This window comes from Mangifera indica, chromosome 17, assembly GCF_011075055.1.
Source record: "Mangifera indica cultivar Alphonso chromosome 17, CATAS_Mindica_2.1, whole genome shotgun sequence".
In the NCBI taxonomy this organism is placed as follows: Eukaryota; Viridiplantae; Streptophyta; class Magnoliopsida; order Sapindales; family Anacardiaceae; genus Mangifera; species Mangifera indica.
The window spans coordinates 4,881,295-4,953,383 of NC_058153.1; the positions used below are offsets into that span (position 1 = coordinate 4,881,295).

Below are 72,089 nucleotides of genomic sequence, written 5' to 3' on the forward strand. Positions count from 1 at the left end.
ACTGAGAGAGACATCACCAAAAAAGAGAAAGCGTTGAGAGAGAGAGAGGCTATTGAAGATGTTGCCAAGAATTAAAAATTAAACCCTAGGGTAAAAATGTTATTTTTTAAAACTTAGTATAGAGAAAAATTGTTTGATTTTAGAGTTTAGAGAGGAAAAAAAGATGAAATTTTAGTTTATTTTTCATATTATAGGTAAAATGATGGTTTTACCTTTAAATTAACAGATTTAATTATCTATAGGTGGATAAATAGATTTTTCAAAATTAAAGGGTGGAAAATTAGATTAACATCATACTTTGGGTGCAAATAATCTTTGACCTTTTATTTTTAACATAGATACTCTTGGCACGCACGTTCATTCAAATGAACTATGAGTACATATTTATTTTGAACATTTTAAATATTTTTTTAGTTAATGTTATGGAGAGAAAGAAAATTGTAAAAGTATGGGTGCGTATAATTTGATTTAAATTATAAAATTAAATTGAATTATTTAAAAAATATGATTTGATTTGATTTAATTTATTTTGGATGAATAAATTTTTGAAAAATAGTTTTTTTGGCTAGTTATATAATTTAAAAGATTTTCAAATTGAATCAAATTGTAAATTATATTTTTGTAAAATATATTTATATAACTATATTTGATAGAATTTTTTATTAGATAATTAGGTATACAATTTGTTTTTTTATATTTATTTTATTATTTTATCATATATATTATTTATATATTTTATATTTATATCATAATTTTAAAAATTATAATTTAATTAAATAATATATATTTATAAGTGAATAATTTTAATAAATTTAAATATTAATCTAAATCATTAAATTGTAGTTTTTTAGTTGATTTAATTTGATTTAAAATTTAAAGTAATTTATTTTTTATTTTAGTTTAAAAATACTTAAACTATGTCAAATCAGAGTGTACACATCCTTCAAGAAGCCCTTTCAGGTGAGAAGTTAAAAAAAGGATAAATTAATTACAATATTTTTAAAATTAAATCAATGATCGAATCGATTATTTTACTAATTCATAGTTCAACCAATAATCGATTGGTTTAATTTATTTTTCAATTATAATAAATTTTTTAAGTAAAATCATATTAACTAATAAATTTTACTTAAAAATTTATAAAAAAATCAATTATGATACACATGCTTATGGTAAATAGAATATATTATTTCTAAAAAATGATAATTATTTACTTAATTTTAATAAAATAATTAGATTAAAAAAGTCATCATCTCATAATACAAAGGAAAACATAATTCTTCACATTATTGTTTATAAAAAACATTTCAATTAATATAAAATATATTTTTTTATTTAATTTTTGAACTTATATTTTTATTATTAAGCTTTAAAAATTTATCAAATATAATATAAAATAATTAAATTATTAGAAACTAATTAAATTATTTAAAAATATTCTAAATTTTACTTAAACTTAATTTTATCAATTTTAATTAATCCACCAATTTTAATTAAATTTAATTAAATCAACAAATATATTATTTTTTAACGTTAATTAACCCAGACTTAAAGTCGGTTTTTCGTTCAACTTATTGAGCTAATTAATTAATTCAGTTCGTTTTAAAAATAATAATTAATTAAATAAGTGGAAGAAATGAAGTGAAAAAGTGGGATCCACAAACAGGGGCGTCAGAGATAAGAGAGAAAAGTTACAATGACTTTATTTTCACCTCGGGAAGGTCATTTCTAATCCCTCTGGCATTACTTTACTGGCGCCCCCCGAATTCGCCCAAATTTAGACGCTCTTTGTCCTTTTCATTCTCGCCGTTAACGTCGGTCCCTGACCCTGTCATTTCTCGTTTTTAATTTTACCTCTACTGTTTTTTAATTATTAATTGTTCCTTAACAAATTCCTAATGTTTCCATGCCACCAACACTCTAATTAGTCTTTGCAACTTTTAAAAATCTAATTACGATTCTCTCACTCCAGTTTTAAAATATTTTATCATCGAAATTTTAAAAATTATTTATTTTAGAGATTATTAAATATAAATAATTATTATATTTAATTAAAAATAAAAAATATTAATATATTATTTTATTTAAAAACCCTTACATATAATTATTCTAAAATATTTTTTATATATTTATTATATTAATTAAAATTTTGATTATTTTTACTATAAAAAATTAATAATAAAGATATAGTTTTAATAAAATCAAGATTATTTTAATAATAGTTTTAATTCTTAAGATAAAAGTGATAATCAAATTACTTTTAATATTATCTGTCACATCACCATTAATAATAAAATATTATCAAAATATTTTATTATTTACCTGTTAATTTATTTAAATTTCATAATTAACAAAATAATTTTATTTGTTAATATTACAACAACACTGTAGATTTAAGTGAAGGTAGGAATCTACCTGTTGTGAAAGCAACTCAAATATATTTTTTTTATGAAATGGGAAGACAGACCTGTTCATCATCATGTGAGGAAAGTTAGCCCTTCTTATTCCTTTGGAATCCATGGAACTGCAGTAGCAACGAATTGGTGACAACGAATATGGAGCTGAGGGCCATTAGCCCACCTGTCTCAAACCAAACATCAAGTTTTTAATGAGTTAGTTCAATATTAAGAAGGCGACAATGTTCACGTAGGACCCATGAAAAAGATAGTCGTAGATGGTTTCCCTTTCTATTCATGGATAGAGGAAATGCAAAATGTGAGTGTGTGATGTAATGAATGATTTTTACTCGCCTGAAAGTGAGGGTGTCATGGCAAAATCATATTGCGGAAGTAGCACTCCGGCTGCAATGGGGATCGTGACGACGTTGTATGCTATTGCCCATGATAAATTCTGATAAACTTTCGCCATTGTTGCTTGTGCAAGATCCACAGCATCTATGAGCTGCGAGGAAAGTGAACTTAATGAAAACAGTTACATAGAACTTTATGCTAGGGAAAAATAATGAAAAATAAAATATCACAGGACATCCTAATGGACGTGACAATTAATTTTTAGTTATGAGAAAATATGATATAACAATTATAGTAAAAAATCATGCAACTGCATGGTGCTAGATGGTTCAACCATGGTCCGATGAATAGGGACCTCAAACTTTAGCTCAATAAATGTTCGAGAATACCCTGGAGTAAGAAAACACGACATGTAATAATAGGATATATATATATATATATATATATATATATATATAGTTAGGTTTTCATATTATTACCATGTAGAAAACTAAGCAAATCTTGGACAAAGTGATTGAAGTTATAGCACCTATGGGCACCAGTTGCCTAAACAATTACTTATATTAAAATGTATTACATTAAAGAAAACTTACTTGTGAAAGTTTGTTTCCAAGAAGAATAATTGATGATGCAGTTGATGCAGCATTTTCTTGTGCTTCAATCTGAAGAGCAATCCCGACATCGGCAAGAGCCAAAGAAGGTGCATCATTTATGCCATCACCTACCTTTAATAGAAAAACATGTCAGCTGAACATTTCAACCAAAGCTCAGAATTGTACATTTCCTACCCATGTGTTGCTTCAACAGGTGGCCATCCTATATCTTAGACTTCCTTAACTCAAGATGAAAGAATGTTTGGACCCCTAAAAATGTAAGAATATCTGCCTACAGTAGTTATTTAAGTTGTCTCCAAGACCAGTCAAAGCAGGCAATTAGTCAAGGTCATCCAATCACCATAACAACCACGGAATAGTTTCATAACTAATGTCTTCCTTAAAACATTTGATTTTCAACCGAAGACCAAAGAAAATATAGATCATCCTTTTTTATAGTTAAAAAACTACATGTTGGTAACAGCAAAATTACAGAAAATAGCAATAAAAAAGGTCATCCAAGAGTTTACCCTTGAAAAATAAGATGTACGCATCTACAAAAAACAGCAAAGGGATATAAGAACAAAAATAATTTAACTAAAGCCCCCAATTTTTGCTGAATAAAATATAAATTATTGAGTTTTCAATGCATCTAGAATCTGATAGAAAATAAAATTAACTATCACGCTAGGATGGCTAAGGCAATTCAGTTTTCTTTATATTGATACAAAATTCTAGAGGAATATGATATTTTTCTCCATGTTGATACTAAATTTTAGTGTTTCAAGCAAAGATGGATACCATAGCAACTCGATGTCCTGCAGTTTGAAGAGTTGATACAAAGTCCGATTTCTGCTGTGGCGTCAAGGATGAGTTGATATATTCATTTTCTATTCCAACTGCCTTTGCTACTGCTGCAACTGCCTCTTCCCTGTCTCCGGATAAGAGAATCGTTTTTATACCCTTTTGCTGGAACCTTCGAATTGAAGAATCAGGACACACATGTGAAGGCAGGAAAGCACATAATATCAATATTAGGATTCATAAATTGGACAAAACTAGAAGTTGCTTTTCCCCAATGAACTACAGTTTAAATTCATTTCTGTTAATATAAAACATTTGATTCTACAAGCCGCAGCTCATAAAATACAATTCAAATTCATTTTAGTTAATATCAAACATTTCATTCCACCAGTCATACCTCATACAAAATAAGAAAAAAGTAAAATATAAAAGGAACCAATAAAATGACCGTAAAACATGTGATGTAAAGAAGAAAAAAACTGTCCACACATGAAAGGCAAATTGGAAGATTTTGGCTTAGGGTGATTCCAATCAATAACACAAGAACACATAATTTACGATAAACAATCCGTGAATCAAAACACATATTCAAACTCAATTATGGCTCAAGGATCAGAAAACATTGCAAATTGTTGGAGCCCAACAAACTCAGTAAACAACTAATTGGAACAAACCCAAACAATGTAAGAGTCAACAGGGAAAGTCAGTGTAATAAAGTGTAACAAACAACTAATTGGAACAACCCCAACCAATGTATGAGTCAACAAGGAAAGTAAGTGTAATAAACTGTATATGACAATCACAAAACATATCTTGCCTAAATACAATAACATCCCAGTTTAGGACTACTCATCTCTAGTATTCGAGAGACTAGACTCTCCACTTCCACTGGCTTTCAAGAGGCCAACTCCATCTCTCAATTAGCCAAAGGCTACTCAAACAAAAACCAATGTCTTCCCACTTCTCTCCTTCCCCAATGTCTTTTTTATGCTTGCTTATTTCATAGCTACCCATGCATGTTTTCGCCATGTTCCATGTTTCCTTCTCTCTTTCCTAAATCTCACTCTTATTCTTTCCATGTTTTCATGCTTTCTTAATTGCCCTTGTATGCCCACTGTACTCTCCATTCCTTTCTCTTGCAGGCAAACTAAATCCTTGGCTCTTACACAAAACTTTAATGCTGATTATAGTCAAAATATGCCATCACAAAATCATAAGTTCTCTTTGTTTTGAGACTGTTAGATAACTGAAAAGGAGATATGTTGATAGATACATGAAGAATATCTATGTGGTTGTCTTGAAGACCTCGAAAATCTCATTTTAAGGTTAAAGGATTTCTTGCACATTATTGTGGAGTTCTAATGACAATATGTAGAAGAGTTTGTCAACATCACAACGTATAAGGAGAAGCAAATTACCTGCTTACAGTAGATTCAGCATCATGGCGCAAACTGTCAGATATTGCAATAGCACCAATAATACCTTCTCCTTCACGTCCAACATACACAACTGTATTTGAATAGTTAGATGGTGATGCCCCATTTGATGACTGGTTGCCAATAGCATGTTCCAGTTTCATTAGAGTAGAAAAATGTGTTCTTTTCTGAAAACGTTCATTCACCCATTCTAAAGTACCAACTGCAACCAAGCGTCCATCAACTTCTGCTAAGGTTCCAAAACCTGGTTCTACTAGTTGTCCTCTTGTGACTGGGATTTCCAAATTTAATGCTTCTGCTTTGCTTATAATAGCCTTTGCAATTGGATGTGTCACTGTTTTCTCTACTGCAGCAGCAATTTTAAGAATTTCTGATTCTTCATAATCAAAAGCAGCCACTTTAGAAACAGCAGGTTTCCCTTCTGTGAGTGTTCCTGTCTGAGAGCGGCAATGGAGGATGAGATCAGAATTAACACTTTCAATGGCATCATTGAGAAATTTTATACTACCTTGTCTAAAGCAACATAATTTATGCTGGCCAAGCGTTCTAATACATCTCCTCCCCTTATAAGAAGTCCTTGTTTTGCTCCTTATTATATACAGTGCCACAGAAGAAAATTTGAGCTTCCAAAAAGCATTAAAGAAATGCAATATAAAGCATTAAGGTTTTACAGGTTCTGTGAATATAACAACAAAGTCCAATGTCTTTTAATTTATCCATCATAATCACCTTATACCCTGACTCTAGACAGTGATCAAACCATCAAATAGTAGTTTTGAGCTTGTAATGGATAAAAATATATATATAGAAAAACCTGAAACTTCAGATGATGTGTTGAGCATCTAACCATCTAAGGGTAAGAGATTCCTATAAATCACAATTTTTGAAAGAAATTTTACTGGACTTCGAATATAGCACCAAAAGTACGCATAATTTTACAGATTTCCATTTTTTATCTTGTTATTTTGTGGCTAGAACTATTTTAGCATTAGCCAGAGTAAAGCTTGAGTCTAGTGAAGGGAAGATATATTCAAATCACTTAATAATCTCAAAATAAAAGGAATACTAATATGAATGGATGTTGATTACAGGACCTAACATTTTTGAGAATGCTGTGATTGGAACATCATGGTATGAGCAGTGCCATTCTATTCAAGAAATGTGTGACATCTTGACACTATCAACCTTGGTATTATTAACAAGTTGGACAACATACCAAGAGAAGTGCCAACTAGGATTGCAGTGGGTGTGGCAAGGCCCAGTGCACATGGGCATGAAACAACCTGGGAAAAGCACATTAATGTTATGGACTGCATAGATAAACAAAAGACAAAAGGGAATTTAACAAATGCCATGTCTGGTCAGTGTTACACACCAAGACATCCACAGCAAGTTTCAAGCTCAAAAGCAAAGGATTCCCATCTGGCCCAGCAATATCATTGAGCAAAACATCTGGAAAAATGTGAGATCCAATGTAGTACCTAAACATGGAAGAAAAAAAAGCCTAAGAAGCATGTGCCAAGAAAACTAAAACCAATAATTTCATGAGAAATTAAAAAAAAAATTATTCATCAACAGGATAAGAAAAAGCTTAGGCTGATGGCTACAGACCTAGCATTAATACTCTAGTTCTAAGGCCTCCTGATGTGTAATGGCCATTAGGAGAGACAAATGGACAAAGCTCAATACCAGAACCAGGACATATAACTAGAAAGACAGTCAAAGCTCAAAAACCAAGACAAATAATTCAGATTCAAGTATGTGCAGGTGAGGATCCCACCTGAAACCTTTAGCTTTGAGACCATGAAACTATGGAGTTGCATTGCTTTGAATTATATATCATGTTATTTAATACTGTGAATATGTATAGGCTAAAACAAACAACAAGAATAAAAATCTTAACCATACAAAGGTATGCTAATTATAAAGGTAGAGTGTTCTATTACCATGTTAAGTAACAGTTTGACCCTAAATTTGAAGATAATAGATAAGGGATCAACAGAAAAGCTTAAATCTAACAGAAGTAAAGCTAAAAAATTTATGAGTGGTCATTAGTAAGACATGACAACTGGCTTGAACAAAGAAATGGAAGTTAAAGAACTGAATTCAAATTTATGTGTGAGCATGGCGGCCCAAATTTGACAAAGAAGATAGGGCCCTCCAAGGACAGAAAGTTGAAAAGGTAGACGTAATTTTGTCCTAACTATGGAAAGCACTCAAAAAGAAGGTAAAGAAAAAAGATAAACAAAAACTGAATTAAAGAAAAAAGCATGTAAATTGTTCTTTGCAATGTTATTGTTCATTAGGATAAATCACTTTCATTTTGATCATAACTATCCACTGCATCATATCCAGAGTCCAAGTCTTCGGTTTCACAAACAAATATACATTAGTTCTCATTTCCATTTGTTTTTCTAAGAACATCTACAAGATTAAGGATATCTTAAGAAATTAATCAAAGTGTTGGTTTCCCTTCTACTCTCCCCCTTAAGTACCTTCAACTTGCACAGCTCTGAAATGGTAATTCAAGTAAAGAAGAAAGTCCTACCAGAATGCAAATGTTGCTGCAGATAGAGTCATTACACTGTACACAAATGGCCCAGCTATAGCATCTGCAAGTCTTTGTATTGGTGCTTCTTGGCCTTGGGCTTCCTCTACCTGCAAGTTACAGTGCAAAACTTATACATAGTAGAAATAATCCACAAACTAAATTCAGAAATTTTGTTTCTGTTGTTCCTCCGACACAGCTCAATTGAAATGATCAGATTTAAAACGTCAGACAACTCTTACAAGACATTAGAGATCTTCTCACAAGGCTCAAGTTCTCAAGTTGTCTATGGTTCTATTTAAACTAAATTTTGAGGACACAAAAATGATAAAGAAGATGCATATGCTCACTCCACTTATCCTTTCACCCCACCAAGGAAAGAAATTAATAATGCAGTAAATTAATAGTCTCATGATAAATGATCCTTAGGTAACCATTACTAGTTGCTCCTTAAGAATAGGCTGATAACACATGATACTTAGTAAACCTTAATTCAAGGATAATCATGTGTAATTAATAGTTTCCTTTTACCTCAAGGGTTCATCAATTATATAGAATGGTCGAGTATAAAGTTGATCCAAATTGGGATCATAATGTTGTTTTTGGTTACCCGTTCCCTTTGATGATGATTGGGAGAGATGATAGATTACAGAATGTGTTGTAGTCCGTTTTCCTCATCTCCACCTTGAGGACAAGATGATTTCCAAAGGGGTGGGTAATTATAAGATCATAGGGTAACAAGAATAATGGTATGATTCAAATAACAGGCTCAAGGCTATGTGGTGAGGTGGAGCAATCTAAGGGACCACAAAACATGTGAGGAGAATTAGGCACAAAAGAGGGGAGACAAACAATACAAAAGGGAATGAAAACAGAAGAGAAAAGGGGAATTTTGTTTTGGGTATTAGGCAGTCGTTGGCTGAAAAGGGAGGTCTCTGGCTCCTCGAACTGTCGGAATTTATTTATATGTTGACTGTTTTGGGTATAGAGAGTAGTCAGATTGCAATATGAGTGTCTAAACTGTTGGTCCTGCTAAGTGATATGAATAAAATCAGATCACTATTCTTCAGTTTGCCCTATGTTTTGTGTGTGATTCATTGTGGTTGGATTGTGTTAGTGTTGTGTTTGGTTGAGAATTGCAGGAGGTCTTTATCAATTTCCTATAATTCTTAGTTCTAAATATCTGATATCCTAGCACCTCCATCAACAATATATGGTTCTCATTCAACTCACCCCAAGGTTGGGTGCTTTGCTTTTCATAAAATAAGTATGTAGCACATTTGTAATATTTTAGAAAACTGTCATACCGGAAAAGAATGTCTCCAATTTGTTATCTATATAAAAGATTTAAGATTCTAGAAGAAAGAATCTCTGTAAAAACTGCAAAACTAAAATTAGCATAATTGAATCCCCTACTCTTATCAAATCAAGAAGGACAAAGTTGAAATATACAGATAAGCTTATTGAAATGTTCTAGATACAATATGAACTTGACCTGTTGCTCAATTTTGATTGTGTTAAAGTAAAACAATCAATGTACCTGAATACATGTCCAATGTATAATTATATCGAAAAGGTTAAAAAAACATTTTACTAACCATGCGAACAATTTTGGCTATCATTGAGTTAGAACCAGTTGAAGAGGCTTCAATCCTTAAAGGGCCATCCTGAAATAAATAAAAAGGTGAATAAACAGTTAAATGAGGCCAGTGCCAAACATCAAAGGGCCCACAGAAAATTCAATTTCATGAAAATATAATGAATGAACAATTATTTAGATTTATCATTAATTTGTCACATTTATCCAACATATAAGAAAAATTGAGTTCCCCAACCTTTTTCCAATAGAGAATTCTTTGGATAATTTGTGGTCAAAATTTTTTAGGAAATTTTTCAAATCTCATTCCTACTAGTTTTGGTTAGTTACGGGTTTGGTTGCCATTATCACATCTGCAAAGCTAGCAACAAACTCTGTTTTGAGGAAATCAGGTTTTCTATTTCTTGCACTCAATTTCTATGCCCTGGCTATATTTCTTTTTTCACTTCTTTATGTTCAAGTAATATGATTGGTGGCCAAAAGCCACAAATTAATGAAAAACTTCATCTAAAAAATCTTCCAGGGAGGGCTCCCGATATACATACCATCTTTTGGTTCTCTCCCCCAATTAGGTGAGTCAAAGCCAATATAGATGGAGTAGCTGAAGGAAAACTCTAAACCTTCTGATTGTGGCACAGAGTTCAGAGGTTTCAATGGAATGTTTTGAGGTTGTTTTGAAGATTTTATAGGATGCTGAACTTTATGCCACTTTATCAACACTAAAAATTGCTCATCCTAAGGGGGTGGTCATAGTGCAAATTTTCAACCTCCTCAGGATCTTTGGATGAAATGGCTTAATTGCATCTCCGTTATCCGAAGAATGCACTTCACTGTTCACATATTTACAGGGAAGGTAACAATATTGCAGATTGGCTAGCTAATACAGGTCTTGATTCTAATTCTTGTGCTTGGAGGGATTCTTCTCCCTAGGAAATTCATAAGAGCATATGTTAAGAAACTTGGGGACTGACTAAGATTTGATCTGACTAGTTTGAATTTTTTTGTGGGATATTTTTAGCTCAAGGTTGTCCTACTTTTTTTATACTTTCTCTGTACTTTTTTTTTTTTTAATTGTGTATGCATTTGCATTTCTTTTATGTATTAAGATTCCTTAAAGAGGAGTAAAGCTCAATCCATTTACCCATCTTGTCAATTTTTTTTTAATTTAATAAAAATTTCTACTCATACTGTCACATTTACGTTTAGAAAAAACAAGGAAGTTCCTCAACCCAAAACAAACAAAAAAGTAGTAGAAAATGACACAATGGTAAAGTTACAACTATCTCAAGTAATTTGGTCATAAAGACTGAAGTCTACTAATCATACCCAGTTTATTGTTCCAGATGAGACGGTGATGCCTTCTTCCTTAAAAACAGGAAGTGATTCTCCAGTGAGCATGGATTCATCAACAACACTTCTTCCTGCAAGAACTCTACCCTGTAGAAGAGAAGATAATTTTAGCTAATATTGCATGTATGAACTACAAGCTTTACATGGAGTTTAATACTATAGTCATCTTAATTCTTGCAACATCCACAAGGCCTTTTTACTTTTAGGAAGAACACCATGGAGTTTTTACATGACCCTGCTCAATCTGTGTCACAGTCCATGTAAAGGGCAACTGGGGTGGCAGTTGAACATCAAAACAAACAAAGCAATTAGAAAATTGTATGAGAAGAATTTATGGGGTTTGTAAGATTGATATTTTAGATTTTTGCAGTAAAACACTAAAATTTTACAGTAAAAACACTAAAAGTATATGAAGTACAGAAATCTTCTATTTTCTAAAATTGCAAAAGATGTCCCCTTTAAATTGAATGTAAATTCATGGCATACTTATGAACAATATAATAGTTTCAGAAATATAACAGCACAAATGTACACCACATAAGGAGTACAGCCTTTTTTTATGTCAATAGTTCACAACATCTAATTTTAAAAAATGGGGAACTCAAAAAACAATCTTAAACGCTTACATCTACAGGAATAGTTTCTCCAGGCAAAACCAAGACTGAGTCACCAACTCGAATATCATCAGTTGGGACCTCAACACAAATTGCATCAGAACAAAGTACACTGTGAGCAGAAGAGCTACTTTCTGATGACGCAATGACAAGTCTTGACTGAGTGGATATGAGTGACTGCAACAACAACCAGCCCATGGTGGAATTGAATTGTAAACTCATATGATATAAATTTATAGTGCAAACACATTACAAGGAGATACAGCAATAATAACTGAAGTTGCATCAGAATATCTGGATCTTCCTGTTTCATCAACTTTTAAAATAAGTATAGAGTTGCCACAAATTAGGTAATACAGTGCTACATTCCAACTAGAAATTCATAAAACTGATTAAGCAAAGGCTTCAAAGAGTAGGAAAAACGAGCAGAGGAAATCTAGCAGATACAGAGAGGAACTCACAATGTGAGTTCTACATAATCTGAGAAAAGGGAAACAATAAAAGTATACCCAAATAGATATTTAAGTGTAATATTCTATATTCAGAGGGATTAAGATCAGTATTAGCAGAAACAAGAGTAGCAGTCTTCAGGAAAGCAGCATGAACTACATTCAATTGATTTGCCATATCACAGAGACACATGTTCTCTGTTCAAGCAGTTGTTAACGCTTTACGTAAAATGGAGGGTATGAGAATATTATGATGTGCATAAAAGCATAAATTAACAATATACCAGCAGGAACCTAGTACCAATATAAATTTTCTGGTGAACGCACACCAATAGAAGCTACAACTAAGCCTGATTTCAAAAGATAGGACTTAAGTATCAGGTCTATATCCTAAGAATAAGGTAACAGATTTATTCTTTCACACTGTAAATATAAAGCTCATTTTAACTTACTAAAAGTTCATTCATGTCACGAGATGCTCTTATCCTTGCCCTTTCTTCCAAAGAACGTCCTAGCAGAACAAATCCAAGAAGCATGACCTGCATGCTAAAAAACAAGAGCCTAATGTGAGAAATTTACTACATACAAAAAATAATAAGGTTTTACCTTTGCCTCAATAAACATTAATAGCCATCAAGAAGATGGTAGACTGTTACATGAAAAGTTACAAGAAAATTTGCTAAGAGGCTTGGATAAAGAAATTAACAAGCTTGTTGCAGAATAATGCAAAATGCAGATAAGAACAAAGAGAAATAAGCAAAGAATGAAAGTATATGAATTCACCGGTTCATCAAAGAATGATGCATCCCATTCAAGCCCAGGATTTAGAAGTGAGAGCTACAACAGCAAAGAATTTAAGAGTGGTAATAAGTAAAATACATTATACCTCATTATATTAAAAGAAATTATAACCATCCAGAAATCAAAGAGCATATCTCACCGTACTAATGAGAAAAGCAGATATGCATCCAAATCCCACAAGAGAATTCATATTAGGTGATCCTTTCTTGAATGCTCTAAGACCATCAAATAGCAAATCTGCAGAAAATTCTTCAATTTAAATTAAAAGGACCTAATGAATTGAGTTTGAATACTGCCATAAAGAGTCAAATTTTATCCCTTACAACACCATTAAAACCCAGTTAAAAATTACCCAAAAAAAAAAAACCCAGTTAAAGTACAAATCATAAAAATCTTTACAATGGTTTTCTACCCGGCATATTCAATAGACAACCTAGATTGTGTGAATATATCTGCACATAAACTAGATAGATTAATCAACCTAGATATGTTTTAGAATTCAAACAAGAAGTAGGGTTATTATTGGCAACCTCAAATATGCAACACTTTCCAAGTTTTATAATCAAACCAAAACATTCTATATGTAATGTTTTACAAGTCTTACCTCTTCCCGGTCCCAACAATGCCCCTAATGCAACTCCACCCTTCACATAAGAATTATGAAGAAGCTCCAAAAACGACCCTTAGGCAATCAAAAACAAAACCAAGTTGAACTTCAGACCAACCACTTAATTAACAGAATATGTACAAACTTCATTCCACTTGATAACAAAAGATTACCATGACCAACATGAATGCCGAAAGAATGCAAAATATGCGATGCATGAGAACCGCAACACAATGCCACCAAAGTCCAAGCAAACGCCACGCGATTCCTGCTTTTCACAAGCAACTCCTCCTTCTTCTTCTCCATTTCCTTCCATTTCTTCACGTTCTCCGCTACGCCAAGCCCCGACACTCTCCTCCTAGCCTCGAATCCACACTCCGTCAATCTCTTCCCCAAGCTCTCAGCAACTTCATTCAATACCTCTTCGTCCTCCATGACGGCAAGTGGTTTCAGTTTGACCGCGGCCGTCTCAGTCAACAAGTTGACCGCCACCGAGTCCACGCGGTCGTCAGATGAGATGACCGATCTGACTCGAGCGACGCAGCCGCCGCACATCATGCCGCTGACATCAAGGAGGACCGTGGAGTCCAGTCGTCGTTCTGGAGCTTCCAACGGTGCATTTTGCGTTTGAATTCTGGCGTCGAGAGTGTTAGTTACAGTTGAAGTCAAATTACGACGTCGTTTTGAAATCCGAGAGTTGAAGTAAAGACGATTGAAGTTGAATTTGTTAGCGTAAGTGTATGTAAAGCAGAGGCTTGGATGAGAAGGAGATAAAAGAGAAATTCTGAGTAAATCAGCAGCCATTGTAGATAGCGGAACCAGAGAGGGAGGCTGATGGTGTGGTCAGGTCAGGTGGATTAAGAAGAGGTAGACGTTGAAGATCTCAGCGTGGTGGAAATGAGGTTTGACACGTCGGATTACTGTGTTATCGGTTTTATGTCCCGTTGCGGTAATGGCGGGTCCACGATTTTCTGGTCAAAAACCGCGGCTAAGAGTCTAGCTGCACCTAATTGGTTAGCGCCACCGCCACAGGCTGGCTCAAGTTGTGCTTTAGAAATAATTTATTAATTTTTATCATTAACGCACGTTAATATTGCTACCTTTTTCTATTTTATTTTCTTATACTGTAGATTGAAATTGGGTTATATTTAAATTTATTAAAGCGTAAACTCAATTTGATTTATAATAATTGAGCATGAGTTAGGCTAATCGAAGTCGGTTGATTTCAAATTTAAACTCAAATTTTAATTAACTTGTTATTAAAATAATTTTATTTTAATATATATTGATCAAAATAATATCATTTTATATTAAAATTTTTAATTTATAAGATTGATAAATAACTCAAACGAGTTCGAACTCATTTGTAATTAGCTCTTTTTAGACTCAATTAAACCAAATTTAATTTGAATTCAACCCTACTAGCTTATAAATAAAGTAAGAGGACAACTTTTTCCCATACATATTTCCCACTTTTAAGATCGTATAATGGCCAAAAGACTTATTAGCCCATTTTCAAATGCATATTTAAAATGTTTTAAAAAACTCAAATATCTATATACAAGTTATTAAATTTAATTAAAATTATTAATTATAAATAATAAAATCGTTATTTTATTATTAAACCCTAAAATCCTAAAAATATATATCATTTTCCTCTTTTAATTTAGAAAACTTATAATTTTTTATTCATCCAAAAGTTTAAAATTCACTTTCCCCTTAATTTTTTTTTCTTTCTTTGATGATCAAAATCTATTCTTGTTGTCAGTCGATCTTCTTTCTATATTTTTCTCCTGTTGTTGGTCTTCTCACTATAATAGTTTCGTCAAATAAAGATGATGAATCATCTTTATCTTTTTATCGGACAAAAACGGTTTATTTTTATCTGACGAAACTATTATAATGAGAAAGCCGACGATGGAAGAAAAAGATAATGGAAGGATTGGTCGATAACAAAAACTGATTTTGATCATAAGAGAAAAGAAAAAACTCATAAGAAAAAGTAAATTTTTTAAAACTTAATTTTAAAGAAAATTATTAATTTTCTAAACTAAGAAAAAAAATGATAAAAATTTTTAGTTAAATAATAATTTTATTTTAAAAATTTTAAAAAAAATTAGATAATAAAAGAATATTTAAATTTTAAAAACCCTATAAATAAAAGTTTGTATTTGCATCAACCTTAAGTGAGGATAAGTCTTATTCCCTCTTATAAATTCTATTTTCTCATTTGGCCATTCAAATGTTCGATCCCGTCTCTTAAAAATGGCAAGACAAAAATATTTGCGTCGAAATTAGACTTTCTGGTAATTTCAAACAACAAAGTCACCAGTTCAGGATGGGAGGACGAAATCAATTGAAATACGTTTGATTTCGAATAAAGAAGATCAGCACGGCAATCAAAAGAGAATGCAAAAACAAGTGATAGTATTCTCTTTTGCTCCTTTCAACTATGAAATTTTGACAGACCTTAGGAATAATAAAAGAGCAATGTTATGTGTATTTATTTTTTATATATAATTTATGTACATAAAATATATGTCATCATATGATAAAAAAATATTTAATCACATGATAATACTTCATCTGTGTACATAAATTATGTACTAAAAATAAGTATATATAATTTTATTGATAATAAAATTGATGAAATATTAAGACCTTTAGGACAAAATTTTGGATTTGAATTTTTGCCATATTTATAAAACTTTGATTTATTTGATATAGTGGTTATAAATATGCTTATTATATTTTGAGTTTATTAATATAAAAAATATAAATAAAATTTTTGATTATAAAAATAATTTATCTGTTTAACAAATTTGAATAAAGTTTTAATTATAAAAAAAATAATAATTTAGTTTATATTACTGTAAGGTTTTAATTTATTTTGTGTATTCAGCTCATGAAAAAGTTAAATATTATGTCGGATGTGTTTTTTGAGATTATTTCCTTTAAGTTCAAAGTCAATTATATACAAATTTATTATTTTTCAGTAATTATTTACTGTTTATGTTTATTTAAAGGATGATCCATTTTGCGATGTCCCAATATAAAAATTTAATTTGGCACGGTTCATGTTGGCCCGATATAAAAGGCCAAGGGATTATTTTCCACCCAAAGTATGCAAATTTTCATGTTTTCCTTTATTAATTTTAAAAATCTTATTTATCTATCTATAACTGTTAAAATTAAGTGAGTTCGTTAGTTATATCATTTTTTCATCTAAACCTTAAAAACTAATAATTTTTCTTTAATCTAAGTTTTCAAAAACAACGTTTTCTCTCTTAAGGTTTCCAATTTTTAGATTCAATTTTCTAGCATGGTTTCTTCCTCTCTGGTGACCTTCAGAAGATGTCTCTTCCTCTCCAATACGGCCTCTTTCTAATGATTCTACTGGGAATTATCGTCAACGAAAAGTCTTCATCGATGACAATTCCCAAGAGAACCACCAGAAAGAGGTCTTATTGGAGAGAAAGAGACGTCGTCTAGAGATCACCAGAGAGAAAGAAACAATGCTAAAAAATTGAATTTGAAAATTGGAAACCTTAGAAAGGAAAATACTGTTTTGAACACTTGGATTGAGAGAAATTATTAGTTTTTAAGGTTTAAGAGAGAAAAATAAAATAAAATTTATGTTTATTTTTTATAATACAAATAAAATGATAATTTTACTATTAAAACCGTTAATTTTAATTATCTATGATTAGATAAATATAATTTTTAAAATTAACAGAGAAAAACTAAAAAAGACAGTATACCTTGGGTGGGAAATAGTCCTTTGGCCATATAAAAAAAAGCAAGTTGTGTTGGGTCTACAAACTTGGCAGGTCATGTGTTAAACTGTAAGATAAAATTTGTGAGGTCAACTTAATCCGATCCTCTAAACAAAATAAAAAATAAAAAATAATAAAAAATCATAATTTAGTAAATTGGCTCGTAAAAGTATATATGTCAGTCTGTTAAGAGCCCATAAAGGGCACAATCTTGGGAGTCTTGGGTTGTGTCCAGGGTCTAAACTATTGTTGAGCTTGCCTGATGCAAAGGCTTATCAAGTGGCAAGTTTCGGCTCAACCCAACATGTAGGGTTTGATAGACTGCAACGAGATCAAGCCGACCTGGCCTAACTTAGCCTTATGCCCGCCTTTAGATTCATCTAACACAGTGTATCTATTCAGCAATTGAGTTCTTTATTATTTTTGTCTTCTATTCTTCTGTTATAGCTCCGTCAAACTCAACATATTTATGGTTAGAATCTAGTGATTTGATGAACATATTTGCATCATTTGAGATATGGAGTTGGACCCATCGTGTCTGGTACAAATAATAATATTAAGAGGGAGGCACTCTGGCATTTCTTTGCGTAAAAGGCAACTTGTTTTTGATTAACTATAATGGATGTGTATCATTTTGATAGCTAATTAAATTCTCTCAAAAGAATACTTTTGTTTGATATTGATAAAAGGTTGGATCTCTCAAAATAACATGACCCAATAAGTACGCCTGTTTAACTATATTGGATGTTTATTCTTTCAAGTTTTTTTCTTTTTTCTCCCGTGACCATTCATTGTCTTTAGCCATCGGCCGTGTTCTCTCCCACCTTCTTTCTCCCTCCCGATCACTCTTCTTTCAATCTCTGATTGTCTTCATCAGACACATATTCATCTTAGACAAAGAGGACCAAAGATTGGAGTGAGAGAGAAGATAAGAGAGAATACGACTGACAGTTAAAGACAACAAATGATCATCGAAGAGAAGAAGAAAAAACTCTATAAGGAATATTGTTGCTTTTAAAATGTTGAGTAAGAGAAAAATTGTGACATTTTTAAATATGATAAAACTTTAATTTCTTAAATTTTTTTAATAGATGAAATATATATATATATATATATATATATATATATATATATATATATATATCATATCATTTATATAAATAGATCGAATTTATTTGATTTTGAATCTATTTGTAATATTTTTAATGATAAAATTGAAATAAAAATAAAATTATAAATATAGAGAATTATTATTTATGAATTAAGACAGTTTTAAAAAAAAATTGATAAAAAAAATAAAATTGAGAATATAATAAAAGAATTAAAATTTAGAGATTTGTAAATAAAATTAGAAAATAGAAAAAATTTAGATTATTTATATAAAAAAATTAAAAAAAAAAAACCTTCTACTTGTGGTGAAAAATTACTATAAGATAATTGATTTCCCTTTGTTGCATAAGTCAACTGCTATTTACTTATTTTTTTTATTTTTTAAAATTCTCAACAATGATAGGCTACCTGAAAAGCTCATGGGCCTAGCCTCTATTTGACTTACCCTAATTGACATGTATACTCATAACCCAAAATTTCTCTCACAATTTGATATCACCTAATCGAAAGCAAAGTCTCATTAATAATATGTATCCAGTTTATGAGTTAAACCTCTTTCTTTGAATTCAGTTCATATTCGAAATAAACAAATTCGAATTTAGTTAAATTGAACTGAATTAATTTTCAAATCTAAACCAGTTCGATTCGAATCTAACATTAATAGAAGTAATAAGTATTTTTAGTTGAATCAATAGTGATCAAATCATCTTTATATATTTGGATAATTTAAATTCAGTCCATAGTGATCAAATCATCTTCATATACTTTCACAATTTCAACTAAACGCATTTGTATAATCTATTAAATGTTGGTTATAGTTTTAACCCTTATTAAATTAGATTAATTAAATTATTTTTCCTAGTTTAGCTAGGATATTCAAAACGCCTCGTTTTATGAGTGCCACGTAGAAATTATCTGTCCAGTCTTCCCCTATCGCAATTCTCAACTACGTTATCTTCTTCAGTTTTCCTTCCACTCTAGTGTCGAGCTTTTCACATTAAAAAAAAATGGCTCCGAATGAGTCGTCCACAGAGAACCGAAAATGTAGAGAAAATCAGAAGTCAATGCCAAACTCTATAATTCTCTCTTCAGCTTTTTTGCAAACTCCATTCGCCCACCCATTTTTCAGACCATCCTTGCCCAAACCAAGTATCATTACTCACCCTCACACTTTAATCATATCTACTGCCGATAAGTTTTTCGCATTTATTCAATCATTAGCCTTTCAGAATCCACTCATCCGAAAATTTCACTCTTTATCTTCCGAACTTCACAGTTTCTGCCATCAGGTGGGCAAGAGCTACTTAGTTCTGTGTTGCGAAGTTGGGATTTGTGACTGACCTTTATGGCTTTTTTTTTTAATTTTTGGTTGAAATTTGCCTCAGGTTCGTTCCAGGAACTGCATAAGGGTAAACCCTTTGTCAAATCACAATTTCGCTGCTGTATTACCGGGTGATTCCGTGGCGGGGGTTGTGGTGGCCAATGGGATCCTGAATTTCCTCAACCTATACAACACCCTGTTGGTTGTTCGCCTTGTTTTGACCTGGTTCCCCAACTCTCCTCCTGCCATCGTTAGTCCTCTCAGGTAAATTTTCTTCCACTCTCAACTTCAACTCTTATTTTGGACTATGCTCTGCTTTGTGATAGCTTAAATCTGGCTTAGTATTTTGAATCTTTTTTTCATAATGTGGTAACATTAGAATCTCAAGTTTATATCTGATATCACTTGAGATGCAAAACTTGTAATGTACATGGAGTTAAGTCTTATTGCTGATGTGGTATCACAAGTTAACGAATGTATGCCGAGTCTAAATTGTATTTAGTTACTACTAATCACAGCCAAATTAAAGTTAGATGAAAGAGACTAAATTCAGATGTGTTAGTAGATGGTGATATAGATGATGTAGTACTGTGGTGGTGTTCTAGATTTTTTCATATAGGCTTGACATTGATATTTATTTATCCACACAGATAACTTTAGGAATTCCATAGTATTTTGTGATATGGTTGTAGTGATTCCCAGTTTCATTTCAATTTGGTGGATTTATAACATTTGGAGATTATGTTTTTGCTTCAGCACCTTGTGTGACCCGTACTTGAACATATTCCGCGGAATCATTCCACCACTTGGAGGGACATTGGATCTCTCTCCCATTCTAGCATTCCTGGTTCTAAACGCATTTACTAGCACTGCTGCTGCACTTCCTTGTGAGCTTCCTGCAGCAGGATCCACCCCGCTAAGTCCTTCATTTGCTCCAAGGTTTACTCATCTCACTATAACACAGCAGAAATGGTTGAGAAGGCTATGTGGTAGCCAGGAAAAGAGTTCCAGCAATGTCAATTAGGTCGTTACACTATTTGCCTAAGATGTGTACCTTGTGTGTATTCTCATAATTTTTTACAACTGGTAGTATTCTCTGACTCCACTGGCTGTAAAATTGTGGAAGTTCTTTGTTATATGGTAATTGTTATGTGTTCTTTTAAATGGCACGGTTCTTGGTGTTTTGTATCGTCTTACTTTGTTATTTGGAAACATACAAATGAAGGTTTTGAGTCATAAAATTGTGCAGTTTTAATATGCCTGTTGTTACCTTAAACTAGTGTAGGATGGTTTATTTTGTTTTCACTCAATCTCAAATTTAGAATGTTTTTCAAAAATGGATATAGGAATTTAAAATTAGGCTGCTTTATTAGTATTAATACCATTTTAGATTAGATTAGAAACTCATGAACTAAAGTTGTAGAAGTGAATTACATGTGGCGTTGAATGGCATTTATGGTGTTTTTGTCTTTGGGAAAGTAGGGAACTTTAGGTATATGTTCTGCAATGTAATTACAATTATGTGAGCATGACGATAACACAAGAATCTTGAGAATTCACCAGGTGCAGAAAGCATCGGATTCCAAACAATTATGGAGCCAGCATCAAATTAATATTTTAGTTAATGGAGAATTTTACATTATTGTCATCCATCCAATACAAAAGTGGAGGCCACAGCTTCATGAAGAAGCAGCCAACCTTAATTTTCTGCAGAACATAATCTGGAATGATTCCCAGAAATGATGGGCTAAAAAGAGAGTGCCCTGTTTCCAACTCTCCTTCATAGTAGTAGGATTGTGACATTCTCTGAACAGCAAAGATCATAACAACTTCCTAGTGGTTGATCTTAGCTCTTTAACTATTCACCCTGGGCATGTCACCAGAAGTTTTCAAGAAATTGTGAAAATCATTGTAAACCTCTTTAAAATGATTTCTGGGTTTTAGCAGAAGGATGGATAGGTAAAATCAAAATCAACTGCTATAGATTCTGGGGTGGCAAATTGTAATTAAATTTGGTTCCCACTTTGCGGTTTCTAGCAGAACATAGCTGAACCTACAATATTAAACAGCAATAAAGGGTGGTTTCTTCTCTTCTTGTCCTGAGAGTTGTTTCCTGAATGGAGTCAACAGCTGCATGCATGTGCGGGAGTAGCAGGTATTCTTCATGTGAAAGGTTGGTGGCTATTAGCTTGACCCTTCTAGCTGTGCTTTCACCTCTCTATATCAACCACAGACCGGCAAGTGACTTGGAACTCGAAGACCAACCCTTGAATCTTGATGCCTGGTTGCCTCTTTTGCTCCTACTGCTCATCTTGGCCATAGCCTTGTCCCTTTGCTTGGACGAGAGCTTTTCCAGGTTTGATCCTTACTGGATACACAGAGTCGGGGGCTCTTCTGGTGGCATCTTTGTTATTCTTTTGGTTCTTGCTGTGATTTTGAGGTGTAAAACTTCTATGATGAACTAAGCAGCATGGCTGCAGTTTGTATTATGAATTTTTTCATTGCTTGTCGAAAGCTTAGATATAAGTATTTTGGTTATGAAATTGATGTAAGTTTCTTCTTAAATTTTTGCTCTTCATCTTTTTTTCTTCCCTTTCGTTCACTTTGATTTGTCAGCCACTTATTGTTAGACTATGGTTTTTGTTTTTCCCGCAGAATAGTGTGCTGTGTGTGCTTTTAGCACAGCTGTTCACTGGCTTGTTTTGGGACACCCATTTCTTAATAGTAGTACTTCCTGACCTAACAACGGGTACAAACACAAATACAGATATAAATATATTATTATATAATTAAATAATTTTAAATTAGATATAAAATAATATCTAATTATGATAATATTTTTAACTGATTAAATGTCAATTAGGTTAGTTAGGGGTATGCATAATTCACTTCAAACTGTAAAATCAGATTGAATTGCTTAAAAATTACACTTTTGGTTTGGTTTGATTTATAAAATGATTTGGTTTAAGTTGATAAATTTTTGAAAAATAGTTTTTAGTTTGGGTGATTTTTAAACCAAAACCTTAAACCGCATTTTATTTAAAATACATATATATAATTATATTTGACAAAATTTTTTAATAAATAATTACGTATGTAATTTTTTTATATTTATTTTGTTATTTTCTTTATATGTATATTATATATATTTTATATTTATTTTACATATTGATATTATATTTTAGAAAACTATAATTCAATTAATTTTTTAAATAATATATATTTACAAATGAATGAATATAATAAATTTAAATCATAATCCAAATCGAATTAAATTGTATTTTTTTAATTTGATTTTAAAAAATTTTCAAACCGCACTTAATCGGACTATACACACCCCGGGGTAGTGTTTATTCGTTGTATTACTCTTTTCAATAACAAGAAAGAACACCAGGACAGAAATGAATTGTGTAATCTTTCTAACTTATTTGAGACACTGATCAGATTTCAACCGCTAAAATGTTTGCACGGCTGGGAAGAGAGAGTGTTCAACTAAAACGGTGTTCCAGGAATCAAAGGTTGGCTTGGCTTCTGATAATTTGTTAAATTTAAGAAGGAAACAAAACTGAATGAAACTGTCAATGGCACACTTCCAGTCATAAGTTCCTTCTCCGAAGGATGCTATAGAAAAGAAAAGAGAAGACATTTCATCTCCAAAGCATGTGGCTTTCATAAGGCAGCCCACACGGTTAACCATTTCACTCGCTTTGTGTTTCTAACTTCAGTACGCCGGCCTGCATTGTCACCGCAATCCTCTCAGGAAATCCATTTAACTATCTATACATTATGTTTATTTATTTTTTATACATAAATATATACATATTTATATGTGTTATTATATAATTAAATATTATTTTATATTTAATTTAAAGTTATTTAATTATATAATAATATATATACAAGATAAATACATATAATATCGTATTTATTTTTTTTATTATTATCAATTATACACATTACTTATTTATATGCCAAGGCATAAGGGATTAATAATTTATATTCAATTATATTTATTTTTTTAATTAAGGAAAAAGCGTATTAAATTAATATCTTAATTTTCACACAAGATGACGTGGTGATCTTTAACAAGAAGACAAACAAACGGATAAGAGCGGAGCCGAGCTGAGCGGTGTAGACTGTCTTTCCCGTCGCTTAAGATAGTCTAAAAAATTTTCATGTTCTGTCGGAATGGCAACATTACGCACTCCACTGCACAGTAGCACCACTCCTTTTGGTTTCACTTTCTCATTCCATCTCCCTCTTGCCGCAAAGTCAAACGGGCCACTAATGAGGTGCGCATTGTCACGCCCCGAATGGCGGGAGAGCCGCCGATTGGTCTCCTTCTCTCTCGCCCTTTCACACTTGCTTTTTCTCCCTAATGGTACTTCCTTCTTCCATTTTTCTTTAATTTAATGAATGAATGAATAATTAAACGAAGATGGATATAAGTATTTCCCTTTTCGTTACCTTAGATGCCGATTCGAAAAAGGCTGACTTTTTCAGGTTTTTTTTTTTTTTTGTGTTGTAATTGCATTATTCAAACAAAGCTTAATTGTGTAATTTTTGGTAGCTAAGATGGTAGTGGACTATGGGACATGTATTCAATGATTTACTGAATTGAGAATTTAGGATAGTTTATTGAAGGAGTATGTTATTGTGAGTAATTGTTTGTGTTAGAAGTTGAATTCTTAAAGTGCTTTTGAGTTAAATAGGTTTCTATCGAATCATTTAAAACTGCTTTTTGAAAAAACACCTGGTGTTTATTAATCTCTTTTCTTTTTTTTCTTGAGATTGCTTAGTTTAAACTCATAGGCTTTTATGGAAATTTTCTTATTTTTATGTTTTTTTATATAATTATTGGGGAATCTAATACTTTTTTAAACTGATTTAATGAGTTTCATATTAAGCGATATCAATGGAGGAAAATAAAATAAAATGAACAACCAAATGCATTTGTTGGAAGCGCTTCAAAATGCTTAAAGACTATAAAATTTGTTTGTTTAGAAAAGTGCCCCCATAAGATTATTCTCCAAAAATCACTTTTTGAAATCTTGAAGTGGATATGGAAATACTTTCTACCTTATAAAAACACTTTTAACAGTGTTAAAAGACAGTTCCAAAAATCTCTCCAAAATGCCAAGACTATAAACGCACTTACTATTTACCCAGATAATTTATTTGTATAAAGGGTGTAAATTACTTACTGTTTTCTGTTTTATATTTTGTAGAAAAGAAATGGAATCATATATTGGCAATGAATTTGACTATTGGTGATTTGGTTGCAGATGCTAATGCAGGCGGCTTATGGGATAAATATGTGAAAAAGTAACGACTTGGCATGTTCTAATTTTCAGTTAATTCATCTTGCTTGAGTTATGGTAATAATGCAGGGTAACTCATATGTTTAAAATTTCAGTAGGGACCTCACTTCTCAGGCTTGTATCCAAAACTTTATATATTAGCTATTACCTTTGTCTTACTACTTGTGGGTTCTAAATTCCACATGTTGGAGCCATTATGTGTATTGAACAAAATGAAGGTTTACCAGGCACGATGTCTCTCCATATGTTTTGAATATCATGTTAAACTGCTTCTTTTGTGCACAACCAAGGCGGTGAAATGAGGGAATTTTGGATTTCTTCTTTTCTTGCATAGTAAATATACTTATTTAATTTTGAGTTTGTTTTAACTTCCTTTACAATTTTCTTGGATGTTTGTTGGGATTCTCTAGGGCCCCAACTCAGCCTTGTTTATTCATCCAATCATCTTGTGTTTTGAAAGATTTACAAATTACAACTAAATTTTTGGTTCTATATATAATCACAGGAAAAAGCTTGACCCACTACAGGTTTATGTGCCCCCTGTTATACTAACACAGTTTCAGATTAAGGACTTAGGTAATCTATTTTCTTTCTAATTCAATGTTTCCTTTGTCCTACAGTTAAATATGCATGTTAGCTATTATTCAAAATTTGATGCTACTGTTGGCATGTATTGTACATAATTATCGATGCTTTTGTATCTATAACTCATCAATCATCTATTTATCTAAGAAGATGATTCTTTATTGAAATATGATGTCAACTATTCAACAAATGTATAATTTGATATACATTTTTGTGCTCTCCTGGCAATGGCTATTATATAAATAATATATATTTTATCTTCTGTTGGTACTTAAACTTTATACTTTTCTTTTGACTACTATAGAGAAAACTCTGGAGGTTGATAAGCCAGAATATGCTAGCTGCCGTTCGCAACTACGTTCTGGCCCAGCTGGATCTTTACGTGTAAATATTCGTGCTGTAAGTTGAAGCTTTCTTATATTGCTTGCATATTTTTTATGTTGAATTTACTTTCAATTTCTTCTGCTATACTTGTATCACCATAATTTTTTTTAAAAAAAAAATTGTCCTTGACCCTAGCTCTCAGTTAATGGACTTGTGGATTGTATTTACCATCGACAGCCTTGTTTATCACATGCTTAATGGAAAAAAGTTAAGAGTTCTTTTTGCAGTCTTTTAGTTGGTCAAAAGCTTTTATGGAAACGCTCTAATCATGAAAAGTCTACAATTTTGGTTCATAAAAGAAAGAGAGAGATGAGAATAGATACATGTTACTGTGTGGAAACTTCTGCTTTAATTTTATGCTTTCAGTTTGAGGAACTTAATTGACAGGACACTTATGGGAAGCTAATATTTGTATGAGCTTTTTATTCATTTATATCAACAATAAATCTTATAATGATATATTAAAGATTGTTTTCACCGTAGAGGGTATGTTGGAATAAAATATCAAAAGTTCCACTCTACATTCTCATTCTGATTTGCTTTATGGCAGTTTTTGTGTACATGAGTTGTTGAGGTTTGGAAATTTTCTTCGGAACTTTAGGTAGCACAGTATGCTTCAGAGGCTGGAAATGGCAAATCTGCTTTCAATGATGTTGACCAATGTCTCAGGTATCATAAATTTATCATCTCCTTGCAACTCATGGTTTTGTTCTATAATGTGGTGTTCTTAATTGCATCAATGTACTTATAATTGTGTGTTGATGTAACAATCACTAATTACAATGTGACTCAATGTTCCAAGCAAAGGTTTGTTTATCCATAAAGTCAACCAAGTTAGCATGTCAACATATCTGTCCAAGCAATTATGTCCCATTTAGCTGTTCTACCTCAAATTTTGTTGTTTTTCATGAAAGCCTTGGATGCTTTTGTATACAATGTGTTATGGACACCATTGCAATAGAGGAACCCAAAGGACAAAACAACAAAGACTCAATATTATTCAAGTAGCCAACAAAAGGCTCCAGCTTTGCAAAGAGATTACTTGGCATTCCTGAGAGGGTTGGATGATGTGGCTGATTAGTATTGGATGGACTGTGAGAAGACATTCGTGCATAGTGAACTGGGGACCATTAGTTGCTAAGACTACCCTTAGTCACAATAATTGTCGTAGTTGCTAGGACTACCCTTAGTCATGGAACTACCTCACTCATTGAGACTACCCTGGAAGTTAGGCGCTTAATCGTATTCTTACTTTTGTTCTCCATTATTTGATTGCATGACTAGTGACAAGCGTCTTTTGAACATTGGTTCAGTATCTGCTATATTGAAATATTAATGAATGACTAGTGATGGGAAGACACATAGAGAATTTTTACCCAAACAGTCTTTTTCTCTAGAATTCTAGAGTTGCAGGCTTCGTCAAATTGCCGGTAATTCTTATTATTTGGTGTTCTTGTTGAGAGTCGTTATTACAATGGCGGAGGGAATGCGAGCAATTGTAAAGTCAGTAGATGAATGTATCAGTCAAGTTTCAAAGTAGGAGAAATGCTTGGACAAACTTAGATGGTTAATGAAGGAGATAATGTGCGTTTGGCAATCGTGGAAGCTCAACTTGAGCAAAGTGCGTGTAACAAGATGATGGTAGACGAGGAAAAGGCAGCACGAAGATGGAACCAGTGAACTTGAATTGTTTTATTGGTCAAAATTGTGGTGGGCTGATGCAAGTGATGCATCTAGAAGTGCCTCAGTTCAGCGGGGAAGATCCACTTGGTTGGACTTTCAAGGCTGAGTAGTTTTTCGAATATCATAACACTTCGGAGGAACAAAGGCTGACCATTTCTTCCTTCCATATGGATGGACCAACTCCCAGCTAATACCAAGGGATGCACATGAACAAACAGATCCAATTATGGAAGTCTTTTTTTGGAGGTTGCTAGTCTAGTTTGGACCATTGGAGTACAGAGACGTGAGGGAAGCTATCCAAACTGGTTCAAACCTCGACAGTGTTGGATATTCATTACCATTTTGAAGATCTGTCAAGTTAGATTTTTAACATTTCAGATTAATTTCTCCAAAGTTGCTTCAAATCGGGCCTCTGACTTGATATACGGAGGGAGGTGAGAACCTTATAATCTAAGTCTTTCATGCGAGCACTTGATCTGGCAAAATGAATGGAGTTCAAGATTAACAGTGGAGGCAGTAAATTTGGGGGCTATAAACTGAGTTATGGAAATAATCCAAAACCACTTTCGTACCAGCCCCTCCACAGGTTACAAATAGTCCAAGCATGACTAATAGGGCCTCTATTCCAATCAAATGGCTCACTGTTGTTGAAATGGCCGAACAACGTGAGAAAGGATTTTGCTTTAATTGCGATGAGAAATTTCATCGCAACTATTTCTGTAAAAACAAATTGTTTGTGTTGATGTTAGTAAATGACAAAGAAGATGTGAAAATGTGAAAAACAAAGTAAGGATTCAATTAAGTGCCTTACTTTTTGGGTAGTCCCGACGACTAGGATAGTTCCAGTGGATAGGGTAATTCCGTCAACTGGGAGTGGTCCCAACAGTTAATATGGTCCTCAAATCTTCACCCTCTCCATTCAATAATGATCAGTCACATCATTCAGCCCTTTCAGGAATGCCTAGTAATTTCTTTGCCAAGTTGGAGCCCTTCGTTGGCAACTTGAAGGGCACTAAACCGTTGTCATTTCATCCTTTGGTTCCTCTGCTGTAGTGGTGTCTTCTATAGCGGTAGTATTAAATCAAATTCTGACCCAATTATCTACCCTTGAAGGGCCTTGGAAGATCTGGATTCATTGCTTCTGCGTGCGTCTAGAAATGAAGGAGAAACTTCCGTGAAATCAATGAAGGCAAAGATTGTCACTGCTCTTAGTGCACTGGACAGGTAGTGCTTTGTTTGCTCATTTTTTTGAGCCCTCATGAAAAGTGTGATTCTAAGCACTGAATTCATTGGACAAGCTTCAGATTCTTATGTTCTCTCTTTACAGTCTTCTTCAAACTGTCCCCTCTGAAGTGTTAAATAAAGGAAAAGCTATGGCTGATGCTTATAGACGCGCAAATGGAGAGGAAGAAGGGGAAATGTTGGATCCAGAAATTAAGAAGTTAGAGTCAATACTGTAGATTCATCTGCATATTTTGGTGACTGATCAAGTCTCTTTATTATCTTTTGTGAGGGATGATATATACAGGTGGTAAATGGATTAAGCGTTGCATAATGTTCACTCTTATCATAGTATGAATGAATACGAAAGTTTTACCACTATTTATTTTGCTAACATAACAAAGATTTGAATTCAAACATTTTTTTTTAAAGTTCTAATATTTCATTAATTTTATGAACTTCTCTAATACTTTATTAATTTTTCTGATAAAAATATAAATAAAAAATAAAGCTACAAGCACCAACCAGGAACACGAGCCGCTACCATGGCAGGGTACTATGCTACCACTAGACCATCAGAAGGACGCCGCTATTGAGGATTTATTCTAAAATTCACTTAATCAATGTAAGCCTATTTTTAATCAGTTTTCATCAAACGAAGCCAAAATATTTGAAGCACACAATTAGAACTTATTTGCCTACATTTCCTTGCAATTTCAATTACTATAATTCAACTTTCCAAGCCATGAAAAAAAGCCAACTTGCACCAAGAAACAAAGGATAATAAAAAGACAACAAACTTCGACGATAAGGCATAGAATAGAACATCTATGAAATGCAAACTTACCCAGAAAAGATGTGGGGAAAAAAGAACCAGTGAAGATAACAAACAATGATAATGAACATGAAACATTTATTGGTGCTGTTACATAAGGACAGCCACATCTGCCACAAATAATACCCATACAATAATAAAAACAAAGGGGGAAAAAATAAAACTGACAACAGAAAAGATGATACCATTTACAATAACACAGATAGTAGATCCTGGCAAGCATATCAAGCTAGTTGCCGTGGAAAATACTAAAACAAACAAAAATTTTCATCATTTTGTCTTTATGCAGGTGTCAGGCTGCTGAAGATGCGCTTCAAACTAGGGCATGCTGCACGTAACTTCCCCAGACCCATTGAACATATCTACGTAAAAAATATTATTGAGTAAATACTTCTTTTACTTCCACGAACCATTACCGAGTAAATATACACAACTTTTCTCACCTTTGGACAAGAACGAACATCTAGAGTCTCAAGCATGCTACATTGTGATATGGCATCTTCAACCACTTCTTCATTGATGTTACAGGACTAATTGAGGCCCCCGATTGTAACACAAGATTAAGAAACAGTGTTAATGGGAACAGTATCATGCAATTTATTGAGATGCAGTGAAAAAAAAATATCGAGAGCACCCATCAACAATAATGAATGCAATGAATGAATCTTAATAATGACTGAAATACGGCTGTATTAAAATAACGCAAATAAGTACATAAATTACACACTGATGATAAGATAAGAACTGCTTTTCCTGATGAATAATGGGTGTAGAGAGAATATCACCAGAAAGAAAATAGCCTAGATTCTTTAATCACATCAATTTGATAGAACACAAATCTGTCAGAAAGTGAACACAATTTAATCCATATCAATGAACTTTATGCTAAACTGACAATCAATGCGTAAAGGGAATCTAGCATCGTCAAATAAATCACCCAAAGCAAAAACCACAAAGAAGTCCATTTGTGAAGACAAGTCTGAAAAATAAATGATCTTTCACTACAGGAGGCAAATTTGCATACCTGAAGAAACAGACTTGTTAATTTTGGACAAGCAAGCCTTAATGCTTCCAAGGAGCAACAGTTGCTGAATCACACAAAATGTTAGTGCATAATACTAATAGAGCATATAAAGGATAAGGTAAACCAAGAGAAAGGTAAAAAGCATACCTCAGATTGAGGAAGCACAAAGTGATACAAGCAACATCAACTTCCTTCAAATTGGCAGACAGAGAAAGGTTCAATGATGACAAATGGAAACAGCGTGCCTGGGGTGGAATGAGAACTTTCCTAATATTTGGACAACCTACGCAGTTGAGATTTTGCAGCAAACGGTCAGTATGCTGCGTTGATTCATGGACATTCTCATGAGAAAAAATCCCGTATAAGCCATCTACAGTTGATTCCAGAGGATGACAACCACTAGAATCCCAATTTAGGTCATGCATATTTACACAACCATTCAAGCTAACATGAGTGAGGTGAGTACAATATGCAAGAAGCTCCTCAATAGCCGACTGGCCAAGTGTCCCATAAGACAAGTCCAATTCCTGAAGAGCTGGGAGTGATGCTTTCTTGTAAAGAGGTTCCAATGACGTATCAGTGAGATACTTGCATGCTTGTAATTTCAAAACCTTAAAGAAGAACAGAAGATTACGAGCTAATATAAGAGCATAAAAGGATGCAGAATAAGAAACAAGGAAACTCCAATCTCAGCAAGTGAATTAAGTATTGTTTTATTAGACAGTATTTGATAAAGAAGGCAAAACATTGATACATAAGCAAAATCCTCCTCTAGTAAAAGGCTTAAAGGGTAATAGATTTTAAACTCAAAAGTCTTCCAACTAAATCACAAATACGATTGAATTGACAAGGCACTGAACATATGAGGCTCTGGATTTTGCCCATAGAGGATTGATGATGACATCAGACTTAACCAGAAAAATCTCCAATATATTTGAACAATACAAAAACAATACCCAGGATCTACAAACTACCATGAAATCATCCTCTACTAAAATGAAGATGGTAAACCATACCCATATTTGAAACAGACTAAGAAATATTAAAAGATAGTCTATATCACAGAAACACATATTATGAGAAGAACAGAAAAAGCTAAAAGCATAAACTTGGTGCTGGCCCACATCCATTAGTATACAAAGTGATAAAAGATCACATATCAGTAGCAGAATCATGCATATATCTACAAACAAGCAAATAAAATATTACCTTCAGTTGTGAGCAAGACTCAAAAACAGGCTGCAAATTTGTCAAGAAAGTGTATGATAAATCAAGCATAGTCAAATTTGAAAGCGGTTGCAACAAGTAAAGTCCATCAGAACCAATGGATAAGCATGACATAAGTATTAATGATTTAATCAGTGGGCATGAAGTAGTGGTTGCAGACAGGCAATCATCCTTAAGTTGACTGCATATGAAAAGAAAAAGATGTTAATCACAGCACAACTAAAAGGAACCACAAAAGCAGATACTATATATAACACCTGCAAAAAGAAGCATCAAGAGATGTTAAAAGAGGACAGTTAATGGATGCTTCTGACAAAACACCACATCCCTTCAACTCGAGCACCGCCATACTTGATGCTTCAATAGTAAGTGACTTCAACTTGGGGCATATACCCAGATTGAGCGATTGTAAAGCAACCTGCAAAAAAGAGATAAAATGAAGAACATCTTCATTTCTTAGCATTACTTGGACCCAATCAATTGATTGAAATTGTTATCAATTTTGATTTCAACATTCACCAAATCTAAAATAATCCTGTTGCTCATTAACAAGTGACTTAAATATGGGAATTATAAGTACCGATATTAGAAGTATCAATTCACAGAACTTGCTAAAACCACTGAAGAACTAAATCTAGAACAAAAGGTACAAACAGAAATTTATCTTATGTATTCAAGCAGGCAAGGCAACTGTGCAATCATTTTCACTTACCGGACAAAATGATGCTCTTTCAAGATGATCACAGCCATCTAAACAGACATTCTCAAGATTGGGGCATCTTAGTTCAAGAGATGTGATAGCACGGCAACCAACAAGAGAGAGACTGACTAAAGATGTATAACAGAAATGCACTGCTGTCAAGCCCTGGACAAAATAAAATTCAGTCAGAAACCATGACAGATAAGTCATTAGAAGTGGTATTATAGAATCAGTAAATCTGTTCAGTGCAGCACAAAAGTGGGAACTAGATACACTCAGTGCAACCAAAATATAAAAAATCACCGACAATGGTGCATGAAAATCTCTGAAAACTTAAATTTAGCATGTGGACTTATCATATCAGCTCAGCTTGACCAGCTTCATTCTACCAATATCTTTTGTGCATCTTTTCCCCACCCAAGCCTAATATATCTCTCTTTTTCAAATCTCATCTTCAATGCTGATTAGATAACAACTTTCAGCTAATGTGAAGTAAGGTTTTACACAGTTTTTTCCAGTTTAGTAACAAGGTTACTCTGAGATTATCTTAACCCAAAACTGCAGTAATGACATTTATTTATTTGATAAAAAATTTTAGAAAATATTCAATACAAATTATCATGAAGACAATAACTCTAATACACCAACCAGCTTTTTCATGTGGATAAGTTTCAGAAACGATGAAATCTTGAAAAAAATCAGAAGGCTGCACTTCATGCATATAGACCATCAAGACATCCATAAAAAATAAAGGCACAACAATAATAGCAAAATCATATTCTTCAAATAAAAAAAAATCTGAAGAAAATTACCAGAATTTAACATTTATTGGTAGCGCATACCTCCAGCTTAAGCTTTTGCTTTAATGGTATCAAAGACAGGTTGACCGAGGGGACTTGTATTTCAATTTCCTATTGTAATTAATTAAATTTTGGTACTGTATATCTGTTGTGATTATAGTTGTGTTTGATCATCAATTCTTGCATGTGACAGGTACTGTCCGAGCTCTATTATCATTCTCAAGCCGTAACCTATTAGTCTAAGCTTTTGGGTTTAGCAGTAACAGTCTTAAAATTATAATATGAAAAAGTTATGATGGACATCATGATCAAGTATGTAGGCATCTTCCATGCATATGCCGAACATGGGAACATTAAACAACGTAAAATAAACATTGTTGAAGTAGCCTAATTCACAAACCTCACAATTATCAAGAATTAAAGACTTCAACATGGGGCAGCCACCACCGTCTCTAAACACTTCACATATGGAATTAGTTAACGATTCACAATCTGTAAGGTCCACTTCTTGCAGATTCTGGCACTTCAATGCCAATGTTGTCAAGTTCTCCTGCTTTTGCAAGGATAATTTCTGCTTTCCACAAACCACTCAGAAATCTCTCAATTAATAACATTAATGAACTGACAATACAGATGTAATGTCTCCTTCAAAAACATACCTGAAGAGAGTCGGACATGATGTTTATACGGTTGAGAGCAGCACAATTTGACACATTTATAGATGAAAGCATGATAGTCCGCAAATTCAATTCAACAAATCTGCGGAGGAAATAGAAATTGATCAAGAGGATAAAATTTTAGATACTCAAAAATTGAGGAAATCCTCTGGGACAAGGAATAGGTAAATGAAAAATTTGGACAGATTAGCCAAGCATACTTGCGACAATGTACTAGTCTTATAATCTGCAAACGAGAAAGATCCAAAGAAACAGATGCCAAAAGATTGCAATTATCAAGCTCCAGAACCTGCAAACACTTATGGCATTAATTTTGACAAGTTGAATGCAATTACCATAGGGAAACACCTAAAATATAACGCATGAGAATACAAACCTCCAACATATAACAATGAGATATTGCAGCCATTGAAGCTGACGTGATACCCTCACAGCTGTGAAGCTTAAGAACTGTCAACATGGGGAGCCTTACCGACTTCAAAGAAGAAACAAGGAAGCGTGTCAAAGTAAAGGAACATCCAAATAATACAAACAAAAATGCCAACAACCTATAACATAATGACTGACCTCAAGCGATATATTTGGGCAGTACGACGAATTGAGAAAATGAAGATTAGCACAACTGAGTGCTATTTCACGAAGTGTTTCATCACTCACACATGAACAATTAGACATATCTAAATTTTCTAATTGAGGACATGAAGTAACCGCTAAACGAATGGCCGCATCAGAAAGCTTGTGGCAAGCAGCTATATCAAGGAGACTCAAAAGGGGACAATTAAGAACCGCCTGTGCCATGTTACTCCGTTTCAAGGACAAATGTACGAGTTGTGGGCACCTATAAAGATATTTTTAGCACAGATGTTGACAACACTGACAACAATTGACAATTCTATAAAATAAAATTGCTCCACCTTACGGATACACGCATCATTCGGCACTTTATTAGTTCAAGATGACACAATTGATCATGGTTTATCAGTATCTCCTGAGCACCATTACCAAGAGTAGCATCATGGACATCTAATCTCTTCAACATGCTACAATCTGCTAAAGCATGAAAAAACCCATCTCCTACTTCATATCGCCCCAAAGTTAAGGATTCAAGATTTCTAAGAACAAAAAAAGATTTCATAATAATTAAGCATCCAAGGCAATGAATATTCATATAACAACAACGGAATACCAAAAGTAATAAAAGAAATACCTCAAAAATACCATATTCATGACAAGCAAGTGCATAGCAGGGACACCATATAAATTCACTTCCGTAGCATTTGGATATCGGCGACATAAATCCTCAACTAAAAATGCAATGACAAATGATTAATTTGGCCACAAGTTTGACAATAAACGAAAGAAATAAAAAGATATTAGAGCTATCTCTAAATTTATTTAAAAAAAAATACTTAAAAAGGAAGTGGCAACTTAGATATGATTTACCTTCTATCTAAGCCATGGCTAAAATGTTTGTAACATGTAGATTTTAAACCATAACTAAAGTTTAATGGTATAATTGCATAAAGTCAGTGAAGAACAATGTTTGAAATCAGGTATATAAAGTTATCGTCTTCAAAGAGGGACCAAATGTTGACCTGATGGAGGGGCCTATCCAGTTCAACCTGTGGTTGGACCGGGATTGTGGTCACACCAGTGAATTGTTTAAATAAATATTAAAAAATAATATTCAAAACAATTTTACATAATTAATCATTAAATATAAAATCCGAATTGCATAAAAGTGAACTTGGTCTGATGGCATACACACATTAAATCATTTGATGCAGTGTTTATTTCAAGTTACAACAATTGAAAATTTTAACATTTTCCTTATAGAATACAAAAAATAGTTTAAATTAATAAAAAATAAATCAAATATGGCATAGCCTGGTGGTTCTTTTCCGCTTAAGCAAAGGAGACTTAAGTTTGAGTTTCAACCTTTGCAAAAAAAAATTACATTTTTATGCTGACATCAGCATAAGGGTTTGACCAGGGTAAATCGTTGGTCAAACCGTGAACAAAGAGGGTTCCAACAGTTGGACTGTGGTTCACCCCGATTTTGACACAAGCTCAGACCAGACTTGCCTCTGAATCCTGGTCTAATCACCACAACTAGCCGGTCCAGTTTTCAAATCCTTGCGTAAAACTACAAAATCTGAAGCACTCTATAGATTTTTTATGACTGCATTAGCAAAGTCACTATTGCATCAATCTCTAAATACCAAATCAAAATCCATACCCAGGTCAGATGGTGGAAAATGCCAACAAACATACATCCATACTTATTTTAAATAATAAAAATATAATAGAAGATCGCAAAGGGCGTAGTAGATTATAAAAAGAAAATAAAAATAACCATGAATCTACAAAATTATCATCTAAGACCAACAGCAACCAGGAAAGCTAGAAATGCTGCATGAAAAAAGAAACGAAAAGGTGGCATCCAGCAGTGAAAAGATCTCACAACTGGAAATTCGATAACTTCAAAAGTAACTGGAAGTTTCCCAGCTTCAAAAGTGACTGGAAATTCTTTAACTGATACAGGATAATAGTTTATTCACAACATACAACACATGAGATGTGGTAAAAACTGTTCCATTGTTTTTTTTTTTTAATTTTTACCAAGCAAAAATGTAAAACTGTTCCATTGTTGCAAGATTTCAATGCTTCCCAGCTCTCACACATTAATGAGCTTCTTTTTATAAGAAACGAAAGACTTGATTAGGATGTATATGTAGAATAACTAACAAAAGCATGAACATGTCATCAACAAAAACCAAGAGAAGAATTAAAGAATCACTCAATTATTTAAATAAACTAACCAGCTCCAAAAGAGAATATTATAGAAATATGATTTCCCATCAGAAAAAGCTCTTTCATGACATAATATATCTTAATATACAGGATTCAACTATGAACCCTCCCAATATGGGTTCAGAAAGAACAAAATGTCCTGCAATTCCAGTGTTACTATAACATAGAGAAGATAGGAACCACACTTCATCCACAACTCGCTTCACACATTTCATTCACCATAATTGCATGACCCAATGAATTACAACCGAAAAAAGAAAAAAGACTAAAGTGTTCTAAAAAGGAACACAAAATATAATACTCACACCACCTTTCTTATACGTAGAACACTGATGAGCAATCATATGTTGACTTGTTGCAAGAATATCCACTATTCCAAATTCCCAAACAGCAGTCCAGCCAAAAAATTAAATTCATTGATCAGTGACAATGCACTCTGCAGTTGTCCATGGAAAAAACATAACCTGGATTACCCAAGTATCAATGGTGACACAGTGATTATGTTTCAACCAACTGTTCTTACCTTCATAGAGTATACAAGGTTGAAAAATTCCTATGAAGACCCAAACCCTTGCTATAACAAATTCTTGACTCCAAGAAACAGAAAATTGAGAAAGATATTTTTCAAGGGAAGTTGACCACACAAAAGAATACTGCCGGAAAACTAACTATCAACCGCTACCAACACAAGAACATATATACTTAAAGACGCTATTTAAATCAATTAATGAAGCTCACAAAACCTAGCTCCACCCTAACACTACAAAAGTGCCCAGCCTCATTTACCTTGAACCTTCCTATCATTAGCTCTTTATAAACTTCCTATGAAGCTTTTATAAATCAGCGCTCCACACTAACACCACAAAAGTGCCAAGCCTCATTTACCTAGAACCTTCCTATAATTAGTTCTTTATAACCCTCCTATGAAGCTTTTACAAATCAGTGTTGTAAATCAATATACCATTTCCCATTAAAACTTACTACTCAATTTCCATGAGGAATTTTAACAAATTATTCCTTAGAAAGAGCATGCAAGCACTTAACAATTTGTTAATTAGGTGTCATTTTTTGCTTGATGTAAATCGAATCATTAATAAAATATGAAATAATAAAAAATATATGTGGGAAGAAGCAGAGGAGCATTGTGAACAAATTGAAAGTATATCTGCTGAAGAAAGAAAAGGACAGTCAGTCCACACATGCAAGAGGATTGGACAAATTTGCAGCTTCACTATCACTGGTCAATTTATAAGTCTCACAAAGTCTACATAAAGTATTCCAAGCATCTGATATGTAATTGAAGTAAGCATTTGGCAATGTTTTTGCAAAAATAAGATTTGACAAACAGCATACTACTCTCCACTAATTAAAAAAAAATTCTCAAAAAAAAAAAAAAACCTCATAAAGACATTTACATTCTCTTCTACATAAAAAGGATAAAACACCAGAAACAAAGACCTATCTTTGTTTTCCTTCTAATCTATCCCAGCGACACTCCTCTTTCAAAAACCCTCATCCACACAAAACCCTCACTCTTCAATCAAGAAACAGAATAATAGTCAAAGAAAAGAAACAGAAAAACACAAGAAACCATAACAATGACTAAGATCATTCTATATTTTGATTCTTCTCGTCCTCTTCCAGTCTTACACCATTACTGTCCAAACCACCATATCCAATACCAACATAGGCAACCAAGTAATCCACAAACTCAAAAGCCCCACCACATCCCTCGTAAGCCCATACATGCAAGCATCATTTCTAGAAAGTCCCACTAGTGATTTTGTGCCTGACAAATGTGTTTCAACATTTCCACATAATAGCACCAACAGTTTTTTCACTGATTTCAACATTTCCCTATATTACTACCAAATATATAATACTTTCCAAAATGCCACTAGATATGTTATCAGATTTAAAAAATAGTAATCATTTCCACTTTAAGAATTTGTTTCACAAGGACATTGTGAAAATTATTGGTACACAGGCCCCTAAATGGTTACATAATACAGTTTTGGCCCCAACTATAATTTCACTTAAAAAAAGCTTTAAATAATACTACTTTTCTCAAGAACATCAACTCAATGCTCTAAGTTACATTTCCAAATGCTCCCATCCCCACACAAGCTCAAAAGAATTAAAAAAAGAAAAGAAATACCAAGAAAGCAGTTTAACAAGGGTGCATTCAGTAAACTCACATTGCTCTATAGATATCTTCCGATTTTCAAAATTTAGACATCTCCAAAAATCTTCATGAGCACTAGCTGCTCTCCACTGCCGACAAACAATAGCTGCCCGACAAAGATCAGCATAGTCCAAGAAAGAAAAAACCTGGGGGAAAGGTAGAGAACACAAGCTGAAACTAAGAACAACCAAAAACAAAACATAATCAACAAATCATCAAAAACAAATGTTCCTACCAGATGCAACAAGTCATCAGTGAGATCCATCCGGACTTCAATATCTTCTGTTTTTAAGGTATCATTCTCTTTTCCATCACCTTTTCCACCAGTAGGGTCAATGGGACTCTCATCACTGGTATTATTCCAAATATAATTGTGGTACAGGATTTCATTAGCGGGAGAGACCAAAGAGCCCATCCTAATATTACAATTTTTGTCTTGCAATGAACTAGAACCTCCAGGGTCAGAAAGCATTTCTGTTCCATAATCACGGCTGCAAATAAAATATATATATACTTTTTTCTTAGAATATCAGATTATCCCAGTAAAAAAATCACTGACACTTCTAACATAAATCCCTAACAATTTCGTAACCCTAAGGATAAACACAGATAACCATACCGAACACTAAATTCGAATCACAGTAAAACAGCACAATTTTATACTAACAATAAAAGTTATAAACACAGAGAAGGTGAGTGACTCACGGAGAAGTAGAAAACACTTTGGCCCGCTTATGTTGTAAGTCGTCGATTGCAAGATCCGAGCCCCCATCGCCATCGCCTACGCCACTACTACTACACTCGCCCTCATACCGCCTAGGCTGGCGTATCAACGGGCGCCACCTGGGAGCCCTCCTCACATGCGGACCCATGTCATCAGACTCAGGCAACGCTGCGATTAAGTCGGGGAACGGCTCATCAAACATGTCCAAAGCAAGCCCAAATTGCATCTGCACTTCTTCGTTACCTTCGATACTACCATCCGATTCGTCATCGATTAACGTCATTCTCTTCTTATCGTCGTCTTCTTCGTCCTCGGTGAAGCACAAGCAGCACCAAATCTTCATACACTTGAAAAGTATTAAAAAAAAAGAAAACGATAAAAGATGCGAATTTGAGAGACGAAAATCTAGCTCATGATCTAATACATTTCTTCAACGAAAAGAAAACCTCTAATTTGAGGGGAAATTGGAGGGATTATGCAAGAATCGTGGAACCCTAATTTTGAGGGGAAGAATTGGGTGGAAGTTTTAGGTTAATTCACAGATGAATCGATGAAAATATGCAAAAACATTTACAGGTAAAGAGAATTTGGATCTAGTCGGGTCCTCTAAACGGATTTTGTTTCGAGGATTTTTTTTTTTTAATTTTTAGTGGGAGCTTCAAAAAAAAAAAATACAGAGTGGCCAGTAATGGTGATAAAAACTGACAAATGATAGAAATAAATACTTTATATGAAAAATTAAAAATAATTATATATATGAGGATGAAGGAAGAGACGACGACGTATCATGTGATGGTGATTAATTATCAGTCAATATTTATTTTTTTACTGTAAATATCCAAAATAAATAAATCTAGATTATTTGAATTCAGCGATTAATATGTTAATTTTTTTTTGGTAAATCCAAAATTGGAGATATCTGGATTGAATATCAATCCAATAGATAAAATAGTTTGGTCTAATCGATGATTAGATTAGTTGACTATCGATTAATTATTCAAAAATAATATTTCAAAAAATCTTGTATAATTTATTATTAAATATTAAAATAAATTTAATTTGATGGTGTGTATATATATATATATATATATATATATATATATATATATATATATATATATATTTAAATGTGATAAATAAAATATTGGATTTAAGTTTTCATAATGATTTTTGAAAAAAAATAATATTTTATGTTGATCAAATCAACCCTAATTTTATACTCAATCTAACCAAATATTTTGAACAGTTTAATCTGATTTAGTGTAGTTTAATTGAAAATTTAATTTTTAAATGAATTAAAATCAATTTAACTAATGGTTAATAGGCCAATTGGTTGAACTGACTTATTTGATTTGAGTTTTAAAATCATGGGTGGTAAAAAATAGTTTATAACTAAATACAAAAATGTAAAATAAAGAAAGATTAAAAGTAAAAAAAAAAGTTCAGACAATAACTGTAAAATTATACTAAAGTAAAAAAAAAAAAAAAAGGGACAGGTACCAACAAGGCAGGAGAGGGGATGGTAAAATAATTAGGCCTGATGATACTACAATTATATTGATAATAGTACCACTCTCTCTGACGCGATAGCAGATTACGTTTTAACTTTTACCACGGGGTTGAGTTGTCAAGCAGAAACAGAATAAAAAGAAGGGAGAAGTACTATTTCCCACCCAACTTTTGATGCATTTTCAAATTGGCACCCACGGCAGATGAAAATCCAGTTTTTCCACCCGTGACCAAACTGCCGTCCAATTTTTCAGTTAGAGACAGGGGTAAAATCATCATTTGCTATTTAAAACCTTAAAACTTTTAAATTTTACCGTTTCCCCCCTCCAGGTTTTAAAAACTAATAATAACCCATCCTCAAAGTTTGAAAAGTTTAATTTCACCCCTGGGGTTTGCTCCTTCTCCGGCCACCATCGACGCCCGACGCATTCGACCGATCTCCCATCTCCGACTACAAAGGACGACGAAGGATGACCCTTCGTCGCCCAGATCTGGACGACGAAGCGTTGTCCAGATCTGGAAGAACAGACGAAGGACGACGCTTCGTCGTCCTTCGTCGTCGCGTCTTCCAGATGCGATGAGCCACGAAGAGAGAAGAGAAGAGACCTTCGTCGAAGCAGACATCCCAGATCTGGACGACGAGCGACGAAGGGAGGTCTCTTCGTCGCACCACCGCCGTAGCACCAGGAGAAGGAGGAGGCCGGTGACGACGCCGGAGAAGACGTCAGGAGATGAGGTTGAAGAATGGGGGTGAAATACTAGTTTTGAAAGTTATGGGGGGCGGCTGTATTTTGAAAAATATGGAAACCCTAAGTTTGGGGGTGAAAATGTTAGTTTTTAAAGTTTAAAAACTTTAGGTAAGGTGAAAATGTTAGTTTCTAAAACCTAAAGGGGGTGAATGGTAAAACCCTCACATCAATTGTGAGAAATTAAATTAAGGGGTATTTTGGTCATTTCATCTAACAAGAGTAAAATGGACATTTTACCCTTATGCAAACAGATATCATCCATTTTAACAGCTTATGGGTGGAAAAATTGGATTTTCATCTGCCGTGGGTGTCAATTTGAAAATGCATCAAATGATGGGTGGCAAATAGTTCTTCTCCCTAAAAAGAATCGTACTGCGTGTTTTTGAAAGGTAAAATAAAAAATAGTAAATAGTGAAAGTAAATGTGAATGGCAAGGAAGCAAAGACTTTAATCAAAGGGAGACAGGTGGTCCTTTATAACTGCAAAAATGTTGGCCAATAAGTGCCTGGCTCCAGGTTACAGCGCTTTTTTTTATTATTATCTTTAGGCCAAAAACCTATTCCCACCCAAAGTTTTATGAAAACCCTATTTCATCTATTAATTATTAAAAATTTAAATACTTATTTATTTATTAAATTTTATTATTATATTATTAAAGATAAAATTATTATTTATTAAAATATTTAAAAAACAGAAAAATTTATCATATTTCTTCCTTTTAAATTTAAAAATTTAATAAATTTTTTCTTATTCAAGATTTGAATTATTAACATTTTTCCCTAGGGTTTTTCTAGCTATCATTGCTAATGATCGAAGATAATAACGACAGCATTCTCCCTCTCTCCAGCCTTCTCTCTCAATCTCACTATATTTTTGGCCATCATCGATCGAAGAAGGCCGTTTTTCGTCAATCGATTTCCTCGATCAGTGATGATGGAAAATGGAGCAGGACTGAGAGAAAAGCTAGGAGGGAGGGAAAACACCGTCATCTTTAGTCTTTGACAGTATGTTGGAAAAACCTTAAGAAAAACGTAAGTTTTTCAAACTTTGGGTGATGGAATTATTAGCTTTTAAATTTGGGGGTGAAAATGTGATAAATTTTTACTTTTTTTAAATATTTTTGTTAAATAACAATTTTACTCATAATAATAACAGTAAAATTTAATATATTAGTAAGTATTTAAGTTTTTAATAATTAACGAGTGAAAATAGATTTGCATAAACCTTGGGTGGGAAACAGTCATTTGGCCTTATCTTTAGTATACTTTAATTTTGTGTTCGACATGTAATTGAAAGAAAGTTAAAACTAATTACTTTTGATTGTATGTGGGTCCTTGAAAACAAGGACCTGCTCGAGCCCCATCTCAGCATGCAAGCCTGGCCTAGTCTTTGGTCTGGGCCTATGCAGAAGCCTAGCGAGCCGGTTCTAAGATCGAGTTCTTTGTTCCACTTATTAATTTAACATTATCTATTAAAATGAGTTAAAAATAAATAATTTTTGAAAATTTTACTGTTAAGGATAATTTGATTTTTATTTTACTTTATTACTAACTCTGATCTTTGCCTAATACCACCAGGTCTTGGGATTGATCTCTCGGCTCAGTCCTAAGGCTCATTATTTATAGATTTATATATCTTTTTTTGTCTCAGTTCAGTCTAAGTTTACTCAAGCCTTAAAACCCAAACTTTAGATTGATTTTTTAAATTATGAATGGTTGTGCATAAAGGATGTACATCCTTTTATCAATTGTCACATCGATGAATAAGATAAGTGCTAGGTTGAATGTTTTGAATGAGGTGCATGACCATACACAAAGAGAGTGCATCATCATGAAACCTGTTACTGGAAACACCTTTATATCAAGCATGACATTACACAAATGGGAGTAACATCCCATAATTTCAATAGACACATTCTTATCTATTTATGTAAGAGAGTGAGAAGAGGGCAGGACATATTTCCCTGGCAAGAAAAAAAGTGAAGAGAAAAGAGGTTACACTAAATCTTCACACTTATGAGACTATGAGGTTTTTTTTTTTTTTTTTTGTATATATATTGTACATATACAGTATACGACATTGATTTATATATTAAAAAGATGTACGGAATTTTAGTTTGCATACTAGTGATTTCTTAGTTATTAGTAAGTGTTTAATGGTAAACCTACTTAACTATTAACAAAAATTAGCTATTACATTTGTAACAACTGTGTAATACCTTCAGGTATATTTCAAGGGTAATTATGTATTTTGACTATGTTTTGAGATATTTCCCATTTTAAGTATATATATATTTTCACATGTATATGTGTGTTTATATATATATATATATATATATATATATATATATATATATATATATATATATATATATATAAATACAAAAAAAAAAGAAAAAAGAAAAAAAGAGAAAGAGAAAGAGATAAATATGTAAATAAAAAAGAGAAAAGACAAAAACAATTAAAGGAAGCTTCAAGTGTTTTTTATCATCTTCTCCTGTAAAACTCCAGTAGCCAGCCTCCTTCATGTTGTTTTCTTTTGTTTTGTGGAGCCAAAGGAAGGAATTGAAAGGATTTTGGAAGATAAAATAAGAAGAGAAAAAAAGAAGCACTTTAGAAGTTTTTGGTAACCAAAAGATCTCCTTCCTTTCCCTTTACCTATGCTTATATATATTTGATATATGTTATATGAATATGTTGGTGTGTTTTGGTATTGATTTAAGGTGATTTTGGTGATAAAGGAAGCAAAATAAGAAAGAGAAAGCCAACTTGTAAAGATTGACTTGAAACAAGGTAAGGGGTATCATTATTGATATGTTGTATGTTTTAGGCTTTTGGTTCCTTGGATCTATGTTATTAATGATGATTTTGAAGTTGAGAAATGTTGTTTTGCCATTTAGGGTGTCTATGTGTGTGATTTTGTTGATGACAGAAAGTTGGATAATAATTACGGTTTTACCACTGAGTTCGTCTCATGTTTTGGCTGTCTTATCTAATAAATCATGAGTGCTATTATAGCTTGTTGGAAAGATCTTTGAATACTCTTTTCAATGATATATAGCTTGTATGAATTAGAGACTGTTTGGACTGTTAAATTGATTGAGCAAAAAAATTGCTTTACCAAATAAACAGTGAAGATAGTTTTTTGCCATTGATTTCATCCCATGTTTTGGCTGCCTTATCTGATGAATCATGAGTGTTATTATATCTTTTTGAAAACCTCTTCGAATCCTCTTTCCAATGATATATAGTTTATATGAATTAGAGATCATTTGGATTGCTAAATATTGTATGAACTAAAAGGACTGTTTATCAAATAAACAGTGAAGACAGTTTTTGCCACTGATTTCATCCCACATTTTGACTACCTTATCTAATGAATTATGAGTGCTATTATAGCTTGTTGGAAAGCTTTTTGAATCTTCTTTTCAACGACATATAGCTTGTATGAATTAGAAACCATTTGGGCTATTAAATTGTATGAAAAAGAAGGTTGTCCTGCCAAATAACTGTTCTGTGAATAGTATTTCGCAGTTTTTGGAAGGAAAGAAAGAAAGAACGAAAAGGAGGAGAAAAAGGAAAGGAAGAAAGAAAGAAAAGAAAGGAAAGGAAAGGAAAGAAAGGAGAGAAAAAAGAAAAGAAGAAGAAAAGAAAGAAAAGCAAGAAAAAGAATTTGGGGTTCAAGATTCAGGGGTCGTCCCAAGAGTATAGTCTAGTGAGTTATGAATAGATTTAGATTGAAGCAAGATTAGTAAGATATAAGACATGCATGCATGCTATGAACTATGAGGAGGCACTTTACACTACACCGCCCGCAGTAATGCACGTTCACAGTAGGACACATCCGTAGTAGGACACATCCGTAGTAGGACATAGACCCCTAGTAGGGTCCGCTCGCAGTAGAGCACGCTCATAAGAGATCTTAATTCAGATTCAAAATAGTGTAGTAAGAGAAAGGAAGAGAGCTCGAGCTTAGAAAAATGTCAAATCCCTATAGTCAGCTTCCAAAAAGTATCAAATAGATACCAGATGGGACAAAGTGTGACCTAAATAGTAAAAAATGAACTAAATTATCTCTTCAATTTCTTATGGAGGTTATGAATGAGGTTGAGTCCTGAAAGTGAGTTAGAACAGGAAAATAGATAGTTTATTTAATTCTTTCCCCTTACTGAGTGTTCTTATCTCTCACTTCCTTTTCTTTCATGAATGCAAGTACAGGTGATTGAGCTAGTTGCGAGGCAAGGTTAGGTCAGCGTAGATAGATTCGATTGGAGCAGGTTATCTCTGGTTTATATTACATGCATATAGTGGCATGTTCTTATCGAATTTTGACCTTTTTGAGATGATGGTATAGTTATATATGATTACTCCACGTATTCAGATGCTTTCAGATGAGTTTTCATATGAGTATATACATCTTTTGTTCGCTTCCAGATTTTCAGTTTGTTTAGAATAATTTCTAAATACTTTTAGTGATGCGTTCATGTTAAAGTATTTAAAAAAAAAAATAGACGCTTCGGATATTAATTCGTAACATTTCTCTTTTGGTGAGTAGTACTTCTAGGGAGAGATATTACAGACTGCTATATAAAATGTAGATCGAGGAGAAGTTGCCTTGAATCACACACACTAATATAGAATTATAATGCAAATTGGATTTGTTTTAGGGTGGAAAACATAGCTCTCCACGCTCTCACTCAACCAACAAAACATCATAAATTTTGCTTAATTTTGTAATAGTAAATTAAATAAATAAATAATATATCAAAAATACTTAAGAAGGTTCATTGAAATCACGAAAAACCTTAAAGGTATATTTGGTTGAGAGGATTAAATATTGCTCAGATAGTTTATCTTTTATTACTTATGTTACTGAGTTGGGTTTATAAGTAATAAAAGATTCTGATAATCTTTTATTATAAATGGTGATATGACAGATAATATAAAGGGTAATCTGATTATTACCTTTACTTTAAGTATTAAAAGATTATCAAAAATAATCTAAATTTTATTATAACTATATTTTTATTTATTAATTTTTTTAGGACAAAAATAATTTTATTTTTAATTAATATAACAAATAATATAAAAATATTTTAGAATAATTATATCTAAGGGTATTTAAGTAAAATAATATATTAATTTTTTATTAAACAAAATAATTATTTATATTTACCGATTTTATTGAAAAACTAAAAAAAAAATTATGTTCTAGTTTGCCTAATGGAGCTCATGTTTTTAACCAATTCTCTTTTTAAAATCTTAGAATATTTAATAACAACAAAATAATCAAATATATATCTTCATACCTTAATTCAATCAAGTTTCTTACTTTGGTTTAGTCATTTTCAGTGAGAATTTGATTATGAAAATTCGAAATGAATCAGATAATAAAAATTGTTGGAGCTTTCTTTAGGCTTGGATATGATCCAAGTTGATTCTATTCGATTTAGCTCAATTTAAATTCGTTTGAATTAAATTTGAATCGAACTCGAATTAAAGATTTGACTCATTTTTTAATTCGCGCCAAACTTGAACCAATGGGTGTTTGATTTAGTTTGACTCAAATCCAATTCGAATTTAAGACTTGATTAGACTCAAATCAACTTGAACTTAGTAGTTCGAATTCGTAGCTCAAATCAGAAATTTTGAATATTATTTAAGTAAAATAACATTATTTTATCAATGAACCACAAACTCGAGCAATGAATCCAAACCATACATTCGAACCATTAATTTGAATTGAACTGAACTATGAATTCGAACTATAAAATCGAGTTAAACTTGAATTGAACTAAATTGAGTCATTTTTTATCCTAGCCAAACTTAGATCATACTTAATTTTGGCTTGACGAACTTGAGATAAACTATTTTTTATTAGATTTAAACTTAAGCCAAGAGATGTTCGAGCTCGACTTGACAGGAATCCACCCTCAGCTTTCTTAAATGTAAGAAAGATAGGGACAGGGGCAGTCCCTTTATATTTAATGATGCTTGGTTATATCTATGATTATTAGCTAAAAAAATTTTAAACCTTAAAATAAAATTAATTTAACTAATTACACACGCACATACAAGATTAACCCAGGAAACCATTAAGTTAAATGTGTAATGAGTAGCTTCCTGAAGAGGAGCCATGTAGGACCATCCATGATCAAAAACGTAAGACATCAAAAGATCAGACGGTCTATCAAATCGTTGGCACTCGTGGAAAATCTTAAGCTAATGGCCGACCATTGACTTGATTTATTTTGGCAAGATAATTATTTCTAATCTTGAAAATTTCCCAATGTAACTAAGTAAAATATTAAGCAGAATAAAAACCAAAAGGCCAAAGGACTATTTCCCACCCCAAGTATCCTCTAATCAAGTTTCCCCTCTTAACTTTAAAAATCTTAAACACCCACTCCTGAGTAATTAAAATTAATAGTTTTAGGAGTAAAATCATAATTGTATCTGTAATATTAAAAATAAACTAAATTTTAATCTCCTTTTCCTCCCTTAAACCTTAAAAACTAAAAGTTTTTCCTCTAATCCAAGTTTTAAAAAATGACAGTTCCCTTTTAGGGTTTAGTTTTCAGATTTTCGAAGTCAAATCTGATGCCATCACCTGTGATGAATCTCTCCCGATACCTCTTCTCCCTCTTTTGACCAAACTTCTCTTGTTTGGAAGTTTATACAGCGTCAATTGATGTCAAAACTAAACCTCAACTTCATCGGGAAGACGAAGATGAGTCTGACAAAGATAAGAAATCTCGTTTTTGTTCGGGAAGAGGAGAGATCTCGTCTTCGTTGAGGAAGACAAAATCGTCTTCCCTAACGAAGATGAGATCTCTCGTCTTTGTCGAGGATCAAGATTATTAGCTAGAGGGGAAGATGGTGAGAGAGTGACTATTGGAGGAAGAGAAAGAAGATGTTGTCAGAGAAGCACCAGAAATGGCATTGGCATTTGAAAACTAAACCCTAGGGGGTAAATATCATTTTTTAAAACTTAGTCTATAGGAAAAATTGTTAGTTTTTAGGGTTTTAGAGGGAAAAAAAAAATTTTAAAGGGTTAGAGTTCTATTAATTTTAACTGTTTGTGAGTGAGTAAATGAGATTTTCAAAGTTAAAGGGTGGAAACGAAGATAAGAAGATACTTTGGGTGGAAAATAGCCATTCCAAAAAAGAAAAATTACGGTAAAGATAGGTATAATCGTGCCTCAAAATCTTAAATATGGATAAGTTCATATTCGGCCAAGGTAAAATGTGCTGAATTTTAAATGGTGAGTGTAAAGTTGATTGGAAGAGTTTGTATTATTATTTGGATAAAGTTCTGTTCAATGTTATTTTATTAATACCACAAAAATTTCTTTCATCCTCAGCCGAAGAAGAACCAACAGATTTGAGATTTGAGATGATGAGTATGGTTGGTGTGGAAATATGTACAAACGAGACCGATATCAAATTAGGGTGACTTTAGTGTGAGAGTATGAAAAGATATATTATAGAAATAAAGGATAACTGATTTTTACGTGATTCAACCAAAAGTTTAAGACACTACATCCATAATATTGGTATTAAGTTGACTGAATAAAATTACAATGTAACAAGTTATTAAGTGTTTGCAGCTCATTTCTCAATCCTTATTTCCCTTACACATTGTATATGTTTATGGTGGTGAGGTTATATTTGTAATAATACATTAATCGAAATGATGGGTAACATTATTACACTTTCATTATAGGATATTAATTCTTTAGCAATATGAAATACTCATTAGATGTTAGGTTATTGTCGAATTCGTGGTGGATATGCTCTTGGAATCTTATTTTGAGGCTTCTAAAAGATACATTCTTCATATGGAAAGTTGAACGTTTGACTTGCGAGCTAAGATACTACTTAGTCGTTAACCACTAGCTAGTGTATGAAGTTATATCCATAAATTGACTTTGGGAAGAAATTTGGACTACATAACAAATATCATTCACCGACATATATAACACTTTCACCTGTAAAATCTTATGACTATGAGTTATATTACCTTAAAAGAAAACGAGTTATTTATAATTTTCAACCAAAAAAATTATTGAAAACTTTAATCAAAATTGTTAGTAGGAACTTTTTAATAAAAGAATATAGAGTGTGTCTGGTTCAAGATAATCCAATGAAAGTTACCCATTGATATCAAATAGAATTTTCATAATTATAAAATAATTTAGATTTTTAATTGGAAGACAAATAAGTAGAATGTTTGAATATAAATTAGAAAATCAATTATTCCTCCACACTTTAAACAAAAAAAAAAAAAATTAAAGAGGAATGAGGGTGTTTGGTGGGTAGCGAAACTACAAATAGCCTAATAGGCATCGGTTGGCCAAGCCTCCTTATACTTGAGAGATGCAAAGAATTTATTCCATACATGTAAATATATAATGTAGACTTGGTGATGCAATTATTTTCTAGGCAATCATGAAGATTGTGTTCACCAACATATTTAAAATTTAGGCCAAAAGTCTAATTCTCACCCAAAGTTTAGTGTAATCGTAAAGTTATATTTATTAATTTTTAAAAATTTAAATATCTACTCATATGTTAATTTTAATTGTTACTGTTAAGGGTAAAATTATTATTTAAAAAATTTATTTCAGAAATTTTTTTTCTCAATTTAATTTTAAAAACTAACAATTTTCCTAAAGAGTCAAATTTTTTAGGCTTAAAAAACTCTCCCCTCCCCCCCTCCAAAGTCTAAGGTTTGCATAATCTTCATATTTTTTCTATTACAACTTCCCCCCATTGTTCTAAAAATTTTAGTTTCACCCCTACTTCACCTTTAATTTCTAGATTATCATCAGCAACCTTCTCCCTTCGTCTTTAGCATCTTCACTACCAAGCATGAGCCTCCTGCATCTATCTCCCTACTACATCTCTACCATTTGATGCAAAAACAGGCCAAAATAAAGCAAAAATATGGAGGTTGTGCAAACCCTATACCTCGGGGGAAATGTTAGTTTTTAAACTTGAAAAATTTGAGGTTACAGGAAATTGTTAATTTTTAGAATTACGGTAGGAAAAGATTTTTTAAATAAAATTTTTAAACAGTGATTTTACCCCTAATAGTAATATCCAAACTTAACAAATGGGTGAGTATTTAAATTTTTGAAAATTAGTATATATGACTTTGGATTTACACTAAACCTTGGGTGGAAATAAGTCTTTTGGCCTAAAATTTAAAATGATTTGTATAAAATTCTTAAAATACCATATAACATTGTTTCCTTTCTAATATAAAACATACTATAATATTAAAATAATAAAATTATATATGCACATTTTTAGTATATTATTTGAGTACATAGATGATGTGTTATTATGTGATTGAATAATTTTGAATTAAAGACAAGTAACACTTAGTCACAAAATAACATATTATTTCTGTATCTAAATTATATATATAAAATGTATATGAAAAAGTAATATATCTCATTTACATTTTACAATTTTGGAGTCCTTTTACGGTCATTGAGATTAACCATTTCTTTTAGTAATGTGCATTAATCTACAAACCGCATTAAATTTTGATATACAATGCTTTAAAAACTCACTCAAACAAGATAACCGTGAACCTAGACAATGTTGGGTCAACTTTGGCCCATGATGAACCATACAAATGAAGAAGGCCAAAAGCCAGAGATGCGAAGCCCATAAGCCAATTAGCAGCCCAATACTCATCTGCGTGAATTGCATGTGTTTCATGTATATTTGGTATTTCAATTGTCATTGGTTAAAAAAGCAAAACCTTATTTGGTTTTGACATTTTATTTTTCCAGCACATTTTCTTCTTTTTCAGGAATATTGCTTTTCTGATTAGGTGGGTCTCCTCCACAACCCTATTTCACTTTTCTCTCTGTTTTTATAACTAACAACTCGTAATTACATTAGTTTTCCTTGATAATTATTTATTAAATGTGAGCCGGGTTCCGGTTTCCTTTTGTTAACATATTATATACAATAATAATATATATGTATATAATTTTATATACAAATAATGATATGTTAATATATTATATGTGTGTGTGTGTATAAACTTTAAACTTAAACTAATAGTGCTGAAACCATAAAAACTATAATAAGCTCATTTTGGACAAGGACTTGGGTTTTCAAGAATAGAGTTGGATTCAAATTGAATTAAACTTAAGTTTACCTATACTCAAGTTCATCGAATTTGTTTTAGAGGTGTTTGAGTTTAACTCATTTGAGAAGAATTGAGTTCAAGTTCGGTTTAATATTAAAACGATATCATTTTAATGTGTATTGATCAAAACAACATTGTTTTAATCGATTTGTATCGAATTTTTCAGGCTCACGAGCGTTACAAGCTAAATACTTCTAAAACTCTTACTTGAACTCAAGTTTTAAAATATTGAATTTTTAGACTCTGACTCAAACTCGTTTAAACGAAGTTTATTTTTGGCTCATTCAAGCTTAATTCAAATTTGAATTCAAGTAAACTTGATTTGAATTTACCCATATTCAAAGATGTGCATAAGTGGAAAATGAAATATCAAAAGATTTATATTAATTTTTCAAACTAAACTGGAGCAAAGCTTGACACGGCTTGATTATTCCTCCATTAGAGACCATGCGCATATGTTAATACAAAAATGAAGTGAAAGGAAAACATAATGACAAATGATGGCTACAACTGTAGAAGCCCACTAAATTTTAAAACATTTTGTAATGATGCTCACACGCCCATCCCAACTTCTGTTTCTATTTTATAATTGCATACAGATTATGGGTTTAATCTTTGCATTCCATAAATATGAATTTTATTCTTTTGTATAAACATAATATAAACTTGGGGAGACCCACACCTGAAAAACTATTTATTGAGATTAAAAAGTCTAAAGTCATATAAACCTCATATTAAAAGTCTATATTTTCAAATATGGAATTTAAGTTTCATACTTTATACTTAAGATTCTAACATAACTTCATGCTCAATAGTCCCAACACTTATATGGGTTGACTGTACGCTATCTCTCTGTTAGTTCTGGATAAACACTACAAATGTCGATGTTACTAACCATATCAAATGATTACAGTTGAAAGACGTAATAGTGACTTTGATACCAAACAATACGAATTTAGAGAGAATCATACCTTAAAAGTTAACAATTGAGATTGAAGAGCTTAAAGGTATTCATATTTTCTAATATACGATCTAAGTCTCATAACTTACACTTAGGGTTTAGATGTTACAAAATAAAATTAAAAAAAACAAGAAATTAATTAAAGTAGCTTTTTAAAGCACCTAAACGATTTGAACTAATTTTTACTCTATTCTCTAACTTTAGCCTCTCAAATATTTTTCTAATATTTTATCTAAAATTTAGTTAAAATGAAAAATAAATTAATAAAAAAGGAATCTATTATTTGATAATAATAAACAAAAAATTTTTATTGGTAGAAAGTTTTATCATAAAAAACCAGTAGGTGTAATAATGATTAATTATTTCATATCACACATTTTAGTCACTAAAATTATATTTAATCACTGTTTATTATATTGAGTCATTATTAATAACAAATTTTGAAATCAAACCTTTTCGATAAACCGTATATTTCTTAATGCATAAAAATAGGTAAAAATATTAATTTTAAATAAATTATTTTAATTAATTGTTTAAGTAAAAATTTATTATTTCATTATTTTAAATAGGACTCCTAACATAGTAATATTAATTAAAATAGATAAAAAAAAAATTTTGTCTAAACGTTTTTAAACAAGCTTTTGATGTAATTATTTTTTTAAGCAAATTTATTTTTTATTTCAATCCCTTCAACCTTTTTTTGTTTGACTCAGCCAATGACAATGTATTTTAGTTGTATATCATCGCAATGAATACAAGATAACTTGATAACTTATATTATAATAAATTGAAACTTTTGTTAAAAACTCGTTATAAAAATTTTTATAAATAAAAGTTTAAAACTTTGAATGTTGATTTCTTAGAGAAGTTTGATTTAGTTTATTTGTTTAGTTATTGATTATATTGGTTGTATAGATAATAAATATCAGTTATATTACTTAAAATAAAATAAGTTTTGATGTCAGATTGGAACAGAAAATAGAAACGTGATTTTCTAAAAATCGAGTGTCTATGTGAGTGCAAGTGTGTGCATGCATGCATGTCTTTCGTTTTATATAAAAACATGCAAGAATGCATGTGAAAGAAATGCACACATTCTTAGTATTTATTTAAAACATGAATGCAAGAAAAATATTTTTAAACAAACAAAAGAGATCAGTTTTCAAATAAACTAATCAAATTTTCAAACCTCTCTCAGAAATCAGTTTTCAAACTTAAAAAATTAGTATTTAAAGTTTTAAATATTTATCTGTGAAAATTTCCACATCAAATTTTCAATAAAAGTTTTAATTTATTATGGTATAAATTATCAAACTATTTTGTATTTAATATGATGATATACTGTTAGAGTGTACCATCATTGATTGTATTAAAAAAGAGCACACTAAGTGAAAGATATACTAAAGAAAAATGATATTACTAGAATAAACAACAAATTTATTTAAAAAAAATAATTGTTTCAAAAGTGTATCTAATACCATTTTATAAGTAATAATTTTTTCTATTTTAATTAATATCCCTCCTACCTAAGTTAAAAATAAAAATATTAGAAAAGTTAAAGAAACGAGAAATATAAAAGGTAGGTTATACAAAGGCCAAAGGACTATTTCACCCCCAAGTTTAAGTGATATTTAAAGTCACACCAGTGAAGTTTGAAAAACTTATAATCTCATCCATTTGTTAAAAATCCCAGGGTAAAATAATTATTTAATAAAAAATTTTAAAATATAAAGTTTTATTCATTTACCCCCCTCAGTTTGAAAACTTACAATTCTCTCCCCTACCTAAAGTTTAAAAAATCAATATTTCTCCTTTAGGATTTACAAATGTTGCCAAAGATGGTCGTCTCTGATGGTATCAGCTCTCCCTCTCGAGTTAACTCTTTCTGTCAATCACTTTTCAACCACCGATGAAGGCTAATTTTGTCGATAAAAACAATTGTTAAAGGTCTCAGACGAAGACGATGTGGCTGTCTAAGACCTCTAATGGTCATCTTCATCTCGGATGAAGACGTCGAAGGAATTAGCTTTCGTCGTTGACTGAAAAGTGATTGACAAAGAGAGTTAAGTTGGGAGAGGGAACCGACGCCATCAGAGATGGGGCAGTGCATTGTATTTGATGATGATTTGTAAATCCTAAGGGGAAAATTTTGATTTTTTAAACTTTAGGTGAAAGGATTTGTGAGATTTTCAAATTAAGGGGAGACAAATATAATAAAACTTTAGTTTTTTTTTAAAAGACGGTTTTAGCTTTAATCGTATATGAGATTTTTAATGGATAGGTAGTATTTTGAGTTTTTTAAACCTCATGGGCGTGATTTAGGATTGGTACTTAAACTTGGTTGGAAAATGTTCCTTTGGCCTAATACATATAGTGAGGATGGTAGGGGTTGGAGTAGGGGATTGCAACTCGCAAGTTGGAAGAAGAAAATAAAATAGCACGCAAATCAAAACATGATTTCCGCCGGGAAGACCAGAAACCACGTCCCTGCATGACACGTTTATCAACGAACGTGTATTGGATGCTCTGCCATGCAATTTGAACTTTACCAAAAATCATCGTCATATTATTGCCTTCTAAAGCTCCTCTTTTTATTTTCACTTTTCTCTACTTTTCATACCCTAAAGTTACAAATTTCATTAAACCCAAGTAGATTTGGATTTCCATTTGCTTTTTGCCTACACTATTTAAAAGCTTTTTCATCTTGTTTTGCATGAATTATTTCACCAAGAATCTGATTCTGTTACCTAATTTTATTTCTTCGAAAATGATAGACACATTATAATATATACCAAAATCAAAATTTTTAAGATTTGACTTCATCTTCATCTAATTCAGACGAAACTCTTCATCTTCTTGACTTTTATGGATTGTTGGAGGAAGAGATGAAAAGAGAAAAACCACCATCGAAAGAAGAGAAAACGTTGGGAGGGAGAGATTTGTCAAAGATGGTGTCAGAAAAATGTTTGAAGATTAAAGAGTAAATCCCAAGTGGGGGAAGGGGGGGGGGGGGGGGGGGATATTGTTTTTTTTTAACTTTATACAGAGAAAATTTGTTAATTTTTAAGGTTTAGAGAAAAAAAAAGATACAATTTTAAGCGTAACGAATTCATAATTGAGTAAAAAGATTTTTCATAATTATCGGGTAAACTCTTCGAAATGCAACCATCTTTAAAGTGGGAATAAGTGCTTTGGCCTGAATTATTTTACAAAGAATCTGATTCTGTTAACTCAATGTTATTTCTTGGAAAATGATAGAAACATTATAATATAAATCAATATCAAAATTTTTAAGATTTGACTTTCAAGTCTAATCCATCCATTGCTTTTCTTGTTTTAATTTTGCTTTGCCTTCTTTTCTTTTTCCATAAATCAACCACATAAAAAGCATCAACCCACAACATTCAACTAATAATTGGATTTCAACATTAACATTGACATTAACATGACCCACCCACCATCAAAATTACAATTGATTTTTCCACCAATTTAAATGACAAAATTACCCTTACAACTTTCTACGAATTACATGAACTATTACGCATCCTTCCAAATATTTTCTGTCCAGGGGCAAGAATAGCCATTGGATCATAGCATGCCTTCATCTGGACAAATCGTTCCCATTTACCTCCAAAATGTTCCTTCCATTCCTCTTGTGTTTTGTAGTTAGGCATATATAACTTGTAATCGAATCTGTTCCGGCTGCAATGATCAACAATTTGACGGTTTTGTGACACCAATTTGTCAACTTCTAGACCGCTCGGTGCGGGTGAAGTAAATCGGAGCAATGCAATGATGTAGAAGATATCTTCATTTGGTATCACCTCCGATGTACGATTATCCCACCTAATAATACAATTGAAAAGGAATAATTAAGTATCAATGAATGGTAAGATTGATTTCTTCACTTGATTGGGTAAGTTTGTAAGAGAGCAAACTGCCTGGTACATAGGAATTTAACATTAGTATACAATGTGCGCACCACTCAAGGACAAAATAGTCAATTACAAAATCGTAGCTGGACCCCAGGAAAATTATGGTGCCATTATAGCTAGGTAGGCGAATAAATATCCTTGTCGTTTCTCAAATGACAGACTAACCACGACACTTACCTCTCTTGTTACCTCATTTTCCATCAAAGATTAACTTTTAACGACTAAATTACCCTCAACTCCCAACCTATTGTTTTTTTTTTAATCAAAAACTTGTTTGTATTTATTAGATAAATAAATCTATGATACAATAATTAGACTCATAATCGTGATATCAATAAATCAAAATTTTATATATACGTGAAAAACTTGAATTGAAATTTTTATTTTAAAAATTTCAATAATTTACCCATTTTGTTAACAGGTCACCCCACTGTATCTTTATCCCACAGGCACGCACAGTTTTCAGACATGACACGTGTGGATGGTCCAATCAGGTCAAAGTAAATTAATTACACGTGACAAGAAAGGAAGTGCTTACTTGCTTCGTAGAAGAGGGTAAATTAGCATGGGCCCACCGACACCATTGGTCAAGATCTTCTTGAAGATCTCTTCGTCAAATTCTTTTATGTCTGCTTTTGCAACGAACATGTTCAACCAAGGGTGAGGAGACTCCCAGTTTCCATTGGCTTTTGCCTGTTCCTCTGCACGCTTTACACGCAGGAGAAAATCCACGTAGCTCAGGTCCACTTGGAATTTCAGCTTCTTGATAAATCCTAGCTGTCCAAGAAATCTCTTCACCACCTGTCCAAAACAAGGACATATATGTCATTTAAACTAAAGGCTTTTTCGTCATTTTACAACTTCGGGGGGGGGGGACCAATATTCCTTATCAAAATTCAATTATCAACTCTAGATGTTGCAATACTGTTTTAACCTTAGTACAGTTATAATATTACGAAAATGACCCCACCAGAAAACAGAAAAACCAGAAACAGTAGTACAGTAGAATGTCATTTGCGTAATAAAATAAGGATAATGAGGACAATAAGATATTCTACTGTGTCAGAAAATCCAATGGAAGATACATTATACTGTATGGTCAGTTTTCAAGTCTCGAACCATATAATTCCCCTCTCCTGGTGTTATGTATGGAGGACGAGAATAAGCAGTCCTCCATCGCTCAGTGCTCGACACGTGTAAGTGCGATCTGAGTCTTCCGACTTTATCTGCGGACTAGGTCGTGAAAATTGCTTACCGTATCAACTGCGGAAGGCTTGTCGCTGTTGTTGTAATGAAGAGCGAGTTCAAGGCAGTAGAGAACTGAGTCAGAGTTTCCGGGTAAGTGAGCCGAGTCGAACCGTTGGTTCGGGTTCAGTGACACAGAAGGCCATCCGTTAACCGGATCATCACTGTTCACGAATACGAAGCCTTCCACGTAGTCAAACGACTCGCCACCGCTTTGACGAGTCACCAGGAACTCAGCGTCCCGAGTAAACTCATCGAACTCGGAATACACCACCCTTATCCATCTCACCTAATTACATTACAACATTAATAAACAATCTGATTACGTAGCGTAAACGTGCTTTGTTAAATTAATAAGAAGAAAAAAGAAAAAAGAAAAAGGAAATACCCACCATATCCGGTGCTGACTGTACCAGAACTCGAGCTCTGGTTATGATGCCGAACTGACCAAGGCCGCCAAGGACACTGAAGAACAATTCGGAGTTTTTCTTTTCTGAGCAAATTACAACTTCGCCCCTTCCAGTTACCACCTCTAGCTCGGCAATGTTCGCCGTTTGTGGGCCGTAACGGAAGGTCTGTCCACTAACGCCAGCGTTAGATAGAGTTCCCCCCACCGTTAAACCCAGATAATCTGTCCACGACCTCGGAGCCATACCATACTCTTCAACGCAGCGTTTTAGGACATCTTCCCATAATGCCCCTCCAGACACATCCACATAGGTTGAATCATTAATTTTGCGTAATTTAAAGTGGTTGTTCTCAGTGGAACGCATATTTATGATAAGCCCACGGTCGACCATCGCCTGGCCGTTGATTGAGTGGCCGTTTCCCCTTGCTGCTACCGTCAGAGTCGTTGACAGTGAAGCCGCGATTACCCTCGCCACGTCATCGGCACCCGATGGTCTAATTACAGCTAGCGGTCTACGAGAGTACAGTCCTCCAAAATCTCTATCGGCGGCGGCCGGACTCTCGATAGTGCCTTGGAGGTCAAGGGTCTTGCACATAACTGAAGCCTCAACGGCTTCTCTGGATTCGACCTCGTTCTCGGGAACGAATCTCTCAAGACAAGCTATCATATTTTCCGGTAAAAACTGAAATGGGCTTGTTTAACGGATGAATTCGCCGGTGACCGGTAATCTTGTTTGCTTCAAAGAAAAAACAAAGGAGAAATAAGCGTTCATATGCAATGGTATGACAGCTGAGAGTTAAAGGCCTTAAATAGGTGAAGATTGGGGTGAATTTAGAAATTAACTGTGGTTAATTGAGTACAGGTGATTGTCAGTTTCAATAACTGTGTTGATGCTGTAATCCTAATAACACCCTCTGTCTGCCACTTCCACGTATTAAATATATATAATTCTGGTTTTTCATTTTAATCTTGAATTCCCATCCTGTGGTGACGAAAATGAACATTTGGTAAACATGAAATAAAATTGTATACTTTAGTCCTAATGGCCATAGTTGAGTGTTATCAACATGCCAACTATTCCATCGCAAAAGTTAACAAAAATGATATAATTATAAGATTTCTTTAGAGGAGGGTCTGAGTTTAAACTACGTTAATTTTATAATTAGTCAAATCATAACTTATTATTTAATGAAATCGATTGGGACTCTCGATCATTAAAAAAAAAAAAATCAATTACTCTCCTTATAATAATTTACGAAGAAAATAAATCTAAACAAAGATACTTAAGGAATCTCATTTTAGGCTTGGTGGGTCAACTTTATTTTAATAAAAAATGCATTAATTTTATATAAAATTCAATGCTTGACTTCAAACTTTAAAGAATTGAATTTGAGTGACATAATTTATTAAGAGTAATATTATAAATATGTATATATTTTTTAACACATAATTAAATATATAAATGATATATTATTATATAATTTAATATAATTTTATTTTTAATTTAAAATATTTAATTATATTATAATATATTTATATACTTAATTATATATTAAAAAATATGTATATTTAATATTATTGGTTTATTAATTTTTAACGAGAGGACATAAACCCCAATCCATTATTGGGTGGGGTGCTCTCATTTGCCCGCCGCCTGAATGTTATCCATTAAATGGATCACAAAATAAGAAATTGGAAGGGCCAAAAAAATTTGTCCAGATTGTACATAATTTGATTTTATAAATCGGCCAAAGGACTTATTCCTACTCAAATATTATTGTATTCCTAAATTAATATATATTAATTATAAAAAATCTAAATACTTATTCGTAGTATATTAAAATTAACAAAATTAGTTAATATTATTTATTTTTTTTTTAAATTTAAAAAAATTAATAATTTATCTATGTTAAATTTTAAAATATTATATTTTTTTCTTTAGAATTTTTTTCTTTTTTTCCCTCCCTTTTTCAACGTTATCACCAACCGATTTCTCTCTCCTTTTCTGACACTAAAAACTGTCAAAGAACGTTCTCATCACTAGATAAAGACGAATTTAACATTTCAACTGTTTATAAATGAGTATTTAGATTTTTAATAATTGATAGATACCAATTTAGGAATGCACTAAACTTTGCGTGAGAATAAGTCCATTGGCCTTGTAAAACACTTAATATATATAGATGGTTCACTAAATATTTAGAAAGAAAAATGAAATTCCTGTCAGATTTAACCACCAACTAGCTATAATTTTGGTGCATTCGACAACAACATTAGTGCGAATATTTATTTATTTTTGGCAAATTATGTGATGTTTAATGGCATCAATCACATGGATGGCAACACCTTAGTAAAAATAGCCTTTTTTTTTTTTTTTGCAATAAAATGCTAATTCAATTATGTTAGAAAAACCCCAATATGTGGTCAATTTTTGAAATTTTGTTTCTTTGTTATCAATCTTGCGATCCACCTATTTCGACAATGACCATTGACACAAATGATACTGCAACCAAAGTAAAATTAGAAAATATAATTGATTATTTTTGGCTTTAATCTCATGCAAAATTGTCAAGTTTGGACGTATGGAGATGCACAAACATTTCAAAAGAAAAGAAATGAAAGTAATGTAGAGAAATGCTAAATGCCAAATCGCAAAGTAGCATAGATAATCTTATTTTCTATGATACTCTTATGTAAATCTCATATCAATAAGACATAAAAAAGATATTATATATGTTTGTATATCTCATATTATTTGGAGATGAAAAGATTAAACTGATTAAATCGTTTGTGTGTTCTTTAAACTGTCAAAATATGTTTTGAGTTACAAAATCTACAAACAAAATTATGATGAATTGTGTATCTAAAATGAACAATATTTTAATAGTGGATCAAACTATTGAATTAAAAATATTATTTAATAAAATTTATATAAATATATATTTCATTGAGTTAATTTTTTTATGGGTATACCACAATTAATTTTGTTAAATGCTTAACGTAATTCATAATAAAATCTAGGTTGCATTACAAGTGTCAATTATTCATTTTGTTAGACTTGGAATGAGAAGACTTAGTAAAGTAAACTATTATAAAAAGAGTTTACATTTCTTTGCCAATGCATACACGATAAATTACCCCATTCAAAATATCATCATTTTTAGCGTATATGGGAAAGGAAAACATGTTCTCCAAATAGATAGTCGATTAACTTTAAAGGCAATATCTACATCAACTATGTCACAATCAGATTTTTTTAATTCCTTTACTTATTGATAAATATAATAAAACTATGTGTATATATTTTTGATATATAATTTAAAAACACAGATAATGTATTATTATGTGATTTGATGATTCTAAATTAAAGATAAAATAATATTCAATCATATAATGACATATAATTTATATATTCAATCCAACGTACAAAAGTTTGAAAGCACACAGATCCATCACACGAAGCTAAAGTGAAAACGAAAAGGAAAAAAGTAGATGTGATTGCTTTACATTTATCCTTGCACTTTGTCTTAGTTTGGCATTACAACAATTAATAAAAATAATAGTGGGTTTCCTTTTGACTGATTCATATAGATTTTGTGATAATAAAGTATCAATTATATCTCAACTTTACAAGCAAATTCCAACTATAAACAAATATTTTGATTATTTCCATAACCATTTAGAAACAAATTTCTATAAATTATATACCAACTTTATATTTGTTTGGTAAAAGATGGGGTATTAGCTAAGGACAAAACCAGCAATATTTTAAAATAAAGTTCTAAGTTAGGAAGGAAGAAAATGACTTAATTCGGAAGCGCATGGAACAACACTTAATTCAATCTTCTCTCACTTAATATGAAGATAACTCAAGCGGGCAACACAAGAGGATGTATGATATATGAGCATTTATATATGTGTGTGTGTGCGCGTGCACGTGCATAAGATACTAGTAGAGTTAAAAGTTTAAGTTTTTAGCTCTGATGGTCCTTTGTGTACATGTGGTATCAAAATCTTCAAGGTTTGAGTCTTGTTGGAGGTAAAAATGGGTAATATGTGAATATGCAAAATAAGATTCATATTTAACTCTTACATAAGAAAACTAACACGAAGAAGTTATCTGATTGGTATTGAGAACGCATGAAATATTAAAAAATATCTCTAGCTCTGATGGTATTTTGTGCATGCGCACACACACATATATATAAATTTACCAACAATGGATAAATTTTTTAAATTGGAATATCATACAATAAAAGGCAATTGCTATTTAACTTTTTTATCTTTAGGGTAAGGTTAGAGCTTACCTTAATCTAAGTTTAATCATAATTATATTGTTTATAGAAATGTCTTGGTTAAATCAACTTGTATTATGTTATTCCTATTTCGCACATAGTTTCTTTATATAAATAAATTTATTGAATATTCGGTGTATCATTTCAAGTAATAATCAATTCTCTTTTTTGGTGGTGCATTGACTAAAGAGTACTTCGATCGCAAGAAAAAGAAATTGCTCTATTCTTCTTATTGGATGAATTAAATAACATTTAATTATAAATCCCATTGGAACGATAGAAACTCCGGTTTATACTTTACATATTTATTTTATTTTAAAGCGATAATTCTTATAAAAGTTAAAAAATTTGACAATAACCCATTAATATGGTATGATATAATAAAAAAATTACGTTAAAATGATAATTTTCGACAAAAAAGTTGTTTAGATTGGGTTTAGTTTGACTTAAAAAAATTAGATTGAGTTTGGGTTGATACGAAACTAATTTGAATTGATCCCGAACTAACCCAAAAATTTTAAACAAAATATTATATAACATTATAATAGTGAAAAAATCATTAATATCTTTTATATTCTTTATTTGATAGAAAAAATTTTAATCTATAAAATATTTATTCCCTAATTCAAATTAACAAAAAAATCGATATTACATCACTAAACACCGAATTTATATCACTCAAATATATTTATTTTAATTTAATAACTCTTTTTGATATACAAATAAAAAACCTACTTGTAGTTTTTTTTTATTTGATGTATTATAAGTACTATTAATTTGAACTTATTATATTTGGTGTGTTGTACTTATATATTTGTTAATGATTTTAATATTTGTGACAATCACATTCATCATATGGATTAGAAATTAAATTTCTTAAATATTTGATAAGTAGTTATTAATTTCGTTAGTTATTAGTTGCATTATTTTGAAATTGAAATTGTAGACTTATTTAGATTATTGATTATGATATTCTATTTTTTTATCTCTACAATTAATCATATAAAAAAACAATAAGTAAATCATTAATATTAACTTAAAATAAAATAATTTTGTTTTGAAAAAATATCGTTTGATGTTAAAATATATTTTTGTGTATTATTTTATAACAAATCGTATTATTCTTTGATATTTTACAAGATGTATCATTTCGTAATAAATCATGTTGTTATATATAACAAGACAATTTTTTAAAAAATGTTGTTTTATATGAAAATATATTTTTGTGCATTATTTTGTAACAAATCATGTTATTCTTTAACATTTGACAAAATTTGTCGTTTCGTAATAAATGATGTTATTATATGTTGTGTTTTGACACAATTTTTCGTGTTACATTATTTAGGTTAATTATGGTCGGGTCATGTCAATCTAAAAATATTTTCGTTTGGTTTAAAATTGAAGAATTTTGACATGACTGTATTTCAAATCGAGTTAAGGTTTAGGATCTTTGACCTAAAACTCAAATTGACATGACACGAATATGACTCAATGGCACGAGCGGTCAAGCTTGAATTTATATTCTTCAAGTTTAATGTAAATAAAAAGGTAAGGATTACAATAGATCACATTTTTGTTAACTAATTAAAAACTGAACGATAAAATTATCGATATTCATTTTGAGTATACAAATAGATACATATTTGATATATATTATCAAATAATTAAATAATTTTAGATTAATAATAAAATAACATTTAATTAAATGATGACAAATCATGTATACTCAAAAAGTGGATACATATAACATAACTCAAAACTGAAAAACATTTTATGAAAACACTTTCAATATACCAAAACAATTGAAACAGATTCTTATCAGTTAAGTGATGATATGTTTAATTGCTCTTATTTGATTATATGCTAAACTAATATCTTTTTGTGCTGTTAAATTTATTATACGACAAATGTATCCAAAATGAAATAATTTTTCATCCAACAGTAAATTTAAATGTTTATTAATTAAATCAACAGCTTTATCATTAAAATTTGCATTATCAAATATAACAGAGAAAATATATAGTTATTTATTTTATATTCATTAATAATAATGCTATGAATAAACATTTTTGATAGACAAATAATATATCATTATATAGTTAAATATTATTTTATTTTTAATTTAAAATTTTCTAAGTATATATTAAATATAAAAAAATATATAAATAATATATATGTATAGTTTTATTTATCCATTAAATAGCAAAAAAAAGTCTTTATCAGTGCACTATATTAGGAAAATACAAACATTTTTACAAAGCCCTTATCCATTCGCAGGTCTGGCATGCTGAGACAAAAGTTGAATGTAGTTACTGAGCTCTGCAGTTCTTCCTCTCCATCGGTTTCCTCCTTAATTGTCAACATTGAAGCAAGTTTTATTGATCCGAAGAATAAGGTAAGTAATTCTTGTATTCTGTTTTTTCTCTTGATGGTTGAGATTAAAAGATGACAGTAGGTGAAAATCTAGCAAAATGTCTTTTCTTCGTTGATATTTTGTTATTCCGTATTGAATTCTCTTCAACAATTTTAACCAAACTGGTAGTGATAGATTTCGTAGGATTTCCGTCGCTGTTGGGTAGTTAAGATTTTGGTATCTGTTTGTAATGATTTTAATGAAGTTAGGCAAAGAGAAATGGATAAAGGGTAAGGTTGAACTTGAACAGCCGTAACAAATATGACTACTGAAAGTTACATAGAAGGAGAATCTCATAATTGAGATTTTTTGTTGTGGTTTCTTGGATAAAACAAACGAAAATAAGGATGTTTTCATAGGCAAAAAGGGTTTGCTAGTGATCGAAGATTTTTAACTTGATCTTCCAAAACTATTAGCGATACGTGATCGAGTTTGTTGATAAAATGTTTGACTAATCGGCCTCTGTTGGATATAGAAATGGACTCAATCGTATTTATGTCGATTGAGATACAGAAAAAATCTTCGTCAATTCAGTAAAAGGTCCCTTTCTTTCAAGATCATGTGAGTCTTAACCAAGAAATATGAAAGCTTGATGTATCTCTTTTTGCATGCGCAGCATATTATGTTTCGAAAAGATGCATGATATACTGTCACTAGTTTTGTCTTTAAATGTCACATTCTCCTCCTTTTCTCTTCATCCAAAAAACATATTTATCATGGATTTCTTTTATTTGAACATTGACTACTGACTAGAAACAATTTCAATTTAATTACCACACGTTATCCTAACTTAACTTTCTTCTTCTATAATGAAACCCACTTTCGGAAATTTTCAGTATGACTTTTTGTAAGGGGCCAATAGATTTCTATGAGAAAATCTTTAGCTATCTTGAGCTACTAAATAAAACTTAATGGATTGCTTGGTCGAGCAGTCTCATTTTTGTGGAGTTAAATTCAATACCCCACCACTATAGATATCCTAGATTCTTTTTTGAGGCTTTGGATATATATAAAGTCAGAGTCCTCAATGATTTAGGGTTGGCCAAAGGACTTATTCCCACCCAAAGATGGGTGATTTTCCTTTAACTTTGAAAATCCTATTTACCTACTTACGAGCTATTAAGTTTATTAATTTTAAGGGTAAAATCATTATATTCTATATAATATTAAAAATAAACTAAAATTTTATCTTTTTTTCCTTCATAAAATTAAAAATTAACAAATTTTTTCCCTTAAGCCAAGTTTTAAAAAATTACATTCTCCCCTAGGGTTTACTTTCAATATCCAACCAATCTCTTTAGTGCCATCATCGGTCGTTTCTCCCTTCTAACAGTTCCTCTTCCTTCAACAAATTACCTTAACAAAACTCTAATCTCTCTGACACAATGTGTCGCTCGTCTTCCCAAATGAAGACAAGTCATTTTCTTCTTCCCAGACGACTCATCTTCTTTTAGGAAGATGATCATCTTTCTAAATAGAGACTAGATTGATCTCCTCTTCGTCATCTAGTAAGACAATTCATCTTCCCAGATGAGTATTTGACGACACCAAAGGTGTTAGAGTTTTGTTGAGGTAGACTGTTAGAGGAAAAAGGAACCATTAGGAGAGAGAGACGATTGATGATGACATCGAAGAGAGTGGTCGGATATTGAAGATAAACCCTGGGGGGAAATGTGATTTTTTAAAATTTGCTTTCAGAGAAAAATTGTTAGCTTTTAGAGTTTAGAGGGAAAAATAAAATAAAATTTTAAAGTGTTAGAGTTTCATAACTTTAACCATCCATGAATGGATAAATAAGATTTTCAAAATTAAGGAGTTTCAAAATTAAGGAGTAAGAACTTGGAAAATCATCCATCTTTGGGTGGGAATAAGTTTTTTGGCCTTTACGGTTTTCAATGCATTCACTGTCTACTTCGTAGGCTAAAAGCAACTCCAAAAGTACACTTTTTTCTTTTGGAGTTTTGTTTTTCAAGAAGTTGTTATAGGTCTCAGATTCCTTCGATGATAAGAACTGTTCATGGTTTTGCACTATTGAAGGGTGCTGTTTCCTGTACAGGCACACTAATTATACAACTAATTATCTAACGCAAGCTCTCTCATTGTTAGGGTATAATATCATGTTTGGTAATGGTTTGAGATCATAAAGAATGTGGTTCATTGTATCTTCACTTTACTAGATCTCTAAATCTATTATTCATCAATCACTATAAGCATTTATTAAAAATCAAAGTTGTGGAAATAAAAACAAATTATACTTTCATTTACCATAACTACTGAGTTTCTAAAATATTAAAAATTAACAAAATCAGTAAAATATTAGAATTTTTAAAGAAAAGATTTTGATTCGAATTTCTATTACGCTTGTGAAACCCTAATAAAGTGAGAGCTAGCGTATAAAAACCTCATATATTTTTCCCTTGTCAAGAATATATTTATATATATGGAGATTCTCTAATTCTGAATTTTCTTTGCCTTAAATTTTAGGAATAATAAAAAATGTACATGGGTAATTTTTGATAGCTAATGGACTACTACAAATATCCAAATAACTTATCATTTTAAATTTTGTTGAACCTCCTGAAAAAAATAGAAATATTTAATCTTTTAAAATAATAAAAATAAGAGGTTATTACCTTTTGAGAGGTAGCTTGAATGTGTATTTTATATATAAGAGAGTATGAGTTTAAATTCTCTTTAGTCATATTTCAATATAACTAGATATTTTAAGAGTAAACTCTGATGCAAAATCTAAAGTTTTATCTGCTCAGATTTGGTAAACGTTATATCATATTTTAGAGAATCAAATAGGTGTGTGATAAAGTGGAAGGTTAGACTCCAATGAACTTGATAAAGAAAATGTTTCAGCATGATGATTTAGATTTTGATCACATCTATCTCTATAATTATTCACTCTTTGAAATAAACACTACTGCTTCTGGAAGTGCATGACTTGTTATTTCTTCATTGTGTGGTCTATTTTTTTTAAGAGCATATTCCCCACAAAAGTATGGTAGTTAAATGATGTATTATATCATATATTAAAAATTTAATTTTTTATATCTTCTCATGTGATATAAATTTAAAAAAATAAATTAATAAAAAATAAAAAATTCTAATTGAAACATTATAATTTTAAAAAAATCATAAATACTTTTAAAAATTTAAAATTTCTCATATATACTTTTATTACATCATATTTTTCTTTAAAAAATATATCAATTTTTATCAATAATATATATTGTATCATAAAATACATATTGTATTGTATAATATATTTACTATATTATATTAATTTGATATATTTTATAATATATATAATTTTTTATCTATATTATATTATAAAATATTTATAGTATATGATAAAATACTGATAACTACACCCACAAATATAAGTGCGGCCTTTGTTTTTGGTTGATACAAGGCTGCTTCAACAATTAACATTTCACATCAATTTTACACTGGCTCAGCTATTAAAATTTCTGGGTCCCAAGAACCCAAAAAAAAAAAAACCTCTAATTTGCAAATCAATTTGTATTCAACCGTATAAGTGTTGTTTTGTTTTAATTTAGTGTAGACTGTAGTTAAGTCAACCTTTGATAGAATCTAACACAACAGATGAAGGGTAAATGGGTCTCTGGTATTTAAAATGGACTGGATGGACTTCACGTATCCAAGCAAACAAATTTTGGCCGAATTTATGACTGGTTTCAAAGAGGTAGATGGAAATCAGTCCTGCTAAATCAAATCATTCAAAAACTCAAGCATTCATATTCATCTAACTGACCTTCTGAACTGAAATTCATTAATTTTAGCCTCAATTGAAGCTAGATGTGAGCAAAAGTTACAAAATGTGAGCAATATTATATATACACAAAAATATATACGTTTAGTTTTATTATTAATAATATATCTAAGCAAAAAAGATGTCTATATTTCTTTTATTGTATTATACAAGTATAAAAAGTTAAGGGATTATTAATAATGTAGATAATGTATCAAAATTATTAAGTACTTCAATATTAAACTGTGCATCATATATAGTTAGATATTTAAATTCATATTTTTTTATATATAAAGTTCTATTTTTTGTCATTCAATGACTCTTTTATCATACCCTAACAAAATTTCTTGATTTACATATTTTTATTTAAAGTATAATTTTCTTGTCTTGATGGTTAGAAATATTCTCTGTGTTAAAAAAATAATGATATGTAAATCTACGATAAATATTACTTCAATGAAATTAACAAAACAAGTTTACCAGAATGGGAAACCTTAAATAATCTTTTACCAGGATATACATGTTAATTTTATTTCCTCCAGATATTAAAATCTTTAAGGTACATTCTACACATGTATAAGTAGTTTTCATGCTACCATTCCTGACAAAACTCCTAACTTTTCATTAAAAATACAAAATCATATAGAATGAAAAGCTTCTTTGTAAATTTTATTAAATATAAACAAAGAAAATAATTTGACAAATCAGTAGGTGAAAAACAAAAACCATGATAAATGAAATGAAAGATTAAGTTTGTTTGTTTGTTTTTTTTTTTAAAGATAATTATTATATAGACTTCTTGGGGAGGAGAGTGGGAACCTTTTGGTTCTTGCAACTAAAAAATGGAGAAAGATAAATTAAATTTTCCGTAAAAATCAAACAAAAAATGAATCATTTACGTTAAGTTGTAATGAGGTTTATTTTTGGATTATTTTAAATCCGATATAGTTAAAATTATGATCCTTATTAGCAAAACAAGAAAAATCCTCTATTGCCACAATGCAAGGAACCAATGTTTTTCGAAATAGTTATGAAACTCTATTTGCAAGTGTCTTTTAGACATTTTGGAGAAACGAGTCAAAGACGTGTTTTTTTGGGCATGTAATTCTTTCCAAAATTGTGTGTGTGGGTGGACTCTGCTTGCAATCACTACTTGGATTGATTCCTTTGAAACATATGTTACATTGGACATTTCAATGTTGAAGTGCTCTATGCCAGCTTCAAAGTTTAGTCATTTTTTTGTTGCACATTCCTTAACTTATTGGCATGGAGAACCTCCTTGTCACCTGAATTTGTTTGAGATTGTTCGGTTAACTATTTCCATGAGGTGATAGAACCAACAAACAACTTCTTGAACCATCTTTTGCCTCCTTCAATGAGTTTAACCACCAGACAAGGATATCTTGAACAAGTGTTCTCTTTTGGGCAATGTTTATTCGTATTCATGGCATAACATATGACTATTGTCATGCATGATTATAGTTAATCTACTTTTGTCATGCATGATTCATATTCATGGCATAACAACCGGTGTTCTCTACTTTTGTCATGCATGATTATAGTTAATCTTGTCATATTAGTTTAGACTTTTCATTTATGAACGATCATTTAGAACTTGGGAACGAGCATCCACTTTCTATCATATGAATGACTACTTACATTTTCTCTTATGATCATTTATTTATCTAGGGGCTTTTTCATCATTTTTTTATATAAACAGTTGTATTATACTTCAACATAGACATTCATCACAACCTAGTCTATCCGGTAAGAATGACTGTATCTATCCTTGGGACAAATGTTCTTATGTGAAACATAAAAACTCTAATTGGCTAAGGAATGACTATTCTTGTCCTTCGAACGATTGTTCCATTGTGTCTAGAGCAACAAAATTGAATGATTTTATCAAAATTTATACTACCAAACATTTTTAACCACATAATAAAATTTATAATTGCATTTAAACATCCATTTATGATCACAAATGCACCAAATTTATCAAATCAAAACTCTAGCACTTATATCAATTCAATCTACAACTTCTAGTTAATAATCTAGCCCTAAACATGTTTAAATCCATATCAATTTGCATGTAACGACACATGATTCATGTTTTGTATATCGAACCTATGTTAAATCGAACCATTAATATATAGAAACCATAATAGTCATATCTTTCATTTTAAAATTAATAAAAATGGAAATCCTCTTACTTACTTGGATTTCATCTTTTCGCTTAGCTTTACCCAAGTATTGGTACTAATAAATTCATCTCTCTCTATATCATCCTAGTGTAGAGATAATAATCACTTTCTAAAATAAAGTTTTAATAGAGTGTTTTCTTAATTGTCCTTTGGTAGTTGTCATTGCAGGAGACCTCTATCAATGGGACTGTTTTTGCCTAACTAGTCCCATATCCTCTATCACTTGATTGGTGATTTCTGTCTAATCATTTATCTAAACATGATAGGTTATACTAAAAGACACTCCTACACCTAATGATCTCCATAATCTCCTGCAAAAGTGGATACAAACCTTGTATCCATGTTTGACATTATCATTCTGGATACTTCATTTAACCTTACTACCTGATTGACATAGATATGACTTAACTGATTTGTAGAGGTAGTGTCTTTAATTGGCAAGAAGTGTGTTGACTTGTTTAGTTTGTCTACTATGAACC

The 72,089-nt window shown here is 31.7% G+C and overlaps 6 protein-coding genes across 13 annotated transcripts; 3 read left to right on the forward strand and 3 right to left on the reverse strand.

Moving 5' to 3' along the window:
• Positions 1-2,321: 2,321 nt before the first annotated feature.
• On the reverse strand, positions 2,322-14,578 carry LOC123200654 (copper-transporting ATPase PAA2, chloroplastic). Of its 2 annotated transcripts, XM_044615964.1 has the most exons (17): positions 13,723-14,578; positions 13,547-13,624; positions 13,082-13,179; positions 12,925-12,978; positions 12,594-12,680; positions 11,705-11,869; positions 11,055-11,165; positions 9,730-9,798; positions 8,132-8,241; positions 6,959-7,064; positions 6,800-6,866; positions 6,092-6,171; positions 5,566-6,020; positions 4,145-4,319; positions 3,344-3,475; positions 2,751-2,901; positions 2,322-2,580 (listed from the first exon to the last, which is right to left on the reverse strand). In XM_044615964.1, the coding sequence occupies exons 1-17, from the start codon at positions 14,351-14,353 to the stop codon at positions 2,492-2,494; spliced, it is 2,658 nt and encodes an 885-aa protein (XP_044471899.1). In that variant the 5' UTR covers positions 14,354-14,578; the 3' UTR covers positions 2,322-2,491. The 2 variants fall into 2 exon arrangements, with proteins under 2 accessions (XP_044471899.1, XP_044471900.1); XM_044615965.1 differs by lacking the exon at positions 11,705-11,869.
• A 4,767-nt stretch (positions 14,579-19,345) lies between these two features.
• On the forward strand, positions 19,346-21,013 carry LOC123200036 (ylmG homolog protein 2, chloroplastic). Its single transcript, XM_044615122.1, has 3 exons — positions 19,346-19,724; positions 19,821-20,020; positions 20,513-21,013. Exons 1-3 carry the CDS (start codon positions 19,443-19,445, stop codon positions 20,778-20,780), a joined length of 750 nt encoding a protein of 249 aa, XP_044471057.1. The 5' UTR covers positions 19,346-19,442; the 3' UTR covers positions 20,781-21,013.
• Positions 21,014-21,873: 860 nt separating this feature from the next.
• Positions 21,874-22,221, forward strand: LOC123200884. Its single transcript, XM_044616264.1, has one exon. The coding sequence runs from the start codon at positions 21,874-21,876 to the stop codon at positions 22,219-22,221; it is 348 nt and encodes a 115-aa protein (XP_044472199.1).
• A 1,605-nt stretch (positions 22,222-23,826) lies between these two features.
• On the forward strand, positions 23,827-29,331 carry LOC123201042. The gene is made up of 7 exons (XM_044616493.1): positions 23,827-24,137; positions 25,042-25,081; positions 25,583-25,653; positions 25,967-26,061; positions 26,648-26,715; positions 28,843-28,953; positions 29,057-29,331. The coding sequence occupies exons 1-7, from the start codon at positions 23,945-23,947 to the stop codon at positions 29,187-29,189; spliced, it is 711 nt and encodes a 236-aa protein (XP_044472428.1). The 5' UTR covers positions 23,827-23,944; the 3' UTR covers positions 29,190-29,331.
• Positions 29,332-29,809: 478 nt separating this feature from the next.
• On the reverse strand, positions 29,810-40,640 carry LOC123201040 (F-box/LRR-repeat protein 15). Of its 7 annotated transcripts, none has more exons than XM_044616487.1 (18): positions 39,918-40,639; positions 39,692-39,703; positions 39,448-39,646; positions 39,226-39,358; positions 35,421-35,517; positions 35,128-35,325; positions 34,781-35,051; positions 34,590-34,688; positions 34,414-34,502; positions 34,196-34,295; positions 33,937-34,107; positions 32,749-32,901; positions 32,294-32,454; positions 32,019-32,217; positions 30,957-31,420; positions 30,810-30,873; positions 30,229-30,315; positions 29,810-30,147 (listed from the first exon to the last, which is right to left on the reverse strand). In XM_044616487.1, exons 1-18 carry the CDS (start codon positions 40,277-40,279, stop codon positions 30,067-30,069), a joined length of 2,940 nt encoding a protein of 979 aa, XP_044472422.1. In that variant the 5' UTR covers positions 40,280-40,639; the 3' UTR covers positions 29,810-30,066. The 7 variants fall into 7 exon arrangements, with proteins under 7 accessions (XP_044472422.1, XP_044472421.1, XP_044472424.1 ...); XM_044616486.1 differs by having other exon boundaries at positions 39,448-39,703; positions 39,918-40,282; positions 40,511-40,601; XM_044616489.1 differs by lacking the exon at positions 39,692-39,703 and having other exon boundaries at positions 39,448-39,562; positions 39,918-40,638.
• Positions 40,641-56,731: 16,091 nt separating this feature from the next.
• On the reverse strand, positions 56,732-59,713 carry LOC123200754 (cytokinin dehydrogenase 7). Its single transcript, XM_044616122.1, has 4 exons — positions 58,901-59,713; positions 58,519-58,797; positions 57,802-58,064; positions 56,732-57,174 (listed from the first exon to the last, which is right to left on the reverse strand). The coding sequence occupies exons 1-4, from the start codon at positions 59,582-59,584 to the stop codon at positions 56,847-56,849; spliced, it is 1,554 nt and encodes a 517-aa protein (XP_044472057.1). The 5' UTR covers positions 59,585-59,713; the 3' UTR covers positions 56,732-56,846.
• Between the last annotated feature and the right edge of the window lie 12,376 nt (positions 59,714-72,089).

Excerpts from the sequence above, each read along its gene's own strand:
- LOC123200036 (XM_044615122.1), top strand. The coding sequence starts at position 19,443 with ATGGCTCCGAATGAGTCGTCCACAGAGAACCGAAAATGTAGAGAAAAT. Across the intron at positions 19,725-19,820 it reads TTCACAGTTTCTGCCATCAG|GTTCGTTCCAGGAACTGCAT; the intron begins GTGGGCAAGAGC and ends AATTTGCCTCAG. Across the intron at positions 20,021-20,512 it reads GCCATCGTTAGTCCTCTCAG|CACCTTGTGTGACCCGTACT; the intron begins GTAAATTTTCTT and ends TTTTTGCTTCAG.
- LOC123200884 (XM_044616264.1), top strand. The coding sequence starts at position 21,874 with ATGGAGTCAACAGCTGCATGCATGTGCGGGAGTAGCAGGTATTCTTCA.
- LOC123201042 (XM_044616493.1), top strand. The coding sequence starts at position 23,945 with ATGGCAACATTACGCACTCCACTGCACAGTAGCACCACTCCTTTTGGT. Across the intron at positions 26,716-28,842 it reads GATGTTGACCAATGTCTCAG|GGCCTTGGAAGATCTGGATT; the intron begins GTATCATAAATT and ends CTACCCTTGAAG. Across the intron at positions 28,954-29,056 it reads GCTCTTAGTGCACTGGACAG|TCTTCTTCAAACTGTCCCCT; the intron begins GTAGTGCTTTGT and ends CTCTCTTTACAG.
- LOC123200654 (XM_044615964.1), bottom strand. The coding sequence starts at position 14,353 with ATGGCTGCTGATTTACTCAGAATTTCTCTTTTATCTCCTTCTCATCCA. Across the intron at positions 8,242-9,729 it reads TAGCCAAAATTGTTCGCATG|GTAGAGGAAGCCCAAGGCCA; the intron begins GTTAGTAAAATG and ends TGTAACTTGCAG. Across the intron at positions 4,320-5,565 it reads GCTGAATCTACTGTAAGCAG|GTTCCAGCAAAAGGGTATAA; the intron begins GTAATTTGCTTC and ends TTCAATTCGAAG.
- LOC123201040 (XM_044616486.1), bottom strand. The coding sequence starts at position 40,279 with ATGAAGATTTGGTGCTGCTTGTGCTTCACCGAGGACGAAGAAGACGAC. Across the intron at positions 34,296-34,413 it reads AGACTAGTACATTGTCGCAA|ATTTGTTGAATTGAATTTGC; the intron begins GTATGCTTGGCT and ends TTTCCTCCGCAG. Across the intron at positions 30,148-30,228 it reads ATGTTCGTTCTTGTCCAAAG|ATATGTTCAATGGGTCTGGG; the intron begins GTGAGAAAAGTT and ends TTTTTTACGTAG.
- LOC123200754 (XM_044616122.1), bottom strand. The coding sequence starts at position 59,584 with ATGATAGCTTGTCTTGAGAGATTCGTTCCCGAGAACGAGGTCGAATCC. Across the intron at positions 58,798-58,900 it reads TACAGTCAGCACCGGATATG|GTGAGATGGATAAGGGTGGT; the intron begins GTGGGTATTTCC and ends TAATGTAATTAG. Across the intron at positions 57,175-57,801 it reads TACCCTCTTCTACGAAGCAA|GTGGGATAATCGTACATCGG; the intron begins GTAAGCACTTCC and ends TTGTATTATTAG.